We start from the raw sequence: 71,797 nt of genomic DNA on the forward strand, positions 1-71,797 counted from the left end.
ATTGAAGAATTTCTCACAGCTAAAAACACAGTAAAAATAAGTGCATTGACAGTTCTAACATTTGGTTCAAAAAAGCTTTGAACCACCTCCTTTTCTTTTTTTTTACAATTCTAGCAACTTAAAAAAAAGTCAATAACTAATTTAAAGTTTGACATGAAAATTTTTTGTTAAATAACCACCCATGTTATAGTCCATTTTTTAGAGATTTATTTTCTTTTTGTTAAACAAAGCAAATCAAAGTTTGAAATAGTTTTTCAAATCTTCTTAAGTGTTAAACATAAAGCTTTAGCCCTCTATAAAATAATTATACCATTTAGGTCTTACCTGACACTATTTTAACTTTTATACAATAAAATCCAACAACGTAATGTCAAACCTTTTTAAGGCATTCCTAAGCCCAAACCACTAATAACCTGTGTATTTTTTTCTATTTAAACAAACTCCATAAACTTATTACCTCCCTTCACAAAACTATCGCTGCTTCATCTGACCCTCAATTTCTCTCATTATTCAAAACAACCTCCAAATTTTCTTCTAAACATCAAGATGGCTAATCAACAAGAACCATTTAATCTAAATTTTCCCTGATCAAATAACATTAATTTTTCAAGGTCATGCTTTCATCTTCTATTTTTAGAGATTCAATGGTAATTTCTTTCCAAGCTTTTAAACTCTTGTACAAATATATATATATATATATATAAATCTATATATACATTCATATATTTATACCATATTCAGTTTATGCAATTTCCATGCCTTTTTGTCAACAGTTTATTCAAGTTTTAACTTGCCATACTTTTTAAAAATTTTAAGAAAAAAATGCATTTTTGATTTCAACTTAAAACCCTTATTAATCCCATTTTTTCTACTTTACTGTATAATCTCTCTCCACTTTTGTCCTCAAAATCTATCTTACACAACTACATGCAGAAATGATGCACAATTAGCATTTATAACATATTAGTCTTGTTCAATTTGGCTATCTAAAGTTGATTGTGAGTTTGTAGTAATATTCACTAAGGAACAAGTTACAAAGTCAAAAAGGTGTTTGTAGGCGCAAAAGAGGGAGAGAAATACTAATGTTCCATACCATACAAACACACAAGTTCATTCTTTTTATTTCACCAAAAAAAAAAAACACTGTTGATTCATAAAAAGCTTTGGAAGTTAAACTTTACTCTGTGCCTTTATTTTCTTTTAAATCCATGCATTTAATAAGTTAAAGGTATACCTGTTCATATATTTATTTGATATATCCCTATATAATTGCTATAAATTTACTTTCCACATGATATTAGAACTAGTTATTATCTAATGCTCATATATATCTGTTTGATATATCCTTATATTTTTAGTATCTGCAAGAGTGTTTATTACTTAATATATGTCAGACCTCAGAAGTGTAATACCAATTCCATTTAAAATGGAATTGGTTCGTATGAATAATAACATTTATTTAAGTAATGGATAAAACAATTTTATTGTTGCTCATAACATTAAAAATGATGGCTTTTTCATTTTCAAGTATAATCATGATGTCATATTCAATGTTTATTTATATGGAAGAATTGCTACTTTGCTTACAACTACTAACATCCAAATGAGGAAAGGTATAACCTTATTTTCTAATGCTTATATATATATATATATCATAACTTAAAACAAATAATTTAATTTATCATTTTCTTTTTATAAAATGACAACAGCAATCGTCTTCTGAACTTAGCAAGGTTTAAGACTCAAATTTAAATTCAGACTCAAACAATGAACTTCCCATATTTTAATACACATTGGCCGCATCCAATGTCCAAACATTTTACATTTTGGTAAAAAAACCTTAAACTTTAGTGCTTACAATCAACCTTATTATACATATTAATGATGCAAAATTATTGATATACAAGATAGAATCCCCCATCTTATCTTCCTAATATATCTTATCCATAACATTGCTATCCTTTATTTAGCATATTCCTATAGTATTTGATAAACACTATCTTTCAAACCATCCAGTCAATCTTACTTTTACTTTACCAAAGCATGAACCAGAATTTCTTGTTTAGAACACTGACAACAACATGGAAGAACAACAAAAAGAATGGCCTATCCGTTACATCTATTCAAGCAATAACTCAAATGGCCAACGTTGTTTCACTATTGATAACCACCTCAAACCTACAGACCAATGCATATTCTACAAGATTACATCATACAAATTCAATGTTTTCATCTACCACACCAGCCAACCATGAAAAAGCTAATGTTCCCATTTTGTAAAGAACTTTATCCACCATAGCCTTTATTGATGCTCCCACTTTTGTTAAACTTATTGAATGCAAATAGCCAATTATGTAGCATAACTTTTTGTAAACAAATTTTCTAGTTGTGTTTGCGATTTGAACTTTAACTTTATTAAATCACTTGCATTTACAACTAAATACTATCCCTTCTTAACTCAATACCCGTTGTTCGTAATGCCTAGTAGCGAAATGCAAGTATGATAACTAGTAATAATAAATCTTACCACACATTTGGTTAAATTTAATTTGATGGAATTGTTTGATAAAGAATCTTTTACTATTTTTGCACATGAGTTTAATATTTTTTAATCACTAACAATAATATGTAGACATATATTTTTAAATGATAAAAGTACGCGTAGGAATATAGAATTTTTTTTTTCTAAAAAAAAATAAAGAAGTTATTGTTGGAATTTTGATAGTTCCAAATTGGAATAAGGAAATATAAATTTATTGATTTGTATATTTATATTATGTAAAATATTAAATTGTATATTCATGTTTTATTTTATCCAAAAATTGCATGTCACAATTCATATTGATACGAAAACATAAAATGTATTTTTTTTGTTTTATTAAATTTATGTATAATTATTATTAAAATTTTAAATTGTATTATATTCGTGTTTTCTTTTCATATCACATTTGTATTGTATTACTGTATTATGTTTTAGATTGTTAGATTTAGAAATGTAGGTCATGACCATTATTCCATTCAAAATCAAATGGACTTTCATTGAAAAAAAAATTCTATTAACAAGAAAAAAATCTTGTCGAGACAATAAAGAGGATGGAGCTTCACAATAAGTTGACAAGGTATAGGCTAATCAAGGCATGGTGCTAACAATTCTGTTACTTGCTTGAACAAGCTTTTCTTAATTGAGGAAAAAGTGAAGAATGAAACAAATTTGTGTTTATGTTTTAATTTGGAATGTTATTCGGACTTAGCATTATAAATGTATAATACTTTTATATTATTAGTGCATCATAAAATATTACATTAATATTAATAATTTTAAAACCTTTAAAAATAAATATTTTTAAAATTTAAATATTTAATTATGTTAAAATAATTAATGATTTAATGACTTATGATATATAAATAATATATAATATTTATATGGTGATAATATATCAAATGTATAGCTAGTTAGTGACCTAAGCTATGCATTTCATTCTAATTGTATTTTAAGGGTTTTAAAATAAAATGTGATGATCGTCGTCAGACATTTTATTATATTCATAAATTGGACAATATTAATTATATTATATATAATTAACTTAAATTAAGTAACAATGAAGAACACAATAGAACATATAAGCAATTAGTTTCCGAGAATTCGAAAAGTCTCATTTTGTAGAATTTTCATAAGACAATAATGGTATTTTTAAATTTTGTCTACACTTATTTTTTGTTCGATGATTTTAAAAATACAAATTTTTATCTGATGATTTTAAAGATATAATTTCTTACATTAATTTAGGGCATTTAAAATTAGATAAATCATATATAATATTATATTACAACATATATAAAAACCTGATAAAATTTACTTATGTGGATGGTTATATTATTGATATGTAAAATATTTTTAAATAACTTTATTAAATCAATTATTTATTTTTAAAAATTTTAAAGTTTTAAAATTTACATTTATCAAAATCTTTCCAAATATATAAGATTTATCTTAATTTAAATCTAATAAAATATATCTTCTCATATTTCACTCTTATCCAATTCAAATAGTTTTTAAAGGTTAAATTTCTAAATCTTAAAAATCATAAAAAATTATACACCATCTAAATTAATATTCATATAAATTTAAATAAATAAAATTTGTGATTGAATCACTGTTATTTACCAATTTTTGTCTTTATTTTTTTATAATTTAAAATAAAAAAGAAAAATATTTTATCGCAATTCAAAATTACATACATATCTAAATTTAAAATTATATTAACTTCTTTTATCTTAATTTAAAATTAAACTTGGATAAACTAAATTTTTAAAAATTTAGATTTTTTAAAATTAAATAATTATTAAATATATATTTATGATTTTTTCTCCGAATCAATATTTTTTTTTGTCATAACAATTTTGACAAGATAAAGTTTCAAACTTAAATATGAAAAAGTCTTTTATGATATATCACATGTGTAAATCTTAGTTTTTATACTAAAATAATATATACTTTTAAAAAATTTATGTAATTGTGAATAAAAGATTAATTTTTCATTTATATTTGTATATAATTTTACTTTCATAATCTAAAACTTTCATAATGCTCGTTTAGATTCTTTCATAATAATTTATATATCGATAATTTTTTTTAATTTTAGACTATAAATTATAAATAATTATGATTATTTTTATTTATCTATATATAACATAAAATTAATATAAATTAAAATTTTAAACTATAAAAAAATTATAATAAAAAAACTCCGTGCATGGCACAAGTAAAAAAAAATAGTTATTAAATAGATTAATAGTGCTATTTTAGATTTCATAAATGAATTTAAGAGAATGATATACCTTTAATGGTATATTTAAAAAATAAAAATAAAACATATATTAACCTATTAACATTATAAAATTAAAATTTTATATTAATAATATATTAAATATTAACTTAAAATTTTACTCTCAAAAAACTTGTTCACAAAGATTGAATCCAATTAATGAAGAAAAAACTCTTCTTTTATAAATTAGATTAACCGCTGCAAGTATTATTTTAGAACCTGTGATCCATGATTTACCACTCTAGTGATTATATATCATATCAGCAAATTATACGGCTGTTCGCGTATTAACATTTCTGTGAACTAATTATTTTCGCCGATCTAAACTAATGTTTGTTTTGTCACCCGCGCCGGTCACTTATCCAGCGCGACCGTTTGAGTTCTTTAGCGCGTGGGTTGGCGTTTCTCTTTCAGCGCGGTAGGTAAACGGGCATCCAGGTCACCTAACATCACTAATTCAGTAGTATGACGTCATAAATAAACGTGAAAAAGAAAAATCAACCGTATAATGTTCGTTGACGGTTGACACATGTGCACGCAAAATTTCGTTCGAGGCTTGGACCGTCGAAAGACCAATTTCTCCAAAGAAAAACAGCAACTCGTCGTGGTTTAGTTGTAAAAGAGGGAGACAGTCGCGGTTAATTTGGAAACTCGCGTCTGATACTTATTGCATGCGAAATATGCCCAGTGGCGCACTTTACGCTGGTGTCAATATGCCGTATTTTTATACGCTTCTTTTGGAAAAACTTATGGTTTGATTAAATAAATACTCAAGGTATTTGTCACGCGCCAGTGTTCATGTAACTACACTGCTCATGGTTCTTTAACCTATGAAGCCTATTCAACGGGCCCCGCATCTGATCAAACGCTTTCCATTGGCGGTTATGTCAACAACAAGCACGTAGCGAGTGGAGAAAACTATTTTCTTAATTACTTGCTTCATTTTATGTGAATGTAATTTTGACAACATAACACGATAATCTATAATGACTAATACTATTATGAAGTAATTTTTTTGACCGGCTATTATGAAGTACTTGATTTATTTTATTAAAAAAAGCAATTGAAAATTAAATACTCTTTACGGCCTTTTTTTAATTTTTTTTTAATTTTTGGGATATCGAAAAAATGGTTTTTTTGCATGTTTGCAACTTTTATTTTTTTCTATATTTTAAAATTATTTTCATGATTTTTTTGAAAAATAATGAAATATCATTTTTATAAAAAAATTTAAAATTTTATAATATATTAAATACACTAAAATCATTTTTTTTGTTCATGAAAATTAAAAGCGATATGAACAATGTGAGGGGAGAGAGAATTTTTTGTTATGTATGATTTTATAACTAAAAGACACAAATTTAAATTGAGGAAAGAAAAAAAAAAAAAAGAGAAATATGTTTCATAGATATAAAAAAGTTTATGAGTTATGACCAATCCTTACATGTGTACAATTGCTTATTAAATGCATATTATACATTAAATTCATTTAATAATTTGCACAGTAAATATCTCAAAAAAATTTTATACAACTAATATTATTTTATTAAATGCATAATTATTATTTAAAAAGGACAAATTAAGGAAAAATATTAAACAAGCAAAGTTATTCTAATACAAAATAACCCTATAGTTTGTTGTTCAAAAAAAAAAAAAAAACCTTAATGTTTGTGTTACAATAATTCTTCAACTACTTTTGAATCTTAAAATTTGATCTCAAGTATTTGAGTGAAAAGGGTTCCAAAATTGTAACCAAAAAAAAAGAAGGAAAAAAGTTCCAAAATGTTTTATTATTTTTATTGCTAATACAAAATCTTTTATTATTTACGTGATATCAAAAAACAAAACCTTTTTATATCCGAGCACTTCATTATAATATATTATTTTTTATTAAAAAATTATTTTAAATTTTTTGTATCTTAATATAAAAATTTAAATAATACTCTTTTTATCTCATTTTTTTGTTTATTTTTTATGGATGTTCCAAAATTATATATATATTTTTGTGAATATTTAAAACTGTCACTATTTTATATTATAAAATTATTTTTTATATTTTTTTATTTTTTAAAATTAAAAATCATAAAACTTTAATTTTATAAAAGAAATTTTAATATTAATATTAAATACATTATAATTAAAATTTTTTAAACTTTATAAAAAGTAATATAGCTCAAACATTTTGGGATGGAGGGAGTGGTGTTTAAAAAATAGTTAGGTTTTGAAATTCAACAATATAAAAATAAAATACTTTAAATGATAATAATTTCTTTAAATTTTTAATATGTATATTCTAGTTATAAAAAAATATCAGATTAAAAAAAAAAAAAAAGGAGAAAATAGAAAAGGGGGTAAGTGGGGGAAGGGAGTTCGCCGAGTCTTGAAGTATCATCATCGTGCATGCATTTTTGTTTTTGTAAAGTACCAAACCCTTCTCTCTTTGTTTTCTTTTCTTCTCTCTCTGTTTGCTTTGCTTTGCATGCACATGATTTGTTTGCTCTCTCACCATCGCCGATTCAACTCTTTCATCGTCAGAACTCCTCTTTCTTTCTCGATTCTTTCCGCTAATTTCGTTTCAAACATCGTCACCTCAAAGTCTTATAGCCGCAAATAATACAACAAAATAATTCAAAAAAAAAATCAACATGTTTTCTTTTTGCCGCGGTATTCAACGCCGGTGAAGCATCAGCTCTTTTTATCTTCTTCAAAAGGTTGTCTTTCTTTGTTTGCTTTTTAAATTTATTAGTCTCTTCGTTTGACCAATTTTGAATCTGTTCTGTTTTGGTTTTAGCTTGCTGGTTGATTTTTTTTTGACAGAAATTTCTTTTTTTTGGCCGGGGGGGGGGGTGTTTCACTGTTTTCGATTTATTTTTGTATATTTTAGAAAAAATTGTAGGAATTAAGGTTGGAGCATGGCGTCAAAGAGTTGCATGAATGGACTCTGCGGGGCGTCCACGTCGATTGAGTGGAGAAAAGGCTGGATTCTGCGATCTGGAGATTTTGCTAATCTCTGCGATAAGTGCGGGTAATTATAAAATTGTATTCACTTAATCTTTTTTTGTAAGCTTAATAATTAGCTAAGCTTGTGTTGATGAGTCTAAGATAAAACAATTGAATTTTTATTTTATTTAGATTTTTTGTGATTGTTTAAAATGTTTAGTACGGATTTGTGAGGTTTGTAATAATTTTTTGTATAGAGAATTGGAAGAAAAAATTCCTTGAATTGATTCTTCTTTTATGGAAGCTAAGGAGCAATGGAACAGTTATTGAAAATATTGCATTTTTATACTTATATCGATGTTTCTTTTCCTCTGCTATATAACATTAGCTAAAAATTTGATTACGTTTTGAATCATATAAAGTAGCTAAATACAGGGGAGGAATCCAAACAAGGCAGAGTTTTTGCCAAACTGGTCCCATCAAAAGAACTCCATTGTTAAAATTCATTTGTGATTTATATTTGGTGTAGGACTGCATATGAACAAGCTATATTCTGTGATGTTTTCCACTCAAAGGATTCTGGGTGGAGGGAGTGCACTTCATGTGGCAAGGTGTGTGACCCCAAGTATTTAGATTCTTGTCTCGTCTTTGTCAATATTCTCATTAGTCCCATCCTAATACTCTGGTGTATAATCCCAATGCTTTTGGTGTGGCAGCATCTCCATTGTGGATGTATTGCTTCCATGTGCTTGCTTGAGCTTCTTGATAGTGGGGGCGTCAACTGTACAAGCTGTGCTAAAAAATCAGGATTTAACTCTGTAAGATCAACTTATTCAACATTACCGTTTTCAAAAGTTGTTCAAATAATAATGCTGTTCGAATCATGATTTTATCATTATATTCTCATGCTAAGTTCACAATAAAAATGATACCGTGGGGTCTATGATAAATAGACACACCTTCTGTTGGGGGTTTGGTGATGCCTCTGAAATAATCTCATTTTGCCCCGTCTCAATTTGATTTAGTTTTTATCCAAGTCCCAACCCATTGAATGCAACCTTCTTTAATTTTGCAACATTTCAAGGGATTCGTTTTTTTCTTTCCTTTTTTTGACTTCTCTGTTGTGATGGTAAGTGAGGATAATTGTTTATAGTGTGAGTGATATGCAAAGGAAAATGATGGTATTTGTCAAGATATTGGCTTTTTCAGGTTGATATCTTTGTTATATTAGTTCTATGATTCAGTTTATTTCTGTTTGTCATACCATTGGTACTTTCTTAGACATGCTGGATTACTGCTAGCTGGTGTTTGAACTTTTAGGCCTTTACATGTAAAAGGTCAGATATTTATGATGCTTTTAAAACATATTTATACAGATGATTGAAGATGAAAACCCTAATGGGTTTGGAATAGTGAACAGTGATACTGGTCAATTGCACTCAATCTCTGCTGACAACCAATTGAGTAGTGTGAGCATTCGAAACCTAAAACTTTTGCAGTTGAGCAACAATGCAGAAAGCATGGGGCTGAGACAATTGCTTCAGCTTCACAACGATGACTCAAGTGGGTCTTTGGGACAAATGAAACAGGAGGAAGTTTTGCCTCCTGAAAGAGAATTTGGAAGCACATACTTGGCAAATATTAATCAATCATCTAACAGATCAGTTCAAGCTGTGAAACCTACCATATTTAAAGCAAATACTTATGAGTCACTACCACAAACAAACTTGAGTATTTCTTTGGGTGGTTCATTGGGGAACCAAAATGTCTTTCCTGGTTCAGTTGTGGATGAAAAGGGTAAGATGTCTTCAGTCTTGCAACAGGTATCCAAATCTCGCCATCTTCTGCCCAAGCCTCCAAAGCCTGTTCTTGCAACAGGTTGGGAGGTGAATACTGGCATGGTACCCCAGATACGTGTTGCTAGGCCCCCAGAGGGACGTGGACGGAATCAGTTGCTTCCTCGTTATTGGCCCAGGATTACAGACCAAGAATTACAGCAAATTTCTGGAGTGTATCCACCATTGTGTCATTATTGGTTTAATTTATGGTTATGTGCACAACCATGCATTAGTTGCTAGAGTACTAAAATTTTCATGTCTATCTATTGATTTGGGCAGTAAAATCCTTGACCATGTAATTTTCCAGTTCAAATTCCACCATTGTTCCACTGTTTGAAAAGGTTCTGAGTGCAAGTGACGCTGGACGGATTGGTCGTTTGGTTCTGCCAAAAGCATGTGCCGAAGTTAGTTCTTCTTCTATCATCCTACCCTTGCAAGTGATATTTATTTACTCTCTATTGAGAAGCCTTGTTGAATATCAGTTAAAAAAAAGAATGTATTTGCAGGCTTATTTTCCCCCCATAACTCAACCAGAGGGCCTTCCTCTAAGAATTCAAGATGTAAAGGGAAAAGAATGGGTGTTCCAGTTCAGATTCTGGCCTAATAACAACAGCAGGATGTATGTTTTGGAGGGTGTGACTCCTTGCATACAGTCTATGCAGTTGCAAGCTGGGGATACTGGTACAATCTTGAATCTGGTTATTGGACAATTCAATGTTGTTGTTATTTGCTCTCATTGGGTAACATCACTTCTGAGTAATGTCCTCTATTACAGTAACATTTAGCCGCATGGATCCAGAAGGGAAACTTGTTATGGGATTTCGTAAAGCAACAAACACTGCTTCAGTGCAGGTAAAGTAACAGTCACTTTCATGTTAGAAAATTTGATCATATAATATTGATATATAAGTTATCAAATAAACAGGAAACCCTACCATCTGCCATTCCTAATGGCACTCTTTCAAGTGAAAGTTTCTTTTCGGGTGTTTTCGACAACCTGCCCATAATTAGTGGTTACTCTGGCCTTGTTCAGTCACTGAAGGGAAGCACCAATCCCCACCTAACTGCACTGTCCAAACATTTGAGTTCAGCTGGTGGTGGTATTGGCTGGCATAAATCTGATAATCATGGGGACAGGACAAGGGAGGGCTTTTTACTACCATCTATGTTAGCTCCAGAGAGAAAAAGAACTAGGAATATTGGTTCCAAAAGCAAGAGGTTGCTGGTTGACAGTCAGGATGCTTTGGAGCTGAAACTTACTTGGGAAGAGGCACAGGATTTGCTCCGCCCACCCCCAAGTATCAAGCCAAGCGTTGTCAAGATTGAGGATCATGATTTTGAAGAATATGATGTGAGTACATTTCCATGAATATTTGGGTATAGGAATGATTATATGCTTTGCTGTTTTGGTACACTTAGCTCTTCCTATCTATTTAACTTTGGACCTCTGATAATTGTTCAAATACCAGTTTTCTTTTGTAATTCCAATCTATCTCTGATGCATAGAAATTTTTTGTATTGATAAATTAGAATTCTCTAAGTAAGATATAGTTGCCAATTTCATTTTCAATTCTCCTGGAAGAATTATGACATCTAAATAGTAAATTTTCGATAAAGCAGTGCGATTTACAATGTGATTTTTTATAAATGTTTGTCCTACAGGAACCTCCAGTTTTTGGGCAGAGGAATATCTATGCAGTCCGTTCAACTGGGTGAGCATATCCATTTATTTTTAGATTTTAGTCAGAAGGTTAACGAGCTAAGTATTTGATAATACAACCCTTGTGCAAGAGGAAAAATTAGGGATAATTTGTAGTGAAATTACTTTTACCTTGAGTAATTCCGAACTTAAAAGTGGTGCTTTCCTCTATATTTTCAATTTTTTATGTTTCTGTTCAGTTCCTTTAGAAAATCTAATAATATTAATAAACAGCCATAGTATTAATATTGAAAAAAGAACCAGGAATTGAAGTTTAAAGCTGGGACCACTTATGTAATAACAGCTGATTGTTGTTCTTAGTGAGTGGGGGCTATTTCATATATTAAAGCAACTTGTTTTGTCTGCAAGCACTGTTCTTTCTTTTACTGTCCTTGAAAAGATCTATCTCTAACTCAAGGTTATGGTTGGGAAAATCTATCTAGTCTTGAATTACTAACCTCGATCTTCAGGGAACAAGAGCAATGGGCTCAGTGTGACAGTTGTTCCAAATGGAGAAGGTTGCCTGTCGATGATCTTCTTCCGCCTAAGTGGACTTGTGCAGACAACAACTGGGATCAAAGCAGGTCAGAATTTTGGAAATCATATTTCCTCTGCATTCATACCCTTACCAAGTTCCAAAGGAAATCATTTTATTTCCTCTGCCATTTTGTTGTCAGGTCTTCATGTTCTGCCCCAGATGAACTCACCCAAAGGGAGCTAGAAAATCTCCTTAGATTAAATAAAGGTACATTCTCATATTATCTTCTAAGATTGTATATAACTATGCCAGATTTCTTCCCAATCTTTGTTCTAGTAGGTTATGATTGCCCACAAACAATTATTATACTACAAATAAGGGTGTATACAGTAAGGCTGGATTAAGTTGTACCTTCCATCCCATTATAGCTCTGAAAACTCAATATTCTACCTAAAAGATTGCATAACACACTACTTGTGCATAGTCATTTCTGCAAATATATAGGTATATTTGAATTTATATCTTGATACTGCACATGTTCCTACTGATGGTTCTCATCATGTGGGGTTCATGCTAGTACTGCATTTCAATCATTCTTGCTTCTGTTTGGCATATTTTTAAAGAAAAGAAGCTTATTGATTTTTCTTACATATACTTAAATTCATGAAACACTTAAAGTTGCCAATTTGGGATAATTCCATCCATGCGCCAACCTATTTTTCCTAGCTGCTTTAGCCCTTCCCGGTTGTTACGAGCTAGGATGTTGTGTGTTTACAGTGTGGGCATCCCTGCGAAATTCCTCATATAGAACAATGAATGGAAAGAAATTCTGTGTAAAACGGAAAGAGCAGACGAATGAGAGGGGAAAGATAGCAAGAATCAAGAGATGAAAACCAGAGAGAAAAAGGGGAAAGAATAAGAAAACACAAATTCAGTTCTTATTTTTCTAATATGGGTTAATGTCATGGATGGTCCTAAACTATATTAAATGTTCAATGTGGTACTGAATTTTAAAAATCACTAATATGGTATTTGAACTATAATCTGTTAACTAATGTGGTACTTGAAAGGTTATTTATTCGCCATGTGTCATTATTTGAAGCTAGTCACATTAGAGGCGAGTACCATATTAGTTAACAGATTCAAAATTTAGGTACCACATTAGAAATTTTTAAAGTTAATGTACCACATTGAACTTTTTATTATAATTTAGGAGTCATTCATGGCATTAACCATTCCAATGCCTATAATCCATAATAGATTTTGTTAAAGAGTAAAATAAAATCAAACAAATCCATAATATCCAAATATTGAATGATACATAACCAATCAAATTATTATAGGTACAAGCCATAAAACCTGAAATAATTTGATAATATTCAAATATTGAATGAAAAATAGCCAACCAAATTATTATAGGTACAAGCCATAAAACCCTAGCATGAATTCAAAATTCCAGTATATCCCAAATGAAAAAATAAATCCTAATTAAATCCTAAGGTGGTTCATCAGCATCAGATGAAATTATCTTAACCATACATGCTTAAACTTCATGAGCCATAATATTGTGCATAAATGGTCCTAAGCTAAGTTCTTGAGTTGTTACACACATGGTGTTGTCATGTAATGAGTAGCCGTGTGTATTGTTGCATATTCCATGATCAAACTGTTCCAGCCCAAACTATTTATGCATGCTGATTACATAATCAAACTTTTCCAGGCTACATATTGTCCGTGATTTATTCTTTTATTTAATTGATTGCATTTTTTATGCAACTTCTCTGCTTTGCAAAGACTATTGATAAATGATAACTATTAAGCCATGTTTTATTTACAGATTTCAAAAAAAGGAGAATATTAGCATTCCATAGGGCAAGCCAGGAGCATGAATCATCTGGTTTGGATGCTTTGGCTAATGCTGCAATCCTTGGAGACAATGCAGATCATTCAGGCACTATGTCAGTGGCAACTACAACTAAACACCCAAGGCATCGTGCTGGTTGCTCTTGCATTGTGTGCATCCAGCCTCCAAGTGGGAAGGGAAAACACAAGCCCACATGCACATGTAAATTGTGCATGACAGTCAAACGTCGTTTTAAAACCCTCATGATGCGCAAGAAGAAACGTCAGTCAGAGCGAGAAGCAGAGATTGTTCAGAGGAATCAGCAAGCATGGGGTCCCAGAGAAGAAGCAGAACTAGACAGCAGCTCTAAACTTATATCATCTCAACTTGATCCTTCAGAGAATGAAGCTAGGTCAGTTAATGAGTTAGAATATTCAAACAGCCAGATCAACAACCTACCCCACAAATTGGTTGAAGCTAACAAAGGAGGGATAGACTTGAACTGCGATCCTGATCGTGAGGATGATTCACAATTTGGTTCCAACCGTGCGAGCATGATGAGTCTTCTTCAAGTAGCCAGCCTTCCTTTGGAGACTTACCTGAAGGAGAATGGTCTTACAAGCTTGGAATCTGAGCAGCAAGCAAACTCAGTATCACATGCTCCACCACGGACCATTAAGGGTGAGGCACAAGATAATAGCTGTTTCCCTTCTGCCACCGAAGAGCATGAGAGTAGGGACGAAGAAAATGGTGAAACCGGATCAGATAGAGTCGAGAACGAGAACGAGATCGAGAATTATCCATAATGAACTTCATCTTCCTCTTGTTTTATTTATTCTTTCTAGTCCCTTTGGTGTTCTTTTTGCTCACGTTTGGCATTATTTTCTTTACAGGGTGCTTTTGCCTTTTTCAATCCCCAAATATGTAATATATAAATCTCAAGTTTTACTCAAAGAAGACCCACAGATAAAGAGCCGGAGATTTTGCGAAACTATAGATATTATACGCAGCGAGCTAGTCATTGCAATTACATGCGATGACATGTATACACCAGTAAATCTACCGTTTCTAGGGAAGTCTTAAGAAAATTTCAAGCTTCATTGAAAGTTCTTAAAAAAAATAAGTTTTGGTCTTTTGAATAAAATTAAGAATTCGGTTACATGTAATAAAAGTTATAACATCTTACATTAGTCACAAATTGATATTAATTAATTTTAAATTATTTTTGTCTTAATTAACAGTTTTAATTTACTCTTATTATTTATTAGTTTTATTAATTTTAATATTTAAATATTAAAAATATTTTAGGTTTTCTTTAATATCTTGGTTGATCTTCAAAAAATATTTTTCACTTTAAGAGTATTCAAATAACATGTTCATTTCTTTTATGAGATTTCATCATTGGATTTATTATATTTTATAAAAAAATTAATTATATATATATGATAAAAAAATGATCAAACACAATTTACAATATATAATTGCAAATAATTAATCATGCAAGAAAATTAAATCATCACAATTTATTTCAATTTTAATTTGTTATCTCAAATTAAAAGTAAATAAAATTCTTATATGGATACAAAAATTTAATTCTCTAACGTCTTGAATTTAGAAAAAAAATTCTAACTTATAAATATTTGAAAAAATTATACGTCCATTACTTTTTTAAAATTTTATCATTGGATAAATTTTTATTTATTTTTAAATTATTATTAATTGTACAAAATAAAGAAACAACTTTTAAATTACAATCTTTAATTATTTAATTAAATCATATTTTCCTTTGAAAATTCATTGTCAATAATTAAAAATAACTCAAATAATCCTAAGACATGTGAATAAATATGCATGCAAAAATAAAGTAAACTAGTTTTACATCCCACAGGTTGTTACCGGTTTTCAATGCGATTGTTTTATAGTATTGCGTTAACAATTTGAAATGAAATAAAATCTGCATTAAAAAACTATTTATAATTTATAAATTTATATCATATACATTATGTTCAAATAAGTAATATAGCAAGCTTTTTACTGGTATAGTTTAATAGAATAATAAGTTTGTGTTCAACAATGTAACTTAAGTAATTTATTGTTAAAAACAAAATAATATGTCTATTATTAAGTTATCTGGATTTATTATGGTAAGAAAGATTATGATTTCAACAATTCAATCTTACATTTTTTTTTGTAATGAAAAAAAAAAAAACAATATTAGTAAGGTACACACAACAAAAATAATTAAAATAAATTATTGAAAACAACTCAAATTATATTTTAATCATATAATTATTTTTATTAATTGTCTACATGTATTCATGTATTATTTTTTACAGCCAAAATTTGAATATTTAATTAAGTAATAAGTATATCCATGTTTGCTAGAAAAGTGGGAAAAAAATCAAAAGCATCTTACTTGATAAATGGTGAAGCTTTAGTCGTGGATGAGATCTAAGAGATTTCTTAACCTTTGTTGTTTTGTACTGTAGGCAAAACTTTTCTTTGAGGGAAAATGTCAAACTTAGTATTTTTTTTAGATCAATTTTTTTTTCTTTAAAATTATCAATTCCAACATATAGGAGGGGAAAGGTTTTTTGGGTGATAGAAAATAGAGAATTTTTTTTTTTTTTGGTAATCCAAATGGTCTCTTGCATTGAAAGTTGAAAATTTATGGTTAGTAAATGAGATTCATTATTTTGAGTTGAGGAACACCAAAGAATAATATTAGATTCAATGAAAGAAAAATCTGATTGATATAGGAATTATCCTTCGACATTCCAACATAAAGTTTTACGTGTTTGGTGAAATAGGTTTTGATAATATATTTATTATTATTAATTAGATTTCAAAAGGGAGGACATGTTGGCTTGAATAAGTAGAGTTAACCAATAGGAATACAAAACAAAGCTTTGTTGTAGAAAAAGGAGCTAACTCTTCATGTCAAATGTCACCATTCTAGAATCTTGCAAATAAAAATAATATATTGTTAGATAGCTGAAATCACTAATAAAGGAATTAAGATAAACATACCATACTAGCCTAAGCTGAGGTGAACGGATCCAATCAAGTTTGGTCCAAGTTTGGGTTACATTTCATGGTTTGCAGATCCATTGGTGGGAGTTGCTTGCCTTCTTTCTTCATTTTTTTAAATCTTTTTTATACTCTATTTTTCTTTAAGGGAGATTATATTTACACCACCTAAAATTCTCGTACACCTCAATATTTTTCTTCCAAAAATACTCACATATAAAATACCTTAGATATCCTTTAGTATATTACAATTTAACCTTTACACCCATTTACATTTCCTTTTTCTTCTTCTTCCCTTTCTTTTTTCCTTATTTTGTTCTTTTTTCTTCATTTTCTTAAGATTAAAAGTCCTAAATTTTTAAACAAACCACCAAATTTTGAAAGGTTTGTTAAGTCTTGTAAACATGGATAGCAAAATGAGAAACAAAACTAGAAGAGAAGAGCTTGACAAGGTAGTTCATTTAAAACCCATTTTGAACTGAAAATTTTATGTTCACAAATATGGGTTTCTGATAATACAAAATAATTTTCGAAAATGCATTTTCAAAAAAAAATGTTGCATTATAGTATATGCATATTTGGTAATACAACATCATTTTTAGAAATGCATTTTCAAAAAACATATTGCACTAGATGATATTAATGCAACATGTTTTTCAAAAATGTATTTCCAAAAATAATGTTGCATTACCAAATATGCGTATCTGGTAATGCAACATGATTTTCGAAAAATATATTTTTTAAAATTATTTTGCATTCCAAATATCCATTTCCATAAACATTAAAATTGTCAAGTAATAACATTATTATTTTCGCTTCCTAATGGTAGTATTATAATTTTTTAATATATTGTAATATGTAAATTAATTTAGAAACTATACTAATAAAGTATAATTAATCATCAGAAAATTTAGATACTAGATATAATTGCATGGATTCATTTACTATAGAAGAAGTAAAATTTTTGTAATGCAACATGAAAATTTTATGTTCACAAATATGGGTTTTTGATAATACAAAATAATTTTCGAAAATGCATTTTCAAAATACATATTGCATTACATGATATTAGTGCAACATGTTTTTCAAAAATGTATTTCCAAAAATAATGTTGCATTACCAAATATGCGTATCTGGTAATGCAACATGATTTTCGAAAATATATTTTTTAAAATTATTTTGCATTCCAAATATCCATTTCCATAAACATTAAAATTGTCAAGTAATAACATTATTATTTCCGCTTCCTAATGGTAGTATTATAATTTTTTAATATATTGTAATATGTAAATTAATTTAGAAACTATACTAATAAAGTATAATTAATCATAAAAAAAATTAGATACTAGATATAATTGCATGGATTCATTTACTATAGAAGAGGTAAAAAAAATTTTTTAGGTAGTTTGTTATGGAAGGCATAAAATATTGTTTGTATAGACATAATAAGTTAAATATGTTGTGCTTCTGTTTTGTAGTAAAGAAGTTTTGATTTCATAGGCTAGGTAGGTTAGAAAAGATAATAGTTTTGTGATTGTGATTAAAAACTCTGAATTGGGAGGCTCGATGAAACCCAAAATAAGATTGACTGTGAATAAAATGAAAAATATAGGTAGCAAAAAAATAAGGGTAAGGTCAAAGGAATCCAACGTAAAAGAACGAAAACAAAAAAGTGTAGTTGCTAATTTGAATTACATGGGATTAAGTTAGCAAAAGATATTAGTGGGATAAGAAAGTAATTTGTGGATTTCATAGCTATCTACTAGCAAAATAATTAGAGAGACATTCATTTGCAAGTTGATTATCTAAAAAAAAAAAAGAATAGTTACTGATATGTTAAACAGTATGGTTAGACTCAAAATATATTGTTGACTATAAAACAACATAATGAGAAGAATATCAACACTATAAAAATAATATATAATGAACATCAAAGATACAGATGTGTTGAGAAAACTAGTAGATCACAAATATTACAATTCATGAATAAGTTGACCAATTGTAAAGAGCTAAAGTAGTATAAGACTAATAAGTCAAGCAATTACATAAAAGACTTATTTTGGGTTTATCCTATTAGTGTAGACTTATTGTAAGTCTTTTCAAGTGTCTTGATTATAGATTGCACTTATAAAACGAATAGATACCATCTACTATTACTTGAAATTATTAGTTTGACTTCCATTAAGGTGATTTTTTTGTTGCATTTGTGTACATTGAGGTTAAGTGTTCTAAGAACTGTAGTTGTACATTGAATAAATTAAAAAGTTTGATACTTGCTAGTAAATTTCTTACTATTATTATTACTTATAGAGATTTAGTATTGATGAATACAATAGATGTTGTGTTTCCCAAAATGGTAAATCTTTTGTGTAAATTACATATCTTAAAAAAAAGTACTTACGAATTGTAAGAAATTTTTTGAATGGAAAGAGAAATGGAGGCATTCATATTAAGTGAAGCGTTCTTATGTTTTTCTTCTCATGATGATTAGTGTAAAGGGCATTTAAGTTCACTAGAAATGAATTATTGGACTTATTTTGGTGTAATTAAGTATGTGAAAGAATAATGCTTAACAAATTATAAGGACAAATTTATTATTGCTTGGATAGATAAAACAATGCAAATTAGTAATGTTATAACAAATAAATATGATTTATGTTGCATTTTTATGATTATTTATGGTTTTAGGTTTTATAACAAAATATTAATATGCTTTTATTAATTTATTTAGGGCCGAGAATGTGCATGTAAAATTAAAGAGGCACCTTAAATCATCTCAAAGGGATTTTGAATTATCATAAAAAATAATCAATTCCCTTGTTGAGCTTCAATATACAGAGATCAAGGCTACATTTGAGTGAACTTTTATGATTGTCAAGCATAATTACAAGCCTTCATTGTTTAAAGAGTTGCAAGGTTTGGTATTCAAAAGCACACTCAATATGATATTGATGGAGGCCAAATGAGCTAATCATGTAGGGATCGACAAAAATGCTTGTAGTTGCGTGATAAAAAACACAAATATATTATCTTGTGCTCATGAAATTGTAGATTATAAAAAGGTGGGAAGTCTAATTTTTTTATTAGAAGTGCATCCTTATTGAAAAAGGTTGAGTTTAATAAAGAGCCAAGTTAATGATATCTCTAAAAGTTAACCATTGTGTTTGAGGTTGACCAAATCGTAAAACGTTTCAATGAATGTGATAAGTTCGATAAATTAACCATGAAAAAAAAGTTACGAGAACTTAGTAATCCACTAACAATTACCTTGATTCCTCCGTTAAAGAGGGCTAAGATAAAAGGTTGCTAAGTTATAAAAGTAGATACCTTTACACTGTGTGACCAGTCACACTAAAAGATTATATCATTTGCTTAGGAAAATACATCATCAATCATTACAAACTCAATGAAAATGATAACATAGATCGCTAAACTTCCTACTTAGCATCCCTATGATAAACAAAAAATATGATATTTGGATAGTTTACTAGTGAAGTTACATCCATATATATAGAACTTGATTGATGTTGAGGTAGATGAACATTGTGGTTTTTGTTCTATTGGTAGTTTGCTTGGATTGAGATTAAACATGATTTAATTGAAGAGCTTAATCAATTTCGAGATGAATATGTGACTTTGTATGAATCCATGGAAATGTTAAGGAATTACTAGAAACCTTATCGTGTTTCAACACTTTTGCCTTATACAATAAGTGGATAACCTTACCTGATAAGGGTCATTTGATTCTCTCATGATATAACATCATGCTAGTCCACATCAATTTGAGATAGTGCTTGACATATTTTCATATTAGATCTGTACCACATGCACCATTGAAGCATAGAGTTATTATGATTGGATTTGTTAATGATTGTCATTTTGTGTAGGTACTAATAATTAGTGTTGACATTTACTGTTTATATTATTGATAATGACATTATATTTATCATTCCTATTTTGTATAGATGTAATAAAGCTGTTATCACTAATAACTTTAATTGCATGCAACAAGTGTAGGATTCGTTATAATTGTGCTTAAGGGTGAGAAATTTCATATATACCGAGCATAGAGGATTTCAAGTTATTGTTTAGTACAAATTCTAATATGATCACTTAAGAAACAATACATAATTAACTGTTTACAATAATTGTCTAGCATATTAATGTATATATTAATAGTTTATATTAATGTTGTATATATTGAACATGTTATCTAATGGGATGTGTTATATTTAACATATTATCTAATGGGATGCACTGTATTGAACAGGTAATCTAATGGCTGTTTTATAAACATATTTTACTAAATGAAATTAATAAAGTTACAAATCACTACCATACTCTACAGTATTAATACCATACTCTACAGTATTAATACCATACTCATTCCCCATCAATCTTTTGAATTGAATATATACATGCTGTGGATGAGAGGGCTCTATTTTCATTGATATGGTCAGTGTAAAACTTTTTACAAGGCCGATACTATTGTCGATGCAGTGGGGGGAGAGGTCATGGGTATGGCCGATGGTGTCGTCACTATTGGGGGTGGGGATGGAGTAGTTTAGGGGGTACAGATGTTAATGATGGGATTAGGAATGGAGCAGGCATGGGCAGCCTAAACAGTGAATGTGTTGATGTTCATATCTAGACTGAACAGGCAAAAATGGTATGAATGCCGAAAATAATGGTGCAAGAGTTGATGTCTAATGCGACGCTGCTAGTCTAGATTGACTATTATTGCTTGCTGCAATTGATAACCCAAACAATATAGCATGTGCTTTAATATCTGTATCTTTTTATACATAAAAAATCTACTGTAATCCACCGAAAAAAACTTGCTTAAAAACAAACAAAGTAATCAAGCTTCACTACAAAATTTAATAAGATGATCAGTATTGATAACACATAATAAAAATTAATAAAGTAATCATAATTATAAAATCATAAAATTTATAACTTATAATATCACTGATAGATGCACTATCGACCATGTGAGACTGAAATCTAGATCTATGTTTTGGAGTTTGAATTTGACAATGTGAAATTGATACAAACCAAGTATCATAATCCGATGAACACTCGCTCAATCTAACATTTTTAGCATTGACACTTAGCTGGCATAACATACATATCTTATCTCTCCCAGTATTGGTTTAGAAAACTGTATGAAACATCATACATGTTGGATGATGAACCATATTTAGTTTGGGATAAGGCTAAAGAAATTGAATGAATGGTTTGTACAAATCGAAACTATCGTAGGAACCTTTCAGGATGATATGGCTTTTGCTCTATGATGGTTTTGTACTTGATATATCTTATAAAAAATGTAATATCATGTAATAGATGTTCTTTTTATTGATCGACATATGATTCCCAGCACACATCAGATACCATCAACACATCCAATCGCTCTAATAAGGCTTATAATGTATCAACGTAAATACAAGCCTTCTATCGTCGAACATGCAATTGATCATCTGTGTATGTCAATATGTCTACCAGACTTAATGATGAAAATTACTTATAAATCTACGCCTGTATAAAATATATGAGTAATATTTAATCACATAATCACATAACTAATAATAAATAAATCAAATAATTATAATATATTTTGACTAATCATAAATACATACTTAGAGAAATATCAGATAATCAACGATCTGATGTACGTTTGCCTTGATTGCAATGCTAAGCTGCTTGTACAAATATGTTAGGCAAACTATCCCCAAACATATCTACTAGAGGCATTAAGGTTGCTTAATAGAGTTCAGTAAACTACTAATACTTTCATCACGCTCTTGTCAACAAATAATGTACGCCTTACTAGATGGAGTAAAAAAGCTTGGGATGCATACTTTATCACCTGATGTATCTATTATATTTTAGTTTTAAAAGTATCCCACAGCCACTACAATCGAATAACGGGCCTACGAATCTTATTAGACTCTATTACAGCCTTAGATGTAGAATCTCTAAGTAATCTAACCAATAGTATGTTTGCCTTATTAATTGTCAAATAATTAACTAAAATATGATCTCGATGATCGGTATGTGTAGAATTGTAAATACATCATCCAATGCTATGGTTAACTCTCCAAATGGTAGATAAAAGGTGTTAGTTTTAGCTGGAACCTTTCAATAAAAGCCAACACTATCATATTATTTATCAAATGATAGGTGTAATTAAAAAGTGAATCCAGCCTTGACTTGACTATATTGGCTCAGATACATCTATGTGCATTGTTTAGAGGCCATTGCTGTAATTTAAGTCCATGATTAATCGATTTTAATGGATCTCACTCTTATAATAATAACAAAAATAATAAAATCAACAATATCAACAATTTTAACAACATAAACAATATCATCAACAATAACAATCAACTAATTCATTTTAAAAACATAAACTAACATTATTGTATTATATGATTCAAGTGATTACCTAACCTTTAAGAAAGGTTGAGAAATTGGCTTTGCATTATCATTTCCATCCCTATCATGATACTTGTGGATGGTAGGTTCCTTATCATGAGTGGAAAGTTCAACTTGTAGAATATCATATCCTACACGGTTCTCAACTAGCTTATTATCTTCCTTGACTTAGCATCTCCTCTTAAAGGCAATCAAATGCTTTTAACTTGGACTAGGATCAGTTGCGATATGTTCATTGCCTCTATCAATACCTCTACCTCTTGTACGAATGCCTACACCTAGAGTTCAAGCCATATCTATTATGATATTATACAAAAAAGCAACATTTCAATAATAACAAATGGAATGACTTTTAATTTTTAACTTACAGAAATAGATTTTCACAAGCTTTGAAAAGCTTACAGAAATCCATTTTCGTAAGCCTTTTAAAGCTTACAAAAATTCATTTCTGTAAGCTTTAAAAGGTTTATGAAAATAGATATCTAAGAAATCTTCAAAGCTTATAGAAATCCATTTATGTAAACTTTAAAGGTTTATGGAAATGGATTTCCCTAAGCTTTAAAGACTTATAGAAATTCATTTCCTTAATACATGATTTCAACAAAAAAAAATCCTAAATTGTAGATTATAATAAACCCTAACAAATCAGCTAAATTAATTAACAATTATTTGGAAATCTTATCTAAAATAAATGGAATACTAATAAAACTTGTGATTTAGGGGTTTGTTTGATGGTTTTGTGTTAAATTTGGATTGAGATAGAAAAACTGAGAGAATGTAGAAGAGACAAGAGTGTAAAAGGTATGAAGAAAAATGTAAAATATTAGAATGGGGTATACGGAGTAAAAATTTTGATTTATATTTTAAATGTTGGATGTATTTAATAATGGGGTTTCAAAAGTAATATACCCTTTCGTTAAACCAAAAACATAACCATCTACTCTCCGAATAAAAAAATCTCCTTTGCCTTCAACCAGCCACCACTATTCTCTTTCTATTTTCGCTTCTAACTTAGCAACAATTTAGAGAACCCAAAAACCGAATCGAAAAGCCCAAGTATATTGCTGCTATTTATCTATTTTTCTTTTGCGTAATGCCCTTTTTTTTCTTCAATTCTTGATTGTTGAATGGGTTGTCTACTAGTTTGGTGAAGATTGAGTCGATTGCTTCTGTTTTTCTCTAAATGTCTGCTCTACGTGTGCCGAGTATGGGATTGTGATACGTGTTAATGATATAGGATTGTGTGAGGCTGACTGCCGCTTTTTCTGGGTATGGGTACTTGCCTGCTGGTGGTTTTTCTGGTGGAATTATGGCCAAATTGTGAATTGTTGGTAGACAATGATGGTGGAAAATGGTGGTCTCGGGCCTAGGTAGAGTATGACCAATAGGATCTAGGTAGGCAACGGTGGATGGTAGGCTAGATTTCGGCTATTACTTTTCTGTTCGTTGATTGTTGCTGATTCCCATTGTAGTTATTGATGATTCTTTAAATAAGGATTTAATCTTAACCTGAAAAAAAATTATTAAACTTTAAATCTCACTCAAATTAAATCTTAGATTTTTAATCAATTTCTTCTTCCGTCCTTACGCAGAATCCTTCTAAGTATACTTAATATTTTAGTTCTAACCAAAAGTGCAATTAAAATAACGAAAGTTTATAACCTCAACACAATTTCAAGAATTTCTTTTCTAATTGACCAAACTCTTTTTTTCTTTAATTAAAAATAAAAATAACCCCATATTAAATAAATTCAAATTTCGAAATTCAAAATATAATCTTAAAATGCGAATTAAACGAATTGAATTTCAAACTTAAATGAGACATCTAAAAAACTTTCAATTTGAAAATGATCTTATAATGACAACCTTGAATTTTCTTCAGGTCTTTTTTTTTATTTTTATATTTATTTTTAGACTATAGTCTCTTTTTAACCAAAATAATTTTTTTTTTTTTTTTAAAAAGACAACCCAAAATCTTTAATAACCTGAATAGAAAGGGATAGAAATCTGAAATTGACCCGAGCGTTTGTTATCGTAGGTCCAGATGTAACATGCAGTGTAAAAAAGTGAAACTCTATGGTCAGGAAAAAATCTTAAAGGATCTCACATCCTGTGCAGTAGTATACTCTGATCACGATTATGAACGTAGAATTGTGGATTGGAAGAAAAGAAAAAAATCGACGCATTTTTAGACGACGCTTGCATTCTTATCAACAAAACAGCATCCTCTCCATTTCGTCTACTAGAGAAATAAGAGGATGGTGGAAGAACCACATCTTTATCTTTCTATACGTTGTGTTTAATTTAAAAAGACGAAAGTACACAAAAAAAAATGACAAAAAAATGCATATTATTGACAATTAAAATCCTGCCACACTAGGTCTTCTAGTGGTTGCTGATGATGATCTCCGACTTTCTAGCCTTTCAAGCTCCTCTAATGATAGGGTAGAGGAACAAGCACGACGTGGGAGGGTGAAAGGCAAAGCAGGTGGTGGTCTTGTAGGAGAAACTGACAGCCGGGCTCCTGATGGTGGTGATGGTGAGAAACTTAGCCTGGGTGCGGGAGTAATAATCCCATTAAGACTAGGTGACCTTGATATCTGTTTTCCAGCAATTGCCACTGGCTCTTGTAGAGGAAAACGACAGGAATATTTCACGTCTTGGACGATTTTGAGATGCTCAACTATGGTTCTCATGGTAGGCCTTTCAGTTGGGTCCTTCTGGAGACATCTTTGTGCAATGTCAGCCACTGTACGGGCAGCTTTCATAGGAAAGCGACCTTTGAGCTGAGGATCCATGATGAATGACAATCTACAATCATCAGCTAGGAATGGTCGGCTCCACTTCACTAGGTTCCTCTCTTCCCTAGGACGACGGCTGTCAAGGTTCTTCCGGCCAGTAAGTAATTCAAGTATAACAATTCCAAAACTCCAAACATTGCTCTTTGGAGTTAGCCATCCTCTCTCCAGGGTCTCTACTGAAAGATTTCCCACAGCCTGCACAGATGGAGAGATAGTCAACTCGTCACACCAAGGTTTGTCTTTTAAAAGAAAAATCACGAGGCAAAATGACTTACAGCTGAATTAGTGGAGATCTCTTCTGTCTCTGGGATATGACCAACGCACCCATATCCTGAAAGCTTTGCACTGAAATCTTTGTCAATCTGTATGTTGGCAGTTGAAAATTCATTGTACATTGCCTGCAAATGATAGAAACTTTATATAATTACACATTAGAAACTTTATATAATTACACATGCATAGAATTGATCGAGCAATTCGGAAAATAAAAGCAAATTCCAAAAGTTGCTAATAAACACAAACTCATGTAGCAAGAATGGGAAATTGTTTCATAATATCCACAAAGGATTAAAGCAAGATCGTCATCCCCATTTACACATGATCAAAGTTCAACTGTAGAGGCACATGATACAGTACCCTCCATTTTACTATGACAAAATGTAGGTGCACATATGGATTTTAACTACCTGAAATGGTCCTTCCTCATGCAAGAAAGCAAGACCTTGTGCAGAACATAAAGCAATTTTCATTCGAGTATTCCAATCAAGTGGAGGTCCATCTGATCTCCCATATAGAAGCCCGTCTAAGCTTCCGTGAAACAGCCTCTCATAGACCAACATTCTTTCTTCTGAACTATCACGTGCATGGAATCCAAGCAATTTACAGAGGTTTGGATGTTGCAATGATGCAAGAGTGTTTGCTTCATTTATAAACTCCTTTAAACCCTATAAGAACACAGAAAGAAAACAGTGAGACCAGATAACATTATCCTCAAAACATTTCAGAAATTAAAAAGCAACTGTTTTTGCAGCATAACGAGCACAATATTCACCACTTGTTGAACTCCATTTTTTTCATCACTAATGTGATTGCAATAATTTCAATTTTAAATTATTGGCATGCATACAAAGGAAAGTGGATAAAACAAAACTGTATTTTTATAGAAAGCAAGTGTGTTAAGCGGATGATAATAGCAAAAGTAGTAAAATTACATGTACAGAAAAATAATACATAAAGGACTAGAACAACACAAATGCTTCCCATTAAATAAATCAATACTGAAGGATCATGAAAATTTTGCAAACTAATATAAATTACTAACAACTTCCTTCTTCTTTTAAACTGGAAACAATGTCAGGCAGGCAAAGAATCAATAAGTAGAAGAGTGTAAAAGAAAAGGAAAGGCATGCAACTGGGAACTTAGTGGTTCGCAAAACAGAGTGCCCCATAAACCATAAACTTTCATTATTAGAAACTTTCTTGTACCTGAGAGGATGGGTGAAGGCGAGTAACAGTAGCTTCAAACTTCTTTGAACTTGAAGTATCATCTCCAAAAGAAGCCTTATACAAAACAGAAGAAAGACCCTCAGATGTGCATCGATCAGAAGAGAAATGATGGCAAGCAGCTGCAATTTCTTCGTAAGCAAAGTTTCGTAGTGTTCCAGATGGAGGCAGGGGCAATGGTCCAGAAGCAAATAGAGAGCAACTGGCATTTCCTGCTTTAAAGCTTCCCATTGACTTCAGCACCGTACTACGTGGAGAAGGAAGTGGAAGAGGTTGTGGACTTGATGACCTCTGTTCCTTCACTACTCCAACACGACTCTTCAACTCTTCCTGTTCTTCAAATTCAACTGATAGTGCATCTTGCTCAGCGGCATCAAGACTTGATGGAGCTGATAAAGCACGGGTCCTATTGCTGGATGCCTTGTTATTAGGTAGAACTGGTTTTACTCTGGTTCTAAAACTTGGGGGTGCAGATTGCAGTGATCGGGTCTGAACTTGAGGCTCAGGCAGAGTGGTGGGAATATGCTCCTTATGAGCAATGCGTTTTACAAAAACTGACTGCTCAGACTTTTTCTTCTTACTTTTCAAAACTGTAAAACACCCCATGTTATATACAAATTCCCTAAACTGTATTTAGGTCTTCTATGTTTCTGCCAGAAGGAAAATAACAAAGCACACAAATCAATGGAAGTTTTGGAATGGTGAGATTTTGGAACATAATTATGCTAATATATAGGCGTAAGAACTCTATTGCAAACAGAGTGTGGGAAGGACAAAAAGAGATTGGAGTAACTCATTGTCTTATCATATCAGACGAAAATTCATATTCACCAACAAAAGAAATAATCTAAAATGCCCAGTGCCTAAACTACAATATTTGAGACATCGAACATCTCTTCATAATAAAAACTAGGTTTCATTTCTTCAACAAGTTACATGACGTATTGTAAAATCATATATGTAAGAAAACATTTTCAAACAGATATCTGCACCAAGATTGCATTGTAATTTACATAAAGTCATCAACCCCCTCCCCATACTCAATTCAATAACTGCATAGATTCTATGACTGAGGCTTAAAGCCCAAGCAGTAACACCTTGCTCTAACAAAAAGTGTTTCAAGTTCAAATCTTTTATAACAATGACAACAAACGACTAAACAGGTTACTTGTGACACGTTATATCCCCAACTTGTCAAGTGGGTTGTGAATTTCAAGTGCAAAAATTTATTAATAAATCATTGACATGGCTCCACTAAAGAAAAAAAATGAACCACATGGAACAAAAAAATGCAATTTACTGGCTATAGAATCGCAGGAGAAATTCTTTTCTTCTTTAAACTACAAAAAACACGCACTGCTCCAGAAATCATTTGCATGGCCTAAATCACCATATACACAACTTGGCAACATAACTTTTTAACAAAAAAATTAGCAAATGTGTAAATCATCACCTGGGTAAAAAAAATTCAACCCCAGATCCAAAATAATCCAAACTTGAGAAAAAATTCACATATGTCAATTAACTATTAGAATTTTCACATCAGCATGATTAATATAAAGCAGAGCATACGAATTAAAGCAATTATAAAACCAAATCAAGCAAAAACACAACTTTAAGACAAAACCCCCACCTTGAAAGCATTAATGAATATTCAATATTTCTAGCAGAAACAATATAAGGAAAAAAAGGGTGAGAATCAAACCTTACGAAAGCAGATCATGCAAACAAACCTAGAGAGATAGATTTATAGGGGCAAAACGGTGAAAGAAGAAACCCTGTTTGTTTCTGGTTGGTTGAGGAAAACACCTTTGCAAATCAAAGAAAGCTAATCGGAAAAGACGTTAAGGAAAAATTTCTGAGAGAGAGTAAAATTCCCAAAAAGATGAGAAAAAAAAAAGGTAAAGAGAGAAAGAGAAAGGGAGGCTAATGAGAGAAGTGGTCAAACAAACCAAAACCCAGATTTAATTAACAATTAAAACTTATAATTATTATTATCTCACCTCAATAGAAATGTGCTTCCCATTTTTTCAGTTTGACACTTTTGTCCTCCACACCCGCTTATACAGTAATATTATTATTATTTTCTCTTAATTTCTGATTTAAAAATAAAAGAATTTATAGAAAATTTTTAAATATCTTTGTTTATAATAGTATATAATTTGATTGTTTGACAATTAAAAAATTATATTAAAAAAGTTATTACTTATTATATCTATTTTAATGAAAATATTCCTATTATTATGACTAGCGGATTAATAAAATAAACCCACATTATTTTAATAATGGCTTTGAAGAGCCAATGGCATGACGGAAAATATTGAAAGATACGTGGATGAAAGGGTAAATTAGGAGGAAAACTCGACTTTCAGGGAAGAGCGCCTCGATTGATATGACAGGGCAGTCAAAGTTTAGAAAATTAGTTTTCTTTAAAGCATGTTTCCGGTGTGGTCAAAGTGACCTACCAAGAAAGGTATTCGACTATCAATGGTGACCGTCCGATTCATTCACTGTTGAAAGTTCCTCGGTCAGGATCTGTCTTTTATAAAGCTTGGTGAGACCCACCGACATCAACAATAATGTCCTTTGCCTGATCTGGCGGTGAACACGCGCCTTTTCACTGTTCATATTTCGATAACTCTTGGGTTGGGTTGGGTTGGGCCCAATGCGGATTCAGGCTGGGATCATGGGCTTATGCTCCTTTGTTCTTGGAAACTTATAAATTCCGGTACGATTTGTAATTTTAAAAGTACAATCAGCTTTTAAAAACTTGAAAATGAAACTATCCAATTTTTTTATCTGACGTAAGCAACTGCTCCGTGACTTCAGATGCGGGAGACCCAAAAAATTATCTGTGACTTCGGATTTGGCAGACTTAAAAAATTATCAAATATTCTGTTATTATAATTATTTAACTTTACAATTGTGATAAATAGGGTGAAATATATTTCTTAGCATTAAAAGAACTAAAAAAAAATACTGCCGTCATGTTAACAGATGTTAAAAATAAATAAATTTAACCGAAGTCTGTTTTTAAAAATAATTTAATAAAAATTTTATAAAAAGTTTAAATTGGTAGATTAATAAAATTTAATGTAAAAATTAATAATATGTAAAAAATTAAAAATATTATTTTGTAATTTAAATTTGTTCAGTATTTATTTAAAATAAATATTTTGTTAATATTTTAATTAAAAATATTTATCTAAAAATATATATACTTTTTTTAAATTTAAAATTTTTTATTTATATAACAAATTTTTTTAATTTTTTAATTTTGATTTTTAATTTTATTTTTTATTATTTTTAATAAAAAATTTTACCAACTTCGTCAAAAAACTGTCTAAATTTTCTTAAAAAAAACTCCCCTTAGAACGTATACAAAGTAATTTCTGAACTTAAAAGGAAAAAAAAAAACTTGCATTTGCAATTGGCTCTTAGAATTATGTAACAATTAATTTCCTCTCTTCTATTGAAATTTTGACAAGTTCAGTGTGCTCAAAGCGACCCCAGTCTTCAGGCCGATGCTCAATTTGTATTAACTTCCCTCTCGAACAACTACAACAACGCTCTTATGCTGATCATCACCTAATCCATTTTCTGGTTGTCGCCGGGCAGAGACTTCCCGGATTGTCTCGGCGTTTACTGTATCATGTTCCAGTAATGAATGACGAAAATTCGGGCAGGATGGGTGTGATACCAGCCATGTGTCTATGCACCTGACATGAAATCCATGGTTACATTTTAGCAGCATTCTAACCTTTTCTCCATCCAGAAATTTTCCAAGGCAAATCGGGCACTCAATGGATGGAAAACTCACGCCTGTCCTATAAACAGCTACAGGAATTTGTTTTAAATCTCGTTTTTTGAGGCCTGTTGCGGCAAGGCGAGCTGCTGCTTGTTCTGGAGTATCCAGGGCAAACCTGCGGCTGCAACACAGAGCGCAACGCACTATTGAGTTCAATCCCAGCGCAAAGATCAGAGCACATAAAAGGGCTGCCAATATAATCACCATGTTGGTGTCAAAATTTGTCTGGCTATTGTAAGAATCATGAGTTTTGTTTCTTTTTGCTGGAGGCAAGCTCACTTCTGTCTCAAGCAGACGGCGATGCATATTCACAGTTGCAGGTAACCACTTGAAAAACTGAGGTAAAAACAAAAAAGCAATCAACTTTGGTGAAGAACAAGTGTTTCAAACCCCTAAAGGGTATAGCTTTTGGTGGTTTTGTTTGATGTAAAGGAAAAGGATGGGGAAAGAGGAATGAACTGATTTTCTTTTCTTGGTGTCAAGTCGGTTTTCCATGGGCAGAAGCAGAGCATAGAGGAGTTGGGAGGTTCTTTTGGGCTGCAGTAATGTTGTCAAAATTCCAACTAGAAAAAAGACATAGAAAGAGCATCTTCTTTGTCTCTAGGATAAGGAAAAAGGAAGACTGAAAATTGTATCGTGGGCGAATGTTATCCGAATCGGGTATCGTTTCGCTGCAGGATTCCCCAGCTTCTAACACAGTACGGAAAACATGTTTCTTCTTGTGGCCAAAAACGAACAATAAAACAAAAGACATTGAGATTTGAGAGAAGAAAATTGAAGCCTCTCTCTGTTTTTGCTATAGAATTCATGGCTAGAGGTTGCTCAATGAGATCACAATTCTCCCTTTCATCGCCTAAAAACTAGAACACCAACCTTTCTTATGCGGTTGCAATAAGGAATGGGAGGCTAATTTATATCCAGCTGATTGTTGCCTTTGTGGGGTTCAGGTTTCAAAAGATCCATGCTCAGATACAAATGGAAGATCCAAAGTAAGATTTAATTATGGCTGGTTTGCCTCCTAATCATCACTGGCCACTTTAAAACCATTGATCCGATCACGATCCCCTGATTAAACAGTTGTTCTATAACGTAGTAATTCCAGCGTGGTTTAAGCCGATGACGAAGGGTTTGGTCATGTGGGAGATGCAGCTTGATTCATAGTGGAAAGTTTGCTTCGCTGCCATTTTCTGATTTGGTTACTTATATAACTTTTGACATCATCTACTAAGAATGAAAATCACCCTTGCCTGCAAAATATCTTTTACCCTTTTTCCCTTCTTTAACTACAAAAGTGAACTGATGTTATCCTTTTTAATGATGGAAGCAATTTCATGAACAGAAAATGCAACCTGGACGTTCCACCCAAAAAAATAAAAAACATCAAAATATTGCAGCTTAGGCAGATTACAATATTTAGGAGTAGTCTTTAATCAAATTCTCATGTCTCAAACTATTAAATACAATAATCTAAAATATGATACAATAACACATGATATAAATATGATATAAAAATATATATAAAAATGATAAAATTTAAAATTTTAATAATAATTATATATGAGTTTAACAAAATAAAAAAATATAAATTTTATATTTTTGTGTTAATATGAATTATGATATATAATTTTTTATAAAATACGATACAAATACATAAATTTTAATATTTTATTAGATACAAATATAAAAATCATCAAATCAAATTATGTTTTTTTTTTTTAAAAAAAAGGGTCGGGTGGAACTCTGATTGACCTTTTCTTTTCTTTATAAAACTTCTACGATGCAGATTTTTGTTTTTTGGCCAGTTTCTATCTGCAGATGAAGACTTGTCCAATTGGTGACAACAACTAATCCTGTGACCAAGAGATTGGTCTGTCTAGGACACGATGAGTGGACTATGATTGTCGGGTTTTTATGTTATGTTGTTGATGTTTGATGAGGCGTTGGACGCTCAGATGGAGCGTGGCCCTTCGTGGCTGGTTTTGTTGAATTTCAGGTTACATCAAGAGAAAAATACCCATGCTTCGAACCACTTTGCAAATCTCATTGTTTAATGTTTATGCAGTTAGGTAATAAAGAATGTACAGCTGTGGGCAGTTGGATACATCGGATCCCCCCAATTTTCTCATCAATACTTTTCAAGGTCAAATTAAGCTTGGTCTTAATAGATGGCCTCAGCAACCAAAATAAACATTACCAGACCTTGAGCTTTCTTAAACTAACCTTGTGTTAGGGACTTTATCACATTGAAAAGGGAACAAATGTTGGTGGTGGTCCTAAATAATCATACTTGAAGGACAAGAAAGCTCATGAAAGAGGGACAATATTGAAAATTTTTCATTCATTTTATTAGAGGTTTCAGGTTTGAGTTTTAGGTTCTTAATGACAAATTGAAAATTTTTAAGTATGAAAGTTTAATTTTGAACATTTTGTGGTTTATATTATAAAACTAAAATTTAGCCTCGACTAGGACGGGATCATTAATTTTTTCATTTAAAAATATATATTATTTTAATGTTTTGCTTAATAATAAATACTACATAGATTTCAACCTCTACAGGACCGCAGAAGATGTTTTAAAAAAATGACAAAAATGCTTTATCATGATAGATGCATACACACATACATCAAAGTGGAACATCAAAGTTATATTTTTTATAAACTATTGTTAAATAATACATTTCGTCATTTCTATTCCCACTATATTCATCGAAAGTAATCAAGTGCTTCTGCTCATCAATTTTTGTTGAGCAAACTGTATTCACCAAAAGAAACCAATTGCTTTTGCTTATCAATTATTGTTGAGCAAATATCTAGCATTTGCATTCTTTAATTGACAATTCAATGGACTACGTCTGTTTATAATTTACACATCGACGGATCTTAACTTTTGATTTTTATGATGCCATTTAATGTTATACTGAATTTTTAATTTTTTTCTTCATATGTAAACTACTATATATATATATATATATTATCAATATAAATATATATACAAAAAATAGAACATAGATTTTTCTAAAGTGGTTAATATAAAATTATATCAAATATATTTACAAATATACAAGGCAAAACATAACTCAAAAGTTCATGTTGTTAGCTCGAGCTTATGACATCTAAACAATTACAATATAGTAATGCAAGAACACTTAAAATCTATGGCCTCCTAAATGAGTGAGCTATATTGTGGAGATTCACACCCGAATTGCAACGTATTGTTCGCTTTGACCGAAGGTTTCATAGTTTTATCACATAAAAGATATCTCACAAGCTTGGGTTTAGATCTTTACATATATATCATTTTTTATCCACACATTCTTTTAATATGGGATTGGGGGGGCGTTAGAATTTTCTCACCTTTAAAGCTTAACGTCATTGTCAAGTCGAGTCCAACCACATGATGAAGATCACACCAGACCACCACGTAGCAATTAGTGACTCCCACGGCCCCATTATGTAGCACTTAGTAATTTTCACGGTCACCGACTAGTGACCGCTTTGATACCATTTGTGGAAATTCGTACCCAACCTGCAAGGTATTATCCACTTTGACTCGAAAGTCTCACGATTTTATCCCACAAAAGGTACATTACAAGTTTGGGTTTAGATTTATACATATATATAATTTTTTATCCACATATTCTTCCAATGTGATATTGAGGGCGTTAAATATATTCCATATTCACATGTCAAAAATTAATTTTGTCACATTTTCAAATCATAAAACATATTATGCAATTTCATAATTAAATAGTCAACACTTTCTAACATTTTTTCCTACGTTTTTTTCTAATTTTTTTCTTTTTCTTTCTCAATTTTCTCTGCAACCAAAGAACTAAATAAACCAAATGAAAACGAAAGAGTGAATCCATAAATTAGTGAGGCATAATAATTGGATTCATATAAAATAGCTAGCAATAGATATTCTCAAATATCACTATCTAAATAAAATAAAAAGGCTTACCTCTACTTGTACCGTAAAAATAAACAAATGAAAAATGAAGCTACAAACATTAAAAAGTACAATAAATTTTGATGCAAAATGCAAAATAAAAAGATAGTATTACTTACCAATGACACCCTTAAGCATGCAAAAGAAATAAAAAAAAAAAAAAAAGAAATCTTAAAGTGAAACAATAAAGTGAAGTTTATGTCGAGCAATAGAAGTACAATAAAGACACTTGAATTAGGAAAGCGAAATCTAAAGAAACACAATACAGACACTTGAATGAGAAAAGTGAAATATAAAGCAATATATGGTTTACAATATTATCCATCTCGTGCATGAAATAACCAACCAATACCTTTTCAACTTAAAATTCATAACTAATATATAATAGATTGTCAAAACCAAGGCAAACACACCTTAGTTCTTGTAATAGGAATATGGCATAACCCTTGCCTTATATTAGTAATTTAGCTTACAGATTACAAATTAGAGTGAAAATCCAAAAAAAAAAAAAAAGATAAGCAATTCAAAGAAATTTTGAGGTTAAAAAAGCTTGATAGGAGGTAAGTTACAATGGATTTAACTTATTTGTTCACAATCACTTGTAGTACTCAAAATCATAATTCCCTATATGGCTAACCATCTCAAAGAAACAAATTTCAAAATAAAAAGCTTTTTTTTTTCTTAATTTTGTGGGAAAGTCATACTTCATCTACATTTCATGACATGTCATAACTTTTCTTAATTAATCTCATTGAATAAAGATGAATGAAAATACTAATTTATAAGGCAATGAAATCAAGCTGCATGATATCATGAATGTCCAAAATCTACTAAAATTCTTATTGTAGATAATGTGCTAGTTTATGCCAATTTATAATGATGGTTCATGCCTAAGAGTTTAAAAGAAAATTGATAATTCTAGATAACTCATATTGACTAAGAAATCTAAGAAAAAAAAAGAAGAAAAATTTGTACTACATTGCAAACAAATTCTTAACACAAAAAATAAAATAAAATAAAATCCATAAAAAATATATAATATGATAACAAAGAAAACTCGTATCACAATTTAAACAGACTCAAAAAACATGAAAATAAAAAACTAACTTTGGAGAAAAAAAATTAGTGATTAATGTTATAAAAAAAATTTAGTTGTTTACCCATAAGAAAAAAGCAAGAACCCATAAGTACCATCACCTGCAGAACTAATAGAAACTTTAATATTGATTTAAAAAAATAAAAGAATAAAGAATCAATTTAAAATAAATGCACTAATCAACATTAAATAAAATTCAATTTTTAACCCATATAAATTATTCAAATTTGAATCCATATAAATGATCCAACATAACAAAAATCAAGCCAACCTACATACTTATCAACATAAAAGAGCCTAGGAAATGCACAAGGTAGCTTTAAACATACCAAGGTATAAACAAGCAAAATAATTTGTAGAATTTAAGCAAAATAACCATAATTACCATGATAATCTACATTTATTAGATGCTGAACAAACCAAAATTACTACCTTTAAAGCATCCACTACCAAGTATTTTAGTCACTATTTATCATAATTTTCATACAGCATTTTGCCACCTTATTTATTTAGAGGCAATTTTGGGAATGGCTCAATCTATAAACAACCTCAGGCATTTTCAGTGGCAATGCATGAGGTTGTTTGGCTTAAAAGATTCTTAAATCATTTGAGATTTAATAAAGATAAGTCCAACTTAGTGTTGGTGAATTACAATAGTCAAGTTACAAACACATTAAAAAAGGATCTCAAATATTATTTTAAGAGCAAACATATGGATACCAAGTATAACTACGTGAGAAACATGGTTACACAAAAAAAAGTCAACATACAATATAATTTTTATGTATAAGATGGTTGTAAATCCATTTACTAAGCCTATATCTAAAGATGTGTTTAATAGTCACATGAGATCTCTAAGATTACGTAAATATTGATGTATATATTGGTACCACCTAAATATACAGAGTTTTTACATGTCAAAAATGGTGCTAAAATTTAAATTTTGGTTGATTTTTACTGTTTTTCATGTTGTTTTCATGGTTTTAGGTTTTTAACCTCAAGAACTTCATTTTCATGCAAACCATGCATGTAAGCATGTAAAGTAAGCTTAATGCCATCCACCTTAATCTATATTCATGCAACCATAAAGTTTTATTTGTGTAAAAACTCTCCTATGATGTATTTAGCTATATATAAAAAGGATTGCATGCAATTCTAAGCTTACTTGGACTCTATCATGTTCGACCAAAGAAAAAAGTTTGATCCAAGTATAATTCTTTTGCTTAGCTATGAAAAAAAATGTGTTGCATAAGGACTCTACTCATTCAGCCATGTAAAAGGGAAAATCAAGTTGCATGATCATGTACTCTACAAGTTCAATCATGTTTGGCTAAGGCAATCCAAAAGAGTTACCATGCACTTTGTCCACAGTGAAAGCTAAGTACATTATGCCAAAAGGAATTTAAAGCTCACTATGAAGCTTGTTGCTTAACCTTAAAGAATTTAACTTGGAATAGTATTTTATTCATTTAAAATTCAAGACTTGGATAAAAATCAACTTGTTCTTGAAACTTTAAATCTTAGCCAAATTTTATGGAGGAAATTATCCAAGATTTGATCAAGATGCAAGCAAGGGTCAAGATCAAACCACCAAGAAACCATTCGGTCAAGAACACTTAACCATTGAGAGTCTAATTCAATCATGAAGCTTTGAAGATCAAGATTACACTCATCCAAATGTATTTGAATTGATAACAAACTCTTATGAAGCTTATCCCCTATTGGTCGAACCCTTTACTATAAATATAGAGCTCATTCACTCATTTTCATCATCTTTCACTTTTTCTCTTTTCATTTTTTTCTTAGTTCTTTTAGTTCTTTAGCTCTGTAGGTGAGTTATTGGCTTAGGTGACAGATTTGTCAATAACCACAAAGTTTTTTTTTTATTTTTTTTAATTCTTTTAATTCAAGAAGTATTATTTTCAAGATCTCTTTTTTCTTACTTCCAATATTGATCAAAAAAATTTTTTATTTTCTTGCAATATTCAACCTATACTTATTTTCTTGTTCTTTAAATTCTTTTTCATGCAATCTTTGTTTCAAAGATTTCTTTAAGTATTTAGCCTACCCCAATTTCTACTTTGCAATCATTTAAATTTTGTTTTATTAGATCTAGTTTTTGGCATTAGTTTTTTACTTCCCAATTGATAGTTGGTGAAGTCAAAATCCATGCTTACACATTACCTTTAATATTTACCTTTCCCTACAACCAAACCCTGAAATCCCATTTGTTTAGAAATAAGCTATTAAGGTTTTGCCTTTTGTACTTGTGAGCAACCCAAAAATACATTCTATAATCCCTAATGAGACAATATTGAAATACTCTACTTTATTACTTGATCTATGCATTTGTAGACTATATACAAAAAATAACAATCACATGTACTATTTAAATGGTTCTATATGAACAATATATGATATTTTTTCATTTGAGTTTACTTATATTGGATATAATTAATGTCATTAAAGTTTAGTACTTTATTTTGTGATGCATGCACACATACAATATAATTTGAAAGGTATGTCAGATAGATGATTGGCCTTCTTACACAAACAATAACCTCAATGGTTTGGCACCATAATGATGAGACTAGTTTAAAGTTATGGATCGAAAACCTAACATTTAAAAGGAACCACTTTAATAAGGGATCAAAATGAGGTCACTCGATATTAAGATTTGTGACTGAAAGTGAATAAACCTACAATTCACTTTGTCTATCTTAATATTTTAGGTGAAAGTCCTATTTATTATATGAAATCAAGTAGAGTTGTAGACTAAAGTTAGATATTGAGAGTGTTTGAACTATCACCTGTACAATATTGATATATAAATAATGAAAGACATATGTTTCTCGAAAAAATGAAAGTAATACCTTACATGTATTACATATCATATGTGCATTGTTTGACCAACAAGGGTAACAAAAAAATCTTTGCTTTTTGTTGTGTGAAACTTTTAAGAGAAGAATATCTTATATTTAGTACCCTTAAGGATTTTTTACTATTCTTAAAGTTTTAGTTCAATATTAGTTATCTTAGATTGTTGCCAATGGTCATGGATGACTCAATCTAATGGGACATATCTAGATAGCAATTGAATTAAAATGAAGAGATTGTAGAAAAAGGGAAGATTATTCTAGTGTCACATTTGGTTGAATTCACAGGTCGACCAATATGTTTGGAATGTCGAACATAATTGTAAATACACAAGTATGTCATATAATATGATAAAATAAAGATTGTGAGAAACTTGAAATGTGGTTGAATAGATTTATGATGTTGCATACTTGCTGTACTTGAGAGTTACTATATATATTTAATAGTTATATAAGTGACTAGATGTGATTATAAGCTATTATAAGTACCTAATAATTGTACAACAACTGAGCTCTGAAAGTATGCTGGTCGTATAACTTATTTCTTTGTATGAACTTGATATAAAGAATAGAGAAAATGTTATCGAGATCATAAGAGTTTGGCGTTCATTATGTGCAAATGGGAAATGTTGGGATAACCATTCATAATTGGTGGGTATCATCCCATGAAATCAACTGCCTTGGGCAATTTATTTTTTTAACATGAAATTACCTTAGACAGTTTACATTAAACATAAAAATGTTGCCCATCTCCATTTAACTCAATAATAGCATTCAACCATTAAACATAAAGCAAAAGAGAAAAGTTTAAAAAAGAAGGAATATAAAGAAAAGAAAAAAGAGCAATCAAGATGATATTACACAACTCTCAAGAGGAATTCTTGCTTTGTGTGATGAAATACTTACGCTGTGAAAACGAACAATCTTTGAATTGTGATCTTGTTCAACAATCCGTAATTCAAGTCAAGTTTCTACTTTCGCTAAACAAGTATATATAATTATGTTCGCATATATCTTGTAGATATTTATCTTTTACATACCAAACCATAGCAATTAAAGAGATAGTACTCTTTTTAGCTTCCATACTTATCAATTGCAGTAGGTGCTGGTTCTTGATCTTTTCAACTTAAAGAGAGATTAGCCCAAACATGAAAGTAAAGAAAATTAATTGAAGTAGAGGCCATAAGGGTCTAGGTGCTACGTAAAGTTGGACGAATGGGTTGGATTATGGGTGAGTTTGCAAGGAAAGGGTTTGGTTGGATGGGGAAGAAAATTAGAACTGGGGCAGGGGACAAAGGAGAATGGAGTAAAATAAGAAACAAAGGAGGATAAGGGGATTTTAGGGGAGCAATTATATTCTCACGTGATTTTAAATTAAAATTAAAATTATCTTTTTGTTTATACGAAAAGTTGGGAGGGAAAAGCAATAAAATAGTGAGAACTAAAAATTTGAGAATTTTTTAAAGTGATTTAGATAAAAATTGAAAAGGAATGAGATGATAAAAAATGAATTTATTTTTATGAGATTTTTTTGAATTTTTTTATGAGTATTTTGTATGTATTAGTATGGTTCAAAATTAATTAAATTTAAATGACTAGAGTTTTTCTACTTAATATTATTGTTAATTTTTTTTTTGGTGTTTGATTAAAGTGATTAAAGTTTTGTTGTTAAATTTAATTTGTGAATTATAATATATTAATATTTTCATTCATTATATTTTTAACTAAACTAATTTATGAGTTTAACTTCATATAATTGAAAAAGACAGGAAAATATTTAATTTTTTATATATAATACTATTTTGTCATTTTTATACAATTATGGTAATGAATTTCATGATATTCATGAATATATTTGAACAACTTTAAATATGGATTAATTCAACTATTAAGATATAACATAAAAATTATTAATAATTTATTTTTTCATATAAATAAAAATTAAAATGTTTTAAATTATTTTAAATATCATAAAATAAAAATTTATATTATTGTAATTATAATTTATTCATTATATAAGAAATTATGTAAAAATTAAAAAAATTACGATCACGATGAGCACAAATTATTATCTAACTCATTATATTCATGATTATCAATACAATAAAAAATGTGACCACAACGTCAATTTAAATTCCTATATCGAAGTTAAATTTATTGCTTTGAAGGATTCGGTTGAATAATTTAAACGCCGATTAGTCATTGTCAGAAGCAAAATTTGGAAGCAAGTCACTTCAACCATGTCAGTGATGGCACCAAATTAAAAAAAAAAAAAAGATTAAAGATCAGAAAAAAATCCGATTGTCAATTAAGTTTTTCAAGAGTATTTACTTTCCTCATTATTAAAAACTCACTTTGGCTTACAAATAAAGTTCCTATTGTAACACTTCAAATATAAGAAATTGAACCTCATTGTTTAGAGATTCGTTATAATCCCGAAATGCATAGGTTGAGTAGAACTATAAGATGGAAAAAGATTATCACTTTTTTTTTTTTTTTTGTGCTCAAGTCATATTTAATATATAAGATAATAGATATGATAAAATAATAATTATAATATATTATGTTTTTGTGTTTTAAAAAATGGATGAAATTACGAAGAAGATTAATTATTTTTTTATAGGATATTCAATTTTTTTTAAAAATAAAATTATTTTTAATTTATGAAATTAAATTTATATATTTTATTATATTTTTAAAAATTATATAATTTTAAAAAAAATAATTTTGATCAATAAATAAATTATCTTATTCTAATTATTACACAAATCAAACATAAAATAATATTATTTAATTTAATTCTATTCATAATATAATTTTATTTTATCATATCCTCAAAAGTCTTATATTACAATTATATGTTTCCCTTAATACTTTTAATTTTGAACTCGGTTCGCTGCTTCCCTTCCTCTTTCTGACCCACATTGATCTGGTAGCAATACAAAAGGGTTCAAATATCATATCTAACCGAACGGCTACCTTGGAACCAAGACTTTTCTTTAAAAATTATGTAATTTATTAATAAAATATTGAATCTTTAATTATAGTAATTATAATTTACTTTTAATAACCTCGGGTATAAAAAAATCAACATCCCCCATTAGCCGAGCCAACTCATAAAAAAAGCAGCTGACGGTTGTTAATTTATTTTGTCTTTCCAATAATTTTCTTTCAAACATCACAACTTTTCTTCACTTAAAGCAGGTAAGATTTTTTATTTTTAGTTTTCATATATAATTGCTCATTGACCGAATCTAAAGCTTTTAACTCCAAATTATCTCAAAAATGAGGATGTCTTGGGATTTAAGTTTTCATGTTTTAAGTCCCATTTATATATATATATATATATATTTTGTATGTGTAAGTTAAAAAATATAATTTTTTTTAGGTTTGTTTGGTTAATTACTTAATTTTATTTGTTTTTCTGTTAATTTCCTCTACTAAATTAATTACTTCATATATATTTTTATATATATATATATATATATTAAAATTTAATTATTTTCTTGTTTCGCCTTGACATCCACTGATGAGTACTTTTGTACTTTGTAGCATTTCTTAATCAGATCAATACGTAACGGTAATGAATGAAGTGAGAGAGAAGAGTGCTTGGAAGAAAATCGAAAAAGGATATAAAGAAAAGGGCAAAATCCGTCTTTTACAATGTGGCTGACTGAAGAACTGGCCTTTATATTTATAGTCACTTGACCTGATGAGATATGAACTCTTTTTTTTTTTCCCTTAAAAATATTAAGGGATATTGAAAAGGATAGCAGTTCTCAAATGCTTATTAGTTATTATAATGTCAAAAGTATTATTAACAGAATTTCTTATTTAATTATAAGTCTATCACATACATGCATAATCTTTTATTAATAAAATAAAATTAAGAATAAAAAGTAATGATTTAATGAATTTTGTATCTAAAAATGTTTATAAATTACTATTCTAAAATAAAATCTTTTTTTTTTCTTTTTTGTTTTAACATTTTAAAATCTTGAACTAAAATCATAACTCAACCCCTATCCAATACCATTTGAGTTACGTCTTCTCTTTGCATTTCTTCTTATGTTTGGGCTTGGATTCTGCCTCCTTGAACCTTTGCACTTGGACTTGGGACTTCGTTTGTGATTTAGCTTCAAAGTACTAATGGCCTCACTCTTTGCTTCAACACCATTTCCCTCAACGGGCAACTAGACAAGAAAAGCAACCAAAAAAAAGAAGAACAAGAAGAGAAAAAATTAAGATAAGTGATCTTTAATTTTAAAGTAATTTTTTACCATATGTTACTAATTAATTAATATATGTTTAATTTAGTCCAACTTAACAATATAAACATAATATTTCATAGTTTAAACAGTAATGAGCATAGATGGGTAATATTTGTTTTTGAATGTTTTATATAATATAGTCTTTATAACCCTTATGTTTATATATTAAAATTTTCTTTTTGTTAAAGGATATAAGTCATGATGGTTGTCGAAATATAAGATACACATCATGTCTTATGTGCGTGATTATTTTATTGTTGATCTCGTTTTTGAATACACATTCGCTTGAAAATCTTAGTCAAACAATAAAGTATTCTAGTGAGTTTCAATATGTTTGAGCTTACAATTTTAGCATTAGACGGTTGTATTCTGTTTTCTTTCTTATAGAAAATTTTTATCTGTCATCGATGTAGGTCGAAATCAAACCATTCATGAAAAATTTGTGTCCTTATTTGATCTTTCTTACTGTTTTTTTTTTTTTTTTTTAATTTCTTGCAGCAACACATTCATTAGATTAAGAGTAAATCGCTGGACTTGTTCTTCCCTAAATATTCAGCCTATATCTAGAAGTACTTTACAAGATGAGTTGCTGCTGAATTTTAATTGTCCGTAGCAGTTATCGTCAAAAAAACATAATAGTCGTCCTTTGTTGTTGGATGTCCGGCCCATTATCCCAATAATTTACTCTTAAATCCTTAATCAAGGCAAAAGGTGACGAATGACGAGTGAAGCTGAAGATAGCTACACTTGCCAGCGGTGAATGGAGTGCACCCCTGGACTGCTTCTTCTGTTTCAGCCACTAGGTTAATCAGATTCTTGCCTCAACCACATAACTGATAACACCCCACACACCCACAAGCTTTCCGCCAAATCACCCTTCAATTATGGGCAACCGTTACCTGCATGCCTTCCTGTCTGTTTGATTGCATTCTTTCAATTGTTGAAAATGGTACCGACGGCTCCCTCCCGGCCCCAAGACTAGGACTGAAATTAATACTAATTGATTTAACGTTTCCTAATTGGCTTCTTCTAACAATGACAATGACAATGACATTATTGTCATTCAAGCAATTAGCTACTTGGACAAACGACGTACAGGTCATTCCAAATTATATATGTTATAAATATCTACCTGGGTCCTGATAGTAATATTGGATTGTTAATTGTCACTTCATCTATCCTTAATTATTTGTCCTTTGTTCATTTTCATTTATATTAAAAATCTAATTAATTAACACCTTTAAGCTTGGTGTTGGTTGCATTTGATTGGAAGAGTATGAATAAAATTAATTAAAGTGAAAATTTTAAAGAGTTTATATTTAATACATTGTTAGTATATAAATTTTATATTCTATCAATGAATCAAAAAATGTTATCTCATTAATGAATAAATATCAATTTTTAAATTAGATATAAAAAATTAATATTATTTAAAAACTTACACATTAATAAGATAATATTATCTGATTTTACTTATTAATGAGATGTTATCATTTGATTTACTAATAGTACATAAAATTTTTACACTGACAATTCATCAATATAAACTCAAAATTTAAAGTACTTTCAAAGTTTGATGGTTAAGCCATACTGCTTCTCATCTCATTGGAAATCATCATATTATATGTAGAAAAAAAAAAGAAAAAAAATTTCTTTTCTTCAGCTTTCCCTCCTTATCACCAAACAGAGCTTTTATGATCTTGGAAACATTAAGACAATGCCTAAAGCAAGACAAATGCTTTCCAAAAGGTCGCAGGGAAGATAAATGCTTTGGTACATAAACATATGTAGCTGACTGTTCATTAATAATTTAGTTACTCAGCATACAGTTTCTTTTCCCATTTAATTGTGATGGTTAATTAAAATTTAAATATAAAAATTGAAATTTGTGTACTTTAAGAATTTATCATAATGAATTTACGGTGATTTGGATTATTAAAAAAAAAAAAAAACTCTTTTAATTAGAGGCATGATATTTTAAATTGTAACATCTTCTTCCATTATACAGAAATATGAGTATATTTTTAAAATTTTAATTTATTCTTGAATTTCATAATTTTCAAATGTCAATTTTAATATAATATCAACCGATCCAAAAATGAATGGTAAATAAGGTGCACTTGTGGAGGTTCATTTATGTTTTTTAAACCCCAATATCCCTTGAAAAAAAAAAAAAGAAAAACCAAAACAAAACTCTCACTGCTTAAAAGTGAGCAACGAGAATGTCTATCGGTGTTGGATTACAGTTTTCTGTGAGTGTTGGAATTGTTGTTACCTACACTATTTTTGAATTTCCCGTATGGTATTGATATACTTCTTTTTTAGGGCTTCTATTTTATCTTTGATTTATTGCACTCTTAACTGCGATCGGATATTTATAATAATTTCACTACTTTTAATAAAATCTTATTCTGGCAGAAAATAATAATAATAATAATAATAAAGCATGTCTATCGGTAAGGCTGAGGTGCTTAAAATCTTCATGCTTTCAGGACTTCACTTGCATCCTTTGGAGGGAAATGATTCCTTCCGCACAATTAAGAAAAGTAGCTAGAGGAGATATTTACTGCTTCGCTCTAAGAAGATACAGTACTCTTGAATAGTTTTACGATTAATATTTATTTAATTTTTTTAAAATTAATTTTTTATTTAAATTTAAATCATTAAATTTCAATCATTAAATAATTTTATTATTCATAATATATATATATATATATATATATATATAAGAAAAACAAATCTGTGATAGTATTATATTACATTAAGTACGTAGAAATACTATATATAGTTGCATAAAGCAACCTCGTTCACGGCGTACAACTCTAAAATTAGGATAACTCCTAGGAAGAGTAGTATGCACATGGATTTTTATCATCCATTTTATTCTCTCAGGCTATCATATTTTCCCTTCCTTCGGACGAACTTCACTTCACGCTGCAATACCAACGAAAAAAACGAACATTAATTAGTTAAGAAATCATTAGTAATTCAACTTAAAAGCTGTTATACAACCCTTTGGGCCATTTTCTTTCCTTTCGATTTCAGCGTAATTTGGTTCAAAATATAGAATGGAAAATGTACGAACTTTTTGCAGTTAGTGTTGGGGCTGATCTTGTAAGGGATGCTCACACCGCACTTGCCTGGAAGTCCACTTGCGAGACTGTAGTTGATGCCAGAAATGCTACCGGAAGCAGTTTTGATGCAGTTACAGACGGCTTGGCGGTCTGCTGTCGTTTGAGCTCCAGAGTTGAGAGATTTGATTCCACTGCAGCAACCAGCAGGCACAGTACCGCCGTTTCTTAAGTAACTAATGCATGGTGACAGAGCACTTGTGACTTGACCGCATGTTATGGCCCCCTGAGTCAGGGGTGCACCCACAACCAAGCACAAAACCACAAGACATGCAAGCTTAAGGATCATAGAGCTAGCCATAACATTTATTAGATGAAAATAACAATTTTACAGAACTTAAGAAGTATTACTTGATTACAGTAAGGAAGCTGATTGTTGCGTGCTAAGGCCTCGAAGGTTTGAGGGTTTTTATAGGGAAAATTAAGTTGAGTGGGGTAATATTAGTATGGCGTTAGGCGTTAGTAGTTGGCTAAATTCAATGCTAGGTTCTTTTCTTTCCTTTTCATGTTTCACCTTTTATATAGGTGAGTGTTTTTAATGCTTTGATTTTTTTTTTTTAAATACCGCGAGTAGGGATTGGAGTTGTTTGAACTCAAATCCAAGCCTTACAACATGCCATAACTCCTTTAACCACTCGGTCTAGAAATGGCAATGCTTTGAAAAAATTGCATTTATCCCTTTCATCTTAATTATGCTAACATTTTTCATCAATAATAATTTGTGTCTCGATTGATCGCCTACAATATTATTAGTGTTTCCAATCTCTAGAGATGTAGAATTCGTAGAGATGCAATCAAACATACCATCAAATTGCTTTGGAACATCTTAGGATAACAATATACTATACCATAATTCCATTTGTCTCACTTTTCTTTTAAAGATTTACATGAAAATTTTTAGGTGAAATTCATGAAATTCTCAACTAGAAATAATTAAATCAAATTAAAAATTAAAAATCAAATCGATAAATTAAAATGTCTTATTAGATTATTTTGATATACATATAAATTTTGAAATTTTTTTAGATAATCATTTCAGTAAAAATTTTAAAAAATATTGATCAAATTTTAAAAATTTTTACCGTTAATAAATATTGATCAAATTTAAATTATAAATAGTATTTTTAATAAATTTTTACATATTATTGATTTATTTTAAATACATCAATTTATTGATTTGGTTTTTTTATTAAAATTTTAATTGAATTGTTTATATTAAAATTTTTCACGAATTTCACCAAGAAAATTTCATCAAGAATTTTCCACTTATCTCTATATATATGTTTTCTAACTTTTTATATTTAGCTAACTTGTAATAATTTTTGCTATATAAATATGTATATATTATACACACAGAAATTAGTATTCTTCACGTTATTACATCCAAGTCTTCAAAATTATGATATATATATATATATATAATACATATATCCTACTCGACTACTTACATTTGTTATAAGAAAATTAAATTTGTTGAAAAAAATTGATAAAATTCCACATATATTAGATTAGTATTGTTGAGTAAGATAAAAATAAAACAAATAAAATTTTACATTAAGCCACAGCTAATTTTATCCAATTTAATTAACATAAATTTGGAATTTCACTTATGATTTTGATATAGTGATCAAGAATAGCTTGTTTATTGCATGTTTGGCTTCATTGAGTTTTGTCTTTCTTGTTCTAATGTCTAGTCCAATTGAAGTTGAATTTAAAGTCCAATGGTTAAGCTTAAGATTCATTTTTAAGGCTCAAAATATGGAGACTCACACCTAACCTAAGGATTTTTTTATTTTAATTTGATGGTGTTATAGTTTTGTTTCACAAAAGACATCTTCTAAATATAGGTTTAAGTCTTTACTTATATATCTAATAGATTATTAGAATATCTTGATATAGAATTGACATGTCACAAATTACTCTTTAAAACTTGACGTTCTCGTTAAGCCCAATACAATACACAAATAGAACCACAAAATCAAGATCTCATTAGACGTTAGAATTTTAGATATGCCTCTCATTGTGTAGCACTTTGCTCCATCGAGATTCTAGAGATGGTGCCTACGGTGTAGCATTTTGCTTCTATCCGACTAATGACTGCTTTTATACTATTTGAGAAAACCTATACTCAATTTGTGAGGTATTGTTTATTTTGACTCAAAAAACTCACAGTTTTTTCACATAAAAATCACCTTACAAGTATAGGTTTAAGTCTTTTCTTATGTATAGTAATAGATCTTTATAATATCCTAATGTGGAATTGGAGTGTCATTAATGTAATATCCAAGCCCAAATGATAATTTGGCTAACCAATTACCAAAACCCATTAGTTTAATTAAAAGATTAATTACTAAAAGAAAAAAGGTTGAAGTATTTTATGAGAGAAAACCTAGCCACCTTTATTTAACATGGGACAGAGAAAAAAAAAAGAGAGCTCATCTTTCTCATCTATTTTAGGGTTGGAGAATTTGAAAAATCAAGTTAAAGATTCAAAATTAGAGGCCATAGTCAAATTAATCTCCTAAAAGTGAGTATACGTCATCTTTTTATTTAAAAAAAATACTATGTTGATTGCCATTAGTTGGAGTTGAAGTTTATGTGTGAAAAACCTAAAAAATTTATAAAATCTCTCATTAATCTTCATAATCTTTTTGGGCAAACTATTGGACTTAGTTTTTTTCATATTTTTAAGATTTAATGATCATTATTGAGTGGATTTTTAAAGGCTAAAAGTGGGATTTGAATTTTTAAAATTTGGAAGAGAAATTTTGTTTTGGATAAGATGTTATTATAAAAAATAGTGGATTAAACAAAATTTTTTATTAAGAGATAAAATATTACTATAAGTATTACGTACCATTGGAAAGCTTGTTGAATTTACTTTCCAATGAGACAAATGAAAGTTGATTTTGAGTTCTCTATAAATAGTTGTCTAATATTTACTTAGTGAGTGCAAAGCTACCTAATAGCATCATCATGGATGAATTATGAAAATTTTTTTAAATTTCACACAAGGAATTATATATTGAGCCATATATGTTTGGAAAGCTTATTGAGTCTACTTCTAATAAAACAAATGAAACTGAATTCTAAGTCTCTTATGAATAAATATTTAATTTTTACTAAAATGTATACTTTATGTCTGACAGCAGTGCATAATGTGGATTGCAAAAATTATTACAATTAATCTGTTAAGAATTACGAAGTGAGTTATATAAGGTTAAAAAGCTTATCAAGTTTAGTTTTTAACTCACTAAAAATATCTTAACTCTAAGTTATATAGCTCAAGATATGGTCATTGAGCACAAGCTGCCAATATTAGTTAATTGAGTTAACTTTTGTATAATTTAGTTATTTTAGTATAAATTACCTTAAAATATTAATTTTTGATTTGTTGAAATGACCTTGAATAATTCATTAATTATTTTGAGAGAAAAATTAAGTTGTGGAACCGAAAGGTGATAAGTAGAATATCACATATTTTGCTTATTTTCGAACCTATATATATGTATATTTTAAATGAGTGAAAGTTTATTTCTTTATTTTTTATATATAAAAATAGGATCAAGTAGTTAATTGTTTTGTATTTTTTTTGTATAAATGATAACTCATGCATATTAATGAAATGAGAAATTGATTTATGCTTAAAGCAAGATTTGATGATAGCCACAAATGAATCCCTAAGAAGTGGGATCATCGATACCAAAACTAATTTTACGATCTTAGCTAACATGATATAGCAATTAGCATATGGCCATAGCTAACAGGTTATAATAGTTAGCAATGATCATAAGGTTAAAATGGTCAATACGGCCATTGTCACGAGTTATAGTAGTGACAGTAGCTATTGATAATGATGATTTATGATGATGAATTTATGATTTTGAAGATTGATCATTGATTTGTATGAAATATGCATTTGACCATGATTTATAATTAATGAGATGATATGTTCCGATATGATATTAATCTTTTGAATGATTTTTTAAATGTTTTAAAGCATATTTGAATGATGTTTCTAAATGATCTATATGTATGTATGTAAGTGATGCTTAATCCAATAAGGTGTGTAAGGTCATACTTATTGAGTTATGATTTGCTCATTTCCTTTTTTACTTTTTATTTACAGATAAGTAAATTATAAGTTTACTTAGCTTTTAATAAGCTAGAAGATCAAATTGGAAAGATTACTTAAGCATTAGGGATATTGTTGGCTAGTGAGATTTTATGAACTGATTTTGTATTTTTATTAGTTTATATTTAGGTATATGGAGATTTATCATTAGCTGAATTAAAGTTATGAATTTTCCTTGAAAAAATTATTTTATTAAAGAATTTTAGAATGATTAAGAAAAAAGAGTTCATATTACTTTGGGGTTTTACTTCAAAATAATATAGACGTATTACATCTCGATCTTAAGGCCTGAAATAAAATGGTATCAGAGCCTAGATTATGATCCCCTAGAGATTCTCTAAGTTTATATTATGATCTTTAGATTATGATAATATTATTAAATAGGTTATGATCTTTGAATAGATAGAATTCAAGTTATGATCTTTAGAATTTTTCTTAAAAGATTTAAGTATGATCTTTGAATAAATGGAGATTTTTTAAAAGTATAATTTAAGAGCTTATATTTTGACTAAAAATTTTCTAAGAATTTAGGTTATTATCGTTAGAGATTTTTTAAGAGGTTAAATTATAATAATTACATTAACGATGATTTTTTAAGAGCTTAGTTTATGATATTTGAATTGAAAAAGATATTCTAAGAGCATGGTTAATCTCTATTACTATGTGAAGAATTTTAAATACTTAGATGATGGTCTCTGAATTATGTGATGATTTTCTAAGGATTTAAGTTTGATCCATAAACTATAGTGGTGAGTATAAGTAAATGATTCGATGAATTTTAGAGTATTTAAAGTTTCAATGAATTTTTGAGAAATTAATAATTTAATAAATTCTTGGTGTAATTATTTTTCTTGATTTTTATATATTGCTTTTGGATTTTATATTTAAAAGAAAATCTAATTACTTTGATACAATTACTGTCATAAGTTTAAGAGATTTTAAGTGCGACTTTTAACAAGACATATCTTATGAGCTAAAAGATTACTCAAGAGAATGTTTGATCATCGGAGGTGTTATGGGTTTGAGAAAAGATGTTCGATTTAATGAGGTTTTAAAGTTATTTGATTAGTGTTAATTGAATATTTAACCATGGATTAAGATAGGAATATGAGTGTACATTATTAGAATTAAAAATATAGAATATTGGAGCTGAAATTGAATGATATTTTAAAATTTTGAAGTAATTAATTCTCTATTATAATCTTAGAAAATATCTTAATAGACTTCGTTGTGAATATTATAGTTGAGGTAAATAGCTTTATATACGTATGTGAGTATATTTGTTTGATTTGGTATACGCTCTATGTTTAGTGAGAAAGTATTTAAAATTGATTATGTGGGTTGAAAATTTCCATAATTGATTTGAAGTTTGAATATTATATTTTAATTTGGAATGTAATTAATTCTTTTAATGATCAATATGATTAATTTATGATTATAGTTTCTAACTGGAGTACAATATCGAATTCTTTGAAGAATATATTAATGGAAAATTTTGATTATGATTAGTATAAAGCATTTGTTATAATATATGTTATGACCTTATGGATAAAAGTTAAATTGTGGTTAGATAACAAATTTAGCAAAAAAAGAAAAATGACAAAGAAGTTTATTTTGAAGGAGTAATTATCTTATAATACATATATGTTATTATTAAAGATGATTTTTGAAATCTTACAAATACAAAATATTTTTCATATTTTGACTAGGTCTTAATAATTAATGATGATTTTATGTACTTAGTGATGTTGAACACATATTCAATTTTAAAGAAATTTGAGAAAACTTCTAAAATAATGTGATACATATTATTATGCATTTAGTTATTGTTCATAACTATACTTTCGATACGAATTAAAGTATTTGGAGTTCTTATTATTTAAATTCTATAAGAAAATTTTACTTATGGGTTGTGATACATAGGTTTTGACTTTGACTTAGAGATGGTAACTATATATTTGGTAAAAAAAAATTTTGAGAATTATGGTATTGGTGAGGATTGTGGAGAATTAGTTGTTCTACAACAATCAATCTATAGAATTAGAACAATATTCAAAATTGGAGACAACTTAGGTAACCAAAGATATGTTTGAATTTACATAGTATAAATTTATGATATGATCTATTGCATTGATTTCATATGTATTATAATGGTTAATTGATAAAATAAATCATATTGTCGATGAATAAGAAAACAAAATTAAAGTATTATGTGATTTTTTGGTGTGACTAAACGATTTGTTGATATTGTTATTCAACTTTAAGGTTATTATGGTTATAAATACCTAACTTGAAGTAAATTACATGAAATTTCATAGACATATGCTTTTCTTGTTACAAAATAATGTTATGAAAGCTAATTTGTTATTTTAGTGTTTTATTAGAAAGAAATATAAAGATGCACAGTGAAAGCTTGATTTGACTTAAGTTGTAAATTCTTAAGCTATTGTTACTCAAGAAAGTGATGAATCTTTAAAAAAAAAATAATGACTAATGGATTTTAGATATGAATATTCTATGTTCCTTTTCTAGTTCTAGAGGCTTTATTGTTAATAGCATTCTTTTAAGTAATGTTTATGTCGTGACTTGAAGAGAAACTTTAATATTTAAGTCTTAAACTTATCAAGATAAGGACAAGGAAGAAAAACATTTATTTCTTGAATTTATGAAACAAATGGATGATAAATTTTAATTCATTAAATAATGGTTTAAAGTAAGCAAAAAAATTATGGTGAAAATCTTTTGTAGCTTCATGTAGGTTATCATGTGTACTTAAATGTATCACCTAGTAAAAGTGTTACAGGGAATAGAAAGCAAGAAAAGTTAAGTCTTCATTATGTAAGGACATTTGAAGTTTTTGGTAAAATGAAAAAAGTGTAATAAAAGGGAACTTTGCCACCTCAATTATCTGGTCTACACAATTTATTACACATTTATGTTGAGAGAATATGAGCTTGATTCAAACTATGTGGTTGAATATGAGTATTTAGAAATTCAAGATAATATAAGCTTTAACAATTCAAAAATATCTTATTCTTATAGTTGATTGAAAAGAGAAAGTTTTGAGATGAAATAATTACTTTGGTAAAAGTTCAATGGAACAATCGTACAGTAAGAGAAGTAATATGAGAACTAGAAGAATAAAATCTGAAGGTAAATCAAGTTTCGAAAACCAAATTTTTTATAGGGAGAGGAAAATGTAAAACCTTGGCCCAAATAATACTATTATCAAAGCTCATTAGTTTAATTAAGAGATTAATTACTAAAAAAAAAAAGGTTAAGGTATCTTATGAAAGAAAACATAGTTCTTTTTTTGTTTAACATGAAAAAAAAAAAAAAAGAAAGGGAAAGCTCATCTTCCACATTTATCTTATGGTTAGGCAGCTTTAAATTCAGGTCGATGATTCAAAATCAAAAACTACAATTAGACCAATCTCCTAAAGGTGAGTATACATCATTTTTATTTAAGAAAAATACCATATTGATTGATATTATTTGAAATTGAAATTTGTGAAAGAAAAGCCTAAAAAAATTATAAATTATCTCATTAATCGTCATGATCTATTTTGGTAAACTATTGAACTTAGTCTTTTTCACGTTATTAAGATTTAATGATCATTATTGAGTGGATTTTTTAAGGCTAAAAATGGAGATTTAGATTTTTAAAGATTGAAAGAAAAATTTTGTTTTGTAGATGATACATTGTTATCTATAATAGAAGATTAAACAAAATTCAATATTAAAAGATAAAATATTACCATAAGTATTATATATCGTTGGAAAGCTTATTGAATTTACTTTCCAACGAGATGAATGAAAGTCAATTCTAAGTTTTTTTTATCAAAAGTTGTCTACTTTTTACTTAAAACTTGCAAGCTACCTGACAGTAGCATTAAGGATGAATTACGAAAATTCTCTTAAATGTTATACAAGGAATTATGGATTAGGCCATATATTTTTGAAAAGCTTATTGAGTATGCTTTGCAATGAAATAAGAGGAACCAAAGTTTGAGTCTCCAATGAATAAATATTTAATTTTTACTAAAAGTTATACCTACTATCTAGCAGTAGCGTATAACATGGATTGCAAAAATTATTATAATTAATCTAAAAGGAATAATGAGGTGAGCTATATATGATTAAAAAGCTTATCAAGTATAGTTTCTAACAAACTAAAAAGATTTTAATTCCAAATTGTATAACTTGAGATATAATCGTTTCAGTGAAAAGATCGCAAGCTGTCAACATTAGTTAGTTGAGTTAACTCTTGTATAATTTAATTGTTTTGGTATAAACTACCTCAAAAGATTAATTTTTGATATGTTGAAATGACCATGAATAAGTTGTTAATTATTATAGGAGAAAAACTAAGTGATGGGATTGAAAAATGGTAATTTGAATTTTACACACTTTATTTATTTTCGAACCTATATATATATATACTCTAAGTGAGTGAAAGTTTATTTCTTTATTTTCAATATATGAAAATAGGATAAGCATTTGATTATTTTTTATTTTACTATATAAATGATCGATCATACTTATGAATGAAACTATAAATTGATTAATGCTTAAAGAATGATTTTATTATAGCTGTGAATAAATCCTTGAGAAATGAGATCATTGATATCAAGATTAGATCTACGATATTGGCTAACAGATTATAGTAATTAATATAATTTTAATTATACGATCTTGGCTAACAGATTATAATAATTTGCAAAAGGTTTTAGTTAATTTTTTATAATAGTTTGTAATGATTATGAGAATGAAATTATTACTACGACTATTATCACAAGTTATAGTAGTTATTGTAGTTAATGATTAACTAATGATAATAATGATTTCTAATGATAAATTATTATTTTGAAGATTGATCACTGATTTGTATGAAATTTATACTTGACATAATTTATAATTGATGAGATGATATGTTTTGATATGATACCAATCTTTTGAATGATTTCTTAAGTGTTTTAGAGCATAATTTGAATGATGTTTCTAAATGTTCTATATGTATATATGTAAGTAATGCTTGATTCAATAAGGTGTGTAAAATTATATTTATTGAACTATGATTTACTTATTTCTCTTTTTACTTTTTTTTTATAAATAAATAAGCAATATATTTGATTAGTTTATGTAAGTTAGAAGATGAAATTAAAAAGATTATTTGAACATTGAAAATATTATTGGTCAATAGTTTTGTAATTTTATTAATTTATAGTTGAACGTATGAAAATTGATCATTAGTTAAATTAAATTTATGTGTTTACTTGAATAAATTATTTTATTAAAAAACTTTAAAATAATTAAAAAAATTCAAGATAATATACTGTAGTCGTCTGGGTATCAGAACGCGACACAGTCATTTTTTCTGAATAAATTAACAAAAATTAATAGTTTAGATAATAGAATAATTAAAAAAAATGTCAAAATTGGTGGCTGGGAAGCTGTATACGACACCACTAATCAGCCTCCAATGCCCATGCCGGCCTTCGCCTACGTACCACCCTACGGTGGCCTTTTTCCCCACGCTTCTTCCTTTCCCAAGCGGCTAGACAACTGAAACCCCGCTACCAGCCAACTCCTTCCTTTCCCCGGCAACTCTCCTTTCTCCACTGGTCCCTTGCTTACCATTCCAATCTTCCCCGTGATCCTGAAACCCTTTTAAAGACTAAGCAATCTTAACAAATAAGGAGGCCGATTTTGAACAAGAAAAAAGGCACTACAAAAAACCATTCTACTTGGCCGAAACCTAACCCCGCACCATCACCCGCAACACCCATACCATAATAACAAGCACCCAAAAACGGGGGAGACCAAAGTGACCCAAAATTCCTTACTCAAAAACACTGTCAAACAACAAAAAAACAAAAACAAAAACACATCCCAACAGGGAGCCATAGCAGCAAAAATCCCAATAGCAAAAAAAAAAAAAGCATAAGCAGAGGGGTTATTTCAATATAGGAATGGGTTTTGAGCTTAGAAGTTTGCAAGAGCTTGAGGTCTTGAAACTTGGCGAAAGGAAGAGCAAGGAATGAGGGAGAACACAGTGAGCTGGCGGTAATCTAGGCCATCGAGGAAGGGCGTTTTGAGGTCGAACACGTGGCTTTCCAACCTAGATATAGAAGTTTTTGGTAGTTTTAAGGGAAAACTAACTTAAGAATAAGAATGAGGAGGTGAAAAAGAAGCTCAAGGTGTATTTTGGTTAGGAACCAACGTCGTTGGGGTGGTCCAGCAGCGAAATCTGAGTTTGAGTTTAGGTGACCGTTGTTTGAATGTTTTTTGAAAGAAAGAAGGATTTTTTTTTTTTTTTTTTGAGAATATAGAAATGAGTTTAAAAATAAAAGTGGGTTAAATAGCTTAAAAAGGAGAGAACCGCAACTCAGCCCGACCCACAACCAGATCCGCGAGTCCGACTCGTCTCTACTCCTGTTGACCAGTTTTGACTAGCTCTTTTGATCAATATCGACTAACTTTTTTTTGGTAATTTTTATTTTATTTTATTTATGTTTTATTAAGTTGTTTATTTGTTTGTATATTTTCTTTGCATATTTGAATGTTAAATTCCTAAAAAAATGGATTGTTTTTTTTAATAAAAAAATCAACGCTGATAAACATAAAAAAATAATGTTTAAAATTTCAAAAAAGTGATAAATTTAATTTTATCACAATTATTTGTTAGAAAAAATTTTAAAATTAAGAAAGTAAATGAAAATCTTTTCAATGATGGATATTAAAATTCGAATAGTGATTTCTTAAAAATTTTTAGAAGAGAATTTTTTCTAAAATACTATTAAAGTATTGAAGTATTTAAAAATATTCAATACAAAAAAGATTTCCTTTATTTTTTTCAAAAAAAAATAATAATAAAAAAAGAGAGAAAATTATTTTTTTTAAAAGATTAAAATTACATATGATAGTCATGTTTCATTATTTGCATTAGTTAATTTTTAAAATAAACATGAACCCGTGAGTACGAGACTCTAAGAAAATTCGTCCTTGAGTACGGGACTCTAAGAAAATTCAAATAATTATTCTTAAAAAATTTTTAGGTAAGAAAATTATTTTTAATGTTACTATCGTATTAAAACATTCTATAAGTTTTTTAGTAACAAGATTCTAATTTATTTTTCCAAATAAAAATGATAATAATGTTTCTTTCAAGAAAAAAAAAAAAGAAAATTTTGTGAAAAAATATGAATAAAATAAAATTTTGATAATAAAAGGGAGTTAAGAAAATTATTTTTAAATATTAAAATTAAGACTTTTGTGTCAAAATTAAAAGACAACACATAATTAATTAGTATTGTTTTTAAAACGGATGTTGTGGGGTATTAATCTTTCTCAAAATATAACTGTATTTCTAAACCTAAACTATTTTTACAAATAAAAAAAATTATCCTTTTAATATGTTTTAATTAATTTTAAGATTTTATTAAAAATGTAAGTTTTCTTAGGTAGTCAGTCACATCTCACCAAAAAATATTGACAGTAACTCCTTATATTTTTCTAAAATCTTCTAGCAGTTTTAAAACTATTACGATAGATTGACAACTCCATTGGGATAATTTTTTTAGAATCAGGTCAAAAATTAATTATTTGTTTTCTTTAATCTTAATTAATGATCTTAATTGTTATTTAATTTTAATTTCATCGATTTTAATTTTTCCTTTTAAAAAGTTAAAAATAATAGGAAAAATTACTTGCATTTTATTTTAGTTATCTCATTTATTATTTTATGTTTTGTATATAAATTGTGGGGCATTTAGGATAGAGGTTATAATATTACGTTCTCTCACACATACAATGATGTATTGCATTTCATGCATAAGTTTCATACTCGAGTTTTGTCTTTTTTAAAAGGGGTAAAGTATCATACTCTCGTGAGGTGATAACCTTCATAATGACAAACAAAATACTCTCACTCAAATTAAATTTTTTTTTCGTAATTTTCATAACTATTTATGGACTAGAAACCTAATCGTTTAGATGAAAAATTTGAAAATCAAAATAAAAAATCACTTCAAAATTTTTTATAGGTGCAATTAGTAACCTAAAAAGTTTATCTGTTTAATAAAACTTTAAAAACTAGTTTAAAGTTTATCAAAAGTAAAATTTTGGTTTTTGAAATCGAAGATGGATTCAAAAATTGATTACGCATAGGGAATTATTAGTATCCGCATAGCGTCCTTTTTAAAAATAATACTAATTAATCATATGTTTCCTTTATTATTGATAAAAAAAAATTTCTTAATTCTCTAATATTTAGATGAATTTTGAAAAATATTTTTCCACTTAAGATTCTAATAATAACCCCTAAAATCTAGTATAATATTCTTTTATAAGGAATAATTATTGATAAACCCTTCATCATCCAGTTAAGGTTCCAAAAATTATTTTTACTTAGAAATATTAGTTTTTTTGTTCTAAAAAACAAATTTTCAAAATCACATTTTATAAATCTTTTGATAATAATAAAATGCAAGTAATGTAACCTAAAGCAAATGAAAGATGAAAATACAAATTAAAAGATAAAAATGACCAATTTAATTCATCTTATAATTCTTTAACTTTATCTCCATTATTTTTTTCATCATTGTTTTTTAAAAAACATTTAGTGATAAAATGAAATTTTTGTGTATTGGATAGTTTTCTTTAATTCTTCAATATCTAAGCAAAAGTTAAGAAAATTGATCTTTCACTTAAAAAATTCTCATAATTATTTTTTTTTAAAATAACATCCTTAAACAAAAATAATCATTTGAATTTTCTCCAATATCTAGTCAGGGTTTCCAAAATTATTTTTACTCAGAAATGTTATCTTTTTTTTTTTTTTTTAAATATCATCTTCCAATCTCAACTTTATTATTAAAAAATAAAATACATATGTTGCAACATGACATAAATACACAAATAATGCAAATAAAAGTAAAATGATACAAATAATCAATTTTATTTCTCATCTTACAAACTTTTAATTTTATTTTTTATCTTCATTTTATTTTTCTTTTCAAAGAATATTTAATTATAAAAATAAAGTTTTTATGTTGAAAATTTTCCTTTAATTCACTAATTACTAGACAGAATTTAGGAAAATTGACCTTCCACTAGAAAATTTTCATTATAATTCTTTAAAATAAGAAAAATAATTATTTGAGTTCTCTATTATATATAGGTAAAAAACCAAAAATTATATTTCATTTAAAATTATTCTTTTCTTCTTAATAAAATTATTTCCATATTTATTATTATATTTAAAAAATATAAATAAATATAAACATTAACAATATAGGCCCAAAGTTATAAAACGCTTATATACCTTACATGGGCTCTGAATTGGAGCCCAAAACAAAGAATCTATCATGCCTAAAGAATAAGGCTACTAGGCTAAATAAATGGTCCGAATCGAGTAAGGTCGAGCTTTATGAATCCAAGTTGCGGGTTAGACATAATAAGTCAAATCGAATATTTTTTCTCTTTTTTTTCTTTTTTTTTCTTTTTTTATTTTCCTTTTCTCCTATCAAAACTACATTGTTTTGTATCTAGCATATAGGTAAAAGGAAAAAAGAAAAAACCCTTCTATTCAACAATTTTCTCTTTACCATTTTTTCTCTACCCTGATCCTATCTCTCTCTTTAAATTGCTTGGTTGCTACATTGGTGGTTAGTGATATGGTGGTTTCAATTAAGCTAATGGTGGTTCATGATAGTAGTGTGGGTTTGTTTAGCCGAAATGGTTGGTAGTGGATGGTATTTGAGCATTTGGCTCTCGGTTAATGCTAGGTTGATGGTGGTGATGGAGGAAGTTTTGGTGAATTACAATTTTTGCAGGGATGCAATAATAGGCTACTGCATTTGGGATATTAGGTCTATGATCAATTGATGTTAGGAAGTCATAAAGGTAAAAAAGAGGAGAAAATGGGAGAGCTAAGAATGGTGTAACAAAATGGGATTAGGGAATGTGACAATTTGGGGGAAGGAAAAGTGAAGGAAGGTTGTTGATATGGCAGCCAACCCTCTATTTCTCTATTTTTTTTAATTTTTTGTTTTTTCTTTAATTATTAACTTTTAATTAATTGGACCTTAAAATCAAATATTGGATTTCCAAATTTTAGGCTTTAAAATTTGATCTTAGATTTAATCCAATTTTGAATTAACCCAAATTGATTTGGACTGGACCTTAACCCATACAAAATATAATTTAAAACAATAAAGCCTAAATAAGACCAACAAGATATATCCAATTAAAACGCTTAAGCTAGCCTAATCAAAATGTTAAATTCAAGCAAAAAAATTGAAAAATATTAGTCCTTACAAATAAAATTAGGTGTTTACAACTGCCCATTCTTTACACATTATTAAGAATTAAGAATAAGGCAAAGACATAGATGACAATTTTGTCTAAAATCAACGATTTAAAGATTTTTTTTCAAAAGTTTTTTTTCAAAAGCTTTTTTTAAAATTTTTTTGGATTTTTTTTTACTTTTTTATGTAGCAAAATTTGATTTTTCTAGGATTTTCTAAACTTTTTTATTTATTTTGAGTTTTTTATTTTTTAGATTTTTCATTTTTTTTTGGATTTTTGTATTTTGAAAAGCTCTTATTATTAGAGGCTTTATAATTTTTAAAAATAAATTTAAAAGATCCTCACATTAAAAGTTCCACAACTTTTTGAAACAAAACATTTGTATGCCTTGAAGTCATACAAATCACGTCTAAAGGTCTTAGGTATCATCACCATTAGTCTTTCAAGTTTTTCTTATCTTTGCCTGGAGGTTTTTAAAATTATGCTTAGGGGTCTTACAAAACTTGATTCTAAAATAGATATGCTCAGAAGACGTACGAATGTTGTACAAAGATCTTATCAATTACATTTTCTTCAATTCTAGAAGGTCTTTGTAAGAAATTTTCTTATCTTGATGCTCAAAGGTCTTAAAAAGTATGTTTTTTCAATGCCTGAAAGTCTTTACAACAAAGTTTCTCATCTTGATGTTTAAAAGTCTTTAAAATTTTCTTATCTTGGAAATCTTAAAAGTTCTAAACATTTTTCTTTCTTAAAAAAAATCTTAAAATTGATACCATATATATTTCCTTTTTTTCAATAACTTTCTTGAGATTGAACTTGGAGGTCTCATAAATCACAACACTATAGACTATGCTTGAAAGAATTACAAATCTTGCATGAAAGGCATAAAGATTATGTTGAGAGATCTTTTAAATCTTGATACTAAAATAAATTTAACTTGAAAAACTTACGAATCTTGATCAGAGGACTTAGAAATTATGTATAAATATCTTATAAATCTCAACACTAAAACATATTCAAATTGAAAGACTTATGAATCTTATTCGGAAGATTTTGAAATTACGCCCGAAAGTCTTATAAATCTCAATACTAAAATAGATTCACCTCGAAAAACTTACAAATCTTACTTAAAAAACTAAGAGATTATGCCCAAAAATCTTACAAATCTCAATACCTATTAATGCTCCTTTAAATGTAAGCTCCATAACTTTAAATTTTAAAACATTCTACCTAGAAGACTTTCATATTTTTCCCAAAGGACTTTAGAAATCATTATTATCAATGCCCCGAGGTATTTGGAATGGTTCTTATCTTGTAACGTTGGTCTTGTTAGAAAATTTAAGAAAGGTACCCAGAGGTTTTAGAATTTGAGATCGAAAATCCCAACAAAAATATTATGAATTCTTCAATGATATGTACAGGTTTTCAATATTGGCATTCAAAAGATTTTAAGAAAAAATACTTAAAGGTTTTTTAAGAATGTAAAAATCTCATCTGAAAAAAATTCTCTTTATCAAAATCGTAATTTCATAATAATTTTCATATTCACATATTAAAATCTTTAAAAAAATCTTATTCATTAAGAAAATCACTTTTTCACTTTAACAATGTTTTTTATTCTAATCTATCCAAAGACAAAAAGTTTATTCTCTTACCAGCAAGATCTCATTTTTGTAAACTTTCTTAACCAAGACCAAAATTCGTTCATTTTAAAAACTTTTCTTATCTTTGACAAACATTTTCCCAAATCAAAAGTAATGTTTTTTTTTTTTTTTGAAAATTTTCTTAAAAGGTCTATTCTCCATTATCATGATATAAATGCAACTGTATGCATGCAAATATGCAAATGCATATATCCTTTAATGATGCAAATGCAAAGATGCAAATGCAAGTGTCTCTTCCATGATACATATGTAAAAATTATTTTATATACCTTTTAATGGCATATAATTTCCATATACCTTTTTTTCTTATAGATATTCATATATATTTTATTTTTATATCAATTTAATAATAATTTTTTTTTAAAGATTAAAAATCAAGCCATTTATATATAAGATAGAAGTCATGTCTAGGAATTGGACAAAGTCGAGCTTGATTAGTACCTTGAAAATCTATATTTGGATGTAAACTTAGTCAAGTTCACCATTTAGTTTATGTTTGTTATTAATATATTAAAAAGATTTTATATTAATATTATGGTATTTTATATATATTTTATAATTAAAATTAAATAAAAATATTATATATTAATATAACAATCTTTTCTTATTAGATAGGTTGAAATTACTTCTTAAAATTAAGAATATCTTTTTTTTTCTAACCATGCATATAGAATAGTTCATTAATTAAGAATTTGTTGATCACTAGTAACTATATATATTAAGATTTTTATTATTTTGTCTTTTTGTTTCAATTACAAGGAAATGGATATAAACAAAAAATGAAACTCTTACTAGATGGTACAAAGCCATCTCAATTGCATAAGCTTGTTAAAAAATTAGTAATAAGGATAGGATGAGTTATCCTAGTATTTAGGTATTTGTTAATTTGTTGCTTTATGTGTCCTATCTTTTAATATTGTGAATGCCTTATTTGTTAGCTAGTAGTTGCTATTTTATTATTTTGTGTAAGCTAATTATTCTATCTTTTAGTTAATTTATTTCTATTGATATATTGCCTATTTAAAAGGCTATTATTCAATGAATAAAAGAAGTAGAAAAATAACTTTCCTTTAAAAACTTTGTTGAGTGTCTTTGGTTGTTCAATCTTTTTTTTTAAGTTATCAATGGTGTCAGAGCATCATTGATTATGATTGAGAGAATAGCAGTAATAGCGAAATGGCTTCCTAAATATCTGTACAACCTATAATTACTCATTTTAATGGTCACTATGATCATTAGAGCATGTTGATGGAAAATTTCCTACGATCCAAAGAGTATTAGAATGTGGTTGAATTTAGGGTAGTAGAACCAGCAACTAGGATGTCTGAGACATAAAAGATAGAATTAAAAACTTAAAAGTTGAAGGATCTCAAGGCCAAAAACTATATTTTCCAAGCAATTGATTGAACAATCTTAGAAACTATTATTTGCAAAGACATCTTCAAGTAAATTTAAGATTCCATGAAGAAAAAGTATCAGGGATCAACAAGGTTAAAGAGGCAGTAGCTTTAAATACTTCGATTAGAGTTTGAAACATTTCAAATGTAAGTAGGATAGTCAGTAACAGACTATTTGTCTCAAACAATGGCAATTGTCAACAAGATGCAGATCCATAGTGATAAGACACAAAATGTTACCATCATGGCAAAGATACTTCGATCGATGACACCAAAATTCAATTTTTGTTGTATGCACTGTAAAGGAGTCTAATGACATTAATAAACTATTACTTGATGAATTATAGAGTTCCTTGTTGGTTCATGAACAGAAACTCAACTAGTAAAATAAGGATGAGCAAGCTTTGAAGGCTTCAACTAAAAATCATTCTTCTGTATTGAATAAAAAAACTAGGGGATAAGGTAGAGGCAAATGAGGCAAAGAAAACTCGAATTGCAAAAACCATTAAGAGAACCAATCTTAAGATTCTAAAAAAAAAAGAAGGGGATGAGACCAATCTAACTTAACCCCTTATAAACCAATAGACAAGTTTAATGTGGAGTGCTATCAACGTCATAGGTATGGTCATTACAAGTCTGAATGTCGAACTAATTTGTCCAAAAGCAATGAGAAAAATTCAAATTTTATGAAAAAAGAGGAAAAATTATCCCTATTAATGGCTTGTTATGCCGGAGAAGAAATTGACAAAAATTTATAGTGTTTAGACACCAGATGCAACAATCATATGTGTGGAGATAAGTTAGTTTTCTCCATTCTAGATGAAACATTTCAAGATAATGTGAAGTTTAAAGATATTCTAAGGTTTCAATCATAAGAAACAGTTAGGTAACCATTCAAACCAGGGGCAATGCTACTCAAACAATTTTAAATGTCTTTTTTACTCTAAAATTGAAGATTAACTTATTGAGTATTGGTATGCTGCGAAAGAAAATGTACGAGATAGTCATTAAAGATGGAGTTTGTAGAATTCAATATGCCTAACTAGGCTTAATTGCTCAAGTTACAATGACTCCAAACAACATGTTTCCTTTCCATCTCAAGATTATTAATCAATCATTCTTCTCAGCAAAATTAAATGATATAATAGTCATGCTTTGCTATGGTCATCTGAATTTTAGTGGTTTAAAGATGTTTTAACAGAAAAATATGATAATCAATTTATCAAGTTTTACAAGCCCTTCAAATGTTTCTAAAGAATACGTTGCTAGCAAACAACATCGAGATCCATTTCCAAAAAAAAAATCATAAAATGTTAGGAAGTTGTTAGAGATTGTACACTCTGACATTTGCAGGCCAATCAATCATGCTTCCGATAGAGGTAAACGATATATTATTACTTTCATTAATGATTTTAGTTGGAAAACTTGGGTATACTTCTTACAAGAAAAGTTTAAACTTCAACGACCTTTAAAATCTTTAAAGCATTTGTAAAAAAAGAAAGAAATTCCAATCAAAGTGTTATATTCAGATCATGGAAAGGAGTACAACTTACAAGAATTTGTAAATTATTTACGAAAATCATGGCACCAAACGACAATTGACAATAGCCTAACACCTCAACAAAATGATGTCTGAGAGAAAAAGAATTGTACAATCCTAAACATGGTTAGAAGTATGCTAGTAACAAGCAAAGTTCAAAAGAGTTCTTGGCCCAAGGCAATAAAATGGAGCATTCATATTCTAAATAGAAGTCTAACTTTAGTGATTCAAATCATGACACCCAAAAAAGCATGGAATAAAAGGAAACCAAATGTAGAACACTTCAAAATTTTTAGGTATATTGCTTATGCTCATATTCCAAGTAAGAAGAGAAAGAAATTAGATGACAAAGGAGAAAAGTATTTTTTTTCTTAGTGTTAATGATCATTTCAAAGCTTACAAGATGTACAATCCGATCACCAAAAAAATTATCATTAGTCATAATGTGATTTTTAATGAAAAAAAGTTTTAGATATGGGATGAAAATAATGCCAAACAACAATATCAATAGATTTTGATAGTGAATATGATAAAAGACAACAACCTATTAAGAATAAACAAATCGTGGAGAATAAGCAACAAACATCAGGCAGTCAAAGCATTCTGAAACCTGAAGTAGATGATGAATAGCAACCTCAATGTTTTATGACAAGACTTGCATAGATGATGGATTATAAGGTAACTTGAATTGACCAATTTGAGGACCCACTAGCATATTTTGCTTTATTCAGATTATGATCTTAACTTTTGAAGATGTTTTAGAATAAAAGTGGAAAAAGGCAATGGATGATGAAATTGCATCCATTGAAAGAAATAATACTTGAGAGTTAACTGGATTTCCTAAAAGAAAGAAGACCATTAGTGTGAAATGGGTCTACAAGACAAAATTGAAAGAGAATGGTGAAGTTGATAAATACAAAGCATGCTTAGTAGCTAAAGGATATAAGCAAAAGTTTGATTGCACTAAATTTTAGCATTTCTTACTCATTTTTAGTGCAATTTTTCTTAAACTTTGGCTTGATTCTTGAAAATTTTTGTAAAAATACTCTTAAATGCACATATGTTCATGGTATAGGTAAAAATATGAAAAATGAGAAAATTTGAAGATTTGGATTCATTTTGGAGGATTTTTGGTACTAAAAGCTAAAAAATACCATAACTAGTGTGATTGTGACATCTTGTTAGTTATAGGAGTTTTCTTAACTCTTTCTTCTATAATTTCTTTAGCTTAATTGAACTTCATGGAACCTTATTTCAAGTCCTAATTCTCATATTTCTCATTTTAAAATAATATTATTAGCTCATTAATGCATTATTAGTATCTTTGTAAGTGCTTGAAAGCTAACAAGTGCGTTAGTGTAGTTGGAAGCTAATTTTGAATTTGCAATTTTTCAGAATTCTTTCAAGGTTTATAATGCATGATTTGTTCATTTAATAGCCTGTATTTTGGCAGTAAAATGAAAGAACACTTTGATAAATTTGGCACTAAAATGAAGTAGCAAAGTTTAAATTGTGCCATTGGATGTATGACCATGTAAGGAAGGATTTGTGGCAACACTTTTAGAGATTCAAAGAGAACCAATTAGAGCTATTGAGCTGGACATTTGAAGGCTTCCCAATGGTCATAATGTTGACTTGGTGAAACTTAATAGCTCATGAGAAGAAGGCTTAAAGTAAAGGGAAGTTTAAGGAACCAAACAAGCAAGCTAAGGATTCAAGAAAAGGGGGAAGAAGAATCTAGAAAGCTGGCAGTTACTTGGATTTTTTTTTTCTACACTTTTAGGGGCTGGAGCACCTCCATACATCTATAAATAAGGGAGGGTGGCTGGAGATAAAGGGAGGAGTAGCTTAGTTTTATATTTTTACTTTCCTTGCAATTTATTTTCTTTTCTCTCTAAACAATTTCCTCTTTATTCATTTAGAGGGCTGTTTGGGGAGAAAATTGCCTTTATTTTCTTGCACAATTTACTTTCCTTACTTTAATTTTCAATGCATTTTAAGATTTCTTCACTAAATGTTTCAAATCTTTAAGTTTTCATGTTCAATTTCAATTGAATTCAAGTGTTCTTCAAATCTGTATTTCGATTTTCAGTTTTGACCTCTTTGCAATGTTTTGATTGGTTCTTAATCAAATCTAGCTTGTTTTAGGCAAATTTTTTCATAAATTCCTAACTCATATATCTTTATATTTGAAAAAAAATATATCGTTCAAATTCCATCCAAAAAATTTCAGATCAAGATTCAAAGTTTCAGCTAAACTCAGTTGGTAAAGTTGAACTTTGAATAAGTGACAACATATCAAGGGACTTCTCTCCTTCTTGGAATTTGGTTTGCAACTCATTTACTTTGCACTCTTCAATCTATGTGTTACTAGTTAATTCACATTTGATTGTATTTAAATTCATGTTTTTATCTACTGTTTGGATGATTTTCTTTGCAAGTGCTTTGTTTTTCCAGTTTTTGCATTCAATTGGAATTGTAGTTCAATGAGCTAGAATTTCTTTGTTTGATGCTATTTCTTTATTGATTCATGTTATAAACTTGTAGATCCAGGATGTGTTAGCTCAGTTTAAGTTCATTCTATCTAGAGAGTTATAGATTTAATTTTTCTTTTAAGATTTGTTAGTTTCTAGATTCACTTGCAACTTTTGGTTTTCAAGTTTTTTATCAACTCTTGTAATTTTCTTTCATTACGTGCACTTCAATTCTGTTTTTACTTTAGATCATTAATTGTTTTTGTGATTTCAAGTTTGAGTTCATTCAATTTGATGCAACTTAGATCTAGATTTCTTGTTGAATAACCAGTTTCCAGATTTTGCATTTAAGTTCCAGTTTAAATGTTCTTCTTTGGATCTTGCATTTTTAGCATTTTAATTTAATTTTAATTATGTGTGGGATCTTTATTGACGTTCTGTATTGAGTAATCTCCAGTTTGTTTGGTTAATTTCTTAAGAATTTTCTAGAAGTTTTCTTGTTGGAAGTGTTTTATAGTTAGTTATATTTGATTGAAGTTAATTGTTGTGGTTCAATCCTTTAGCAACTTTTTTTGTTGATCATTGTACTTGTTATTTTCAAATTTTAGATTAGATATGCATTTTAATTCATGTTAATGTAATTGAGGCAACTTTAGCTAGGGTATGGGATACTAGGTACTTAGTTTAGGAATTTCTTTAAGTATTTCTTCTGAGATCAACATCTAGGATTTTGTAATCTTTACTATTACTTAAATGACCTATGTGTTTGCAGAAATAATCCAATCAAAGTCTGGCATCAATTACAAAGAAGTCTTTGCTCCAGTTGCGAGGCATGACACAATCAAATTGGTAATTGCTTTAGCGGCACAAAATTCATGGCCTATCTTCCAACTTGACATAAAACCAGCCTTCTTACATTGAGATCTAGATGAGCACGTATTTATTAGTCAACCTCCTGATTATGTTAAGTTGGGAATAATTATGAAGTGCACAAATTAAACAAGGAAGTGTATGTGTCACAGGTTGAGACTTAAGCTTTGAACCCACGTGGCTTCGGGATCCGGACATTCACCCTTTCGGCGTCCCAGATCAGCCTTCTTGCCACGGTTCACACCCTTGTGAGATATTGTTCGCTCTGGCCCCCTTGACCTCACGGTTTTGTCCTACAAAAGGCACCTCACAAGGCGAAGATGGTGTGAACCCTTATATACCCCAGTGACTCTCCTATTATGTTCGATGTGGGATTCAAGATTCTTCCTTAGATCCGTGACATTCTCCCGCACCCAATCTCGTGACGTCCTCGTCACGGAGCTTGACCACCCTACCTGCCTCCCTTGAGGTGCTTGGCGTGGATCGAATGGTTTAGGGCTGGCTCTGATACCACTTGTTACGGGTCGAGACTTAAACTCCGAACCCGCGTGGCTCTGGGACTCGGGTATTCACCCTTCCAGTGTCCTAGATCAGCCTTCCGTCATGGTTCACACCCTTGTGAGGTATTATCCGCTCTGGCCCCCCTGGCCTCACGATTTTATCCTACAAAAGGCGCCTCACAAGGCGAAGGTGGTGTGAACCCTTATATACCCCAGTGACCCTTCTATTATGTTCGATGTGAGATTCAGGACTCTTCCTTAAATCCGTGACATATGGACTAAAACAAGCCTCAGGAGCTTGGTATAATTGTATTGAAGCTTATTTTCTGAAGGGAACTTTTAAAAAATGCTCTTACGAACATACACTTTTCACCAAAAAAAAAAAAGTGAGAAGATGCTCATTGTTTGCTTATATGTAGATGACTTAATCTACACTGAGAATGATAAGGTCATGTTTGATAAATTTAAAAAACTATGATGGCTAAATTTGAAATGACTAATCTTGGAATGATGCATTATTATCTTGGCATAGAAGTTATTCAATTTACTGCTGGCATATTTATTTTTCAAAAGAAGTATGTGCAAGACATTTTGGACATGTTTCGAATGAAGGACTACAATCCTATTACCACACCAATTGAAGCAGGCATGAAGCTTGATAGAAATCCTAAAGGAAAGAAAGTCAACAACACTTTTTACAAGCAAAATGTGGGAAGTCTAATGTACCTAACTGCAACAAGGCCAGATATTAAGCAAGCTATAAGTCTTATCAGCAGATATATGGAGTGTCCAAAGGAAATACATCTCTTGGTAGCTCAGGTACTTGCGAGATAAAACCGAGTATGGATTGTTCTATAAGAATGGTGAAATCCCAATTTGTTCGGTTTTATAGATAGTGATTATGCTAGAGATCTTGATGATAGAAAGAGAAAATCTGGTTATGCTTTTATGATGGGGACAGCTGCAGTTCCATGGACATTAAGAAAGCAATCAATTATAACTTTGTCAACTACTGAAGCTGAATTTGTAGCCGCGGCAGCATGTGCTTGTCAAGCAATCTGGCTACAAAAAATTCTTAAAGAATTTTCAAACATGAAGGACCTACTATCATTTTCTGTGACAATAGCTCAACAATTAAGCTATCTAAGAATCCTATTCTGCATGAAAGAAGCAAGCATACAGATGTGAAGTTTCATTTCTTGAGGGACCTCACAAAAGAAGAATCATAGATCTTATCTATCGCAGAAGTGAAGATTAAATCGCTCACATTTTTACCAAACTTCTCAAGTTGTCAACATTTCAAAAGCTTAGGAAGTTGCTTGGTGTCTACACTTTAAAAAGCCGTTCATAGCTGGTATTCTTTAAACTAAATGTTTGAAACATTAGTTTAAGGACGGGATTGTTAAAAAATTAGTAATAAGGATCTGTTGAGTTGTCCTAGTCCTTAGGCATCTGTTAATTTGTTGCTTTACGTGTCCTGTTTTTTAGCGTAGTGGCAGCCCAAATTGTCAACTAGTAGTTGCTATTTTATTATTTTGTGGCAGCTAGTGGTTCTATTTTTTAGCTTATTTCCGTTGATTTATTACCTATTTAAAAGACAATTGTTCAAGGAATAAATGAAGTAGAAAAAGAACTTTCCTCAAAAAGCTCGGATGAGTGTTCTTAGTTGTTCAATTTCTTTGTTTTTTTTTTGAGTTATCAGAGCTAATAATTTTTGAGGTAAACTTGTTTGAGATTATTGATAGATTTTTTTTTTTTATAAATGATAATTTTATTTACCCAAAAAATAAAGAAATTACTCATAAAATTGAACAACATTCATCAACTATATATTAGATGAATATAAACCAGCGATTGATAAATTTGGATAGTTGGTTGATATTCTTTTTAGCGATTTACCAATTATTAATGTTTGTATTATTATTTTAATTTTGTCACGAGGAGCAAATCATTGATTATGCATCTTGGAGAGTTAGCTACCCAAACATTAAGTTTGAAATTTTTGAACAATCTATGGATATTATATATCAATCTATATCTGATAGTGAATTGTTAAAGCCGTAAAGAAATGCATTGAGTTGAGAAAGCTCTGAAATAAAATAAAATAAAAACAAAAAAAAAAAAAAAAAAAACAAGAAAGATGAGCGAAACAAGGTTTTAAACTTAACTTTAAATTTAGTTTTGATCCAACTTTCAAAAAACATTAATGTAAAGCTCTTTAATCATACTAATATTTATCCTATCAATAGTGTAAGTCCTAAACTATAAATTTTTTCTGTACATATTAAACCTCGCAAAAATTTGCATTTTTCTTTTCAAAAGTTGCTTTTAATTCCCTTGTTTTTTCCGCCTTAAAGCACTTTGATCAGAACAATA

At 29.1% G+C, this 71,797-nt stretch overlaps 3 protein-coding genes and 1 pseudogene across 4 annotated transcripts; 1 reads left to right on the forward strand and 3 right to left on the reverse strand.

Annotated features, from left to right (window-relative positions):
* The first annotated feature begins 7,198 nt into the window (after nt 1-7,198).
* Nucleotides 7,199-14,537, forward strand: LOC111279919 (B3 domain-containing transcription repressor VAL2-like). 2 transcript variants are annotated; one of them, XM_022866983.2, is made up of 13 exons: nt 7,199-7,537; nt 7,711-7,851; nt 8,296-8,377; nt 8,483-8,584; nt 9,143-9,777; nt 9,912-10,008; nt 10,111-10,285; nt 10,380-10,456; nt 10,530-10,955; nt 11,267-11,316; nt 11,774-11,887; nt 11,981-12,048; nt 13,619-14,537. In XM_022866983.2, exons 2-13 carry the CDS (start codon nt 7,739-7,741, stop codon nt 14,428-14,430), a joined length of 2,751 nt encoding a protein of 916 aa, XP_022722718.2. In that variant the 5' UTR covers nt 7,199-7,537; nt 7,711-7,738; the 3' UTR covers nt 14,431-14,537. The 2 variants fall into 2 exon arrangements, with proteins under 2 accessions (XP_022722718.2, XP_022722719.2); XM_022866984.2 differs by having other exon boundaries at nt 10,638-10,955.
* A 10,716-nt stretch (nt 14,538-25,253) lies between these two features.
* On the reverse strand, nt 25,254-29,383 carry LOC111279624 (putative serine/threonine-protein kinase PBL1). Its single transcript, XM_022866589.2, has 5 exons — nt 29,105-29,383; nt 27,382-28,049; nt 26,583-26,840; nt 26,172-26,294; nt 25,254-26,091 (listed from the first exon to the last, which is right to left on the reverse strand). Exons 2-5 carry the CDS (start codon nt 28,003-28,005, stop codon nt 25,456-25,458), a joined length of 1,641 nt encoding a protein of 546 aa, XP_022722324.2. The 5' UTR covers nt 28,006-28,049; nt 29,105-29,383; the 3' UTR covers nt 25,254-25,455.
* A 1,369-nt stretch (nt 29,384-30,752) lies between these two features.
* On the reverse strand, nt 30,753-32,351 carry LOC111280019 (RING-H2 finger protein ATL74 pseudogene; annotated as a pseudogene).
* A 13,716-nt stretch (nt 32,352-46,067) lies between these two features.
* On the reverse strand, nt 46,068-46,921 carry LOC111279666 (non-specific lipid-transfer protein 1-like). Its single transcript, XM_022866647.2, has 2 exons — nt 46,485-46,921; nt 46,068-46,333 (listed from the first exon to the last, which is right to left on the reverse strand). The coding sequence occupies exons 1-2, from the start codon at nt 46,829-46,831 to the stop codon at nt 46,324-46,326; spliced, it is 357 nt and encodes a 118-aa protein (XP_022722382.2). The 5' UTR covers nt 46,832-46,921; the 3' UTR covers nt 46,068-46,323.
* Nucleotides 46,922-71,797: the final 24,876 nt, after the last annotated feature.

The sequence above is a fragment of the Durio zibethinus genome, chromosome 27 (assembly GCF_047325235.1).
Source record: "Durio zibethinus cultivar Kanyao isolate XHJ-2024 chromosome 27, ASM4732523v1, whole genome shotgun sequence".
Lineage (NCBI taxonomy): Eukaryota > Viridiplantae > Streptophyta > Magnoliopsida > Malvales > Malvaceae > Durio > Durio zibethinus.

Bases quoted from the DNA above. Each gene is read 5' to 3' on its own strand.
- LOC111279666 (XM_022866647.2), bottom strand. From the start codon at position 46,831: ATGGCTAGCTCTATGATCCTTAAGCTTGCATGTCTTGTGGTTTTGTGC.
- LOC111279919 (XM_022866983.2), top strand. From the start codon at position 7,739: ATGGCGTCAAAGAGTTGCATGAATGGACTCTGCGGGGCGTCCACGTCG. The intron at 10,457-10,529 runs GTAAAGTAACAG...TCAAATAAACAG, and splicing joins CAAACACTGCTTCAGTGCAG to GAAACCCTACCATCTGCCAT. The intron at 11,888-11,980 runs GTCAGAATTTTG...TTTTGTTGTCAG, and splicing joins AACAACTGGGATCAAAGCAG to GTCTTCATGTTCTGCCCCAG.
- LOC111279624 (XM_022866589.2), bottom strand. From the start codon at position 28,005: ATGGGGTGTTTTACAGTTTTGAAAAGTAAGAAGAAAAAGTCTGAGCAG. The intron at 26,841-27,381 runs GTACAAGAAAGT...GTGTTCTTATAG, and splicing joins GCCTTCACCCATCCTCTCAG to GGTTTAAAGGAGTTTATAAA. The intron at 26,295-26,582 runs GTAGTTAAAATC...TATCATTTGCAG, and splicing joins ATGAGGAAGGACCATTTCAG to GCAATGTACAATGAATTTTC.